Source organism: Pantherophis guttatus, chromosome 8, assembly GCF_059756535.1.
Source record: "Pantherophis guttatus breed Tessera chromosome 8, ASM5975653v1, whole genome shotgun sequence".
NCBI lineage: Eukaryota > Metazoa > Chordata > Lepidosauria > Squamata > Colubridae > Pantherophis > Pantherophis guttatus.
In genome coordinates, this window is record NC_142070.1 from 68,614,586 (window position 1) to 68,686,674 (window position 72,089).

General features: G+C 37.4%; 1 long non-coding RNA gene across 7 annotated transcripts; it reads left to right on the top strand.

Moving 5' to 3' along the window:
* The first annotated feature begins 35,564 nt into the window (after positions 1 to 35,564).
* Positions 35,565 to 54,911, top strand: LOC117662110 (uncharacterized). Of its 7 annotated transcripts, none has more exons than XR_015729178.1 (9): positions 35,612 to 35,919; positions 40,563 to 41,064; positions 41,515 to 41,644; positions 43,359 to 43,510; positions 48,025 to 48,183; positions 49,049 to 49,125; positions 49,358 to 49,516; positions 53,518 to 53,615; positions 54,147 to 54,911. It is a non-coding gene; the product is annotated as an uncharacterized LOC117662110 (long non-coding RNA). The 7 variants fall into 7 exon arrangements; XR_015729177.1 differs by having other exon boundaries at positions 40,563 to 40,681; positions 41,493 to 41,644; XR_015729174.1 differs by having other exon boundaries at positions 40,563 to 40,681.
* The last annotated feature ends 17,178 nt before the right edge of the window (positions 54,912 to 72,089 follow it).

Sequence of the window (72,089 nt, forward strand, 5' to 3'; positions counted from 1 at the left end):
TGGGAAAGCTTTGTGCCAAAACTCTCTCCCACTCCTCTTGCAGTCATATGTTCTATTACAGGAACAGACCAGTGGTGGGTTCCTCCCGGTTCAGCCCGGTTCGGCCGAGCCGGTAGCGGTGACAATATGATGTCACTGAACCGGTTCTCTTTGTTTGGGAGCTGGGCCTTCTCGCCCCCACCCCTGCGTTATTCTTACATTTTATTTGGCCCTGCGCCCAATTTTTCGCTGCCTCCCGAGTCCCAGCTGATCGGCTAGAAGGAAAAAAACTGTTTAAACTCTTGCCGCGGGGCTTCAAAGAGCCGCCCTACAGCTGATCAGTGTTAAAAGGCAGTGTGGTAGTAGACCAGTGCGCTCCAAAAACAAATGGGTAGACCAGGACACTCCAAGAACAAATGGGTAGACCGGTACAGCTCTACAAGCAGTTTAAAGCCTGGTAGACCAGTACCTCTGCTAAATCCTAAAGAATTGTCACATGACCATCAAACCACGCCCATAAAATAAGCCACGCCCACAGAACCAGTAGTAAAAAAATGTAGAACCCACCCCTGGAACTGACATTTAAAATGGTTCTATCATTTCACATAATTTATCAGTCAGAATAGAAAACATTCCAAACCCCACGTGATAACCTATGCATTTGAAACATCTACATTTTAAAAAATCATTTTAAAAAGAATTACTGTAGTTGTTGGGAATTAACAATAATTAATTCTTTAACCATAACAGATTTTTTTTTTAATTTGATTTATATGCCGCCCTTCTCCGGAGACTCAGGGCGGCTTACAATGCGTTAAGCAATAGCCTTCATACTTTTGTATATTTCATTTTCATTTTTTCATTTTATTAAATTTGTATACCGCCCTACTCCCGAAGGACTCAGGGCGGTGAACAGCCATGAAATAAAACATACAAATACAAAATTTAAAATAGAAATAAAACAAGTTAGATAAATTTGGCTGAACCATATTTAAAACCCCAATAATTTAAAACCAAATTTAAAATTCCCATTTAAAAGAGGAGAAGTTTAGGTCAGGCCGGCTTGCTGGAATAGGAACGTCTTCAGCGTGCGACGGAAGGTACGCAGATCCGGAATCCTCCGTATCTCGGGGGGAGCTCGTTCCAGATAGTAGGTGCCCCCACAGAGAAGGCTCTCCCCCTGGGGGCCGCCAGTCGACATTGTTTGGCCGACGGCACCCGGAGGAGCCCCTCTCTATGGGAGCGTACTGGTCGGTGGGAGGCTATTGGTGGTAGCAGGCGGTCCCGTAGATAACCAGGTCCTAAGCCATGGAGATTTAATATCATGCACATTTAATATCTTAGCCATACTATTCAACTTTTTGGACTCAAAACCTTTTCATTTGCTATCCCCCATTGAAAATGATTGGATCACCACCGTTTCCTAAAACGGTCAGGTCACATACAAAGAAACAAAGAGTGTTAGAACAGTGGTCCCCAACCTTTTGGGTATCAGGAACCGGTTCTGTGGAGAGAGAATTTTCTGCAGCCCAAAGAGGGCATGGTTTTACATGCTGACTGCATCCCATGGATAGGGCTTCTCTTATTTGTTGCTGGCATGCTGCAGACCAGTTTCCGGTCCACAGAGCAAGGGTTGGGTTAGAATACTCTGGAATTGAATGACAGATATTACCCTGGGATTCTTTGAGACCTGTCAATTACACACCTTTCCCCTGGTGTAATTTTGGTTGGTTGATCACTCTTGAGGAGGCTAACAATGTCGAATTGCCTCCATTTGTACACAATCTGCCTGACTGGTAGAGTCCAAAATCTTGGAACTAGTTTTGCAAACTTTTCTATATTGGTAACCATCCACTGTTTTTGGAGCAGTCCTTGGAATTTTCCTTTTGAATTTAACCATGGCAAATTTCCACATAACGGTAGTTATATTGTGAAGATCAGACTTCGATATCCCCAAAGTACAAGTCTCTTTTTAGCATTTACATTTTTAAATTCTATTTTACTGAATCAAATAAAACATATTTGAAGTTGTTCAACAGCATTTTTCATGCTGGGAAAAATTAGATACGAACCTGAAATACAAATATGACTTGAGATCCTAAAAATAAGTAAAGAAAATCTTCTAGTGAGATTATCTTCTCAGTCATACATGCTTTTTTTTAAAAATAAATAAATCTTCAAGGCAATAATATAAATGAAATGCTGGAACTTAATATTTAACACAGATTCAAATTAATACAATGATAACAAAGAAATGAAGTTATGCAGAACCAAGGAACAAACTTTGAATTCCCAAAATTTTACAGGTCACTGAGTTTAATTAGAAATATATATATGTGGGGGGGGGGGTTGTTTGTATGTATGTTTGTGTGTGTGTATATATATATGTATGTATGTGTGTGTGTGTATGTGTGTGTGTGTGTGTGTGTATACATACATTATATACATACATACACACACAAACACACACACACATTCACATACACACACACATCAGTAGTGGAATTCAAATCCCGACGCTACTGGTCCGCTTGTGGGTGCACAACACCCACGCGCATGCGCAGAGGTGTCCGGGTGGGTGGGCAGAGCCTCCCGCCACCACCACTACTTGTTCACCCAATCCGGAGTGAACCAGTAGCAACCCACCACTCTCTCTCTCTCTCTCTCTCTCTCTCTCTCTCTCTCTCTCTCTCTCTCTCTCTCTCTCTCTCTCTCTCTCTCTTTTTTCTCACATACACACACATATATATAAACCCTGTTTCCCCCAAAATAAGACATCCCCTGATATTAAGCCCAATCGGCCTTTTGAGTCCATGGCAATAAGGCCAAGCGCATATTTCAGGGTTCAAAAAATATGACAGGGTCTTATTTTCAGGAAAACATGGTGTGTGTGTGTGTGTGTGCGTGTGTGTATAAATGGGTTCTGTAGAAATAAAGTCATCAATATGATCCAACATGCAACACCTAGACAGAAGAAAAAACAACAAGAGGAACAAAACAATGGGAAAGCCATCTTGCCCTATATAAGGGGAACAACAGATAAAATTAGCAAAGTACTACATAGACACAACATCAAAACCATATTTTGCACAGATAGAAAGATATTGTCCATTCTGAGAAACCCTAAGGACGAAATAGAATTAGAAAACCAAGGCATATACGAAATCCCGTGTGCTTCCTGCCCATCAACATACATTGGACAGACCAACAGAAGAATGAGTGTGCGCATCGAGGAACACAAAAACTCAATACAAAAGCAAGAACACACATCATCATTAGTTCAAAACATAAATACAACAGGACACAATATTAATTTTAATAACACAAAAACAGTTGCAAAAATAGAACCTCTCAATGGCAGAATAATCAGAGAGGCAATTGAAATAGAGAAAAGACCATATTGCATGAATAAACGGGATGACACTTCACGTCTGCCTACTATTTGGAAACCTGCTCTCATAGATAGACGAATCTTAACACCAAATATAAAACATAGATCAAGCATTAATCAAAAAACATGTACAAATCCCAACCAAATCATATTCAAACCAGCCACAAAGATGAAGCCCTACCACCTAGTGGAGAAAAACCGACCATACACCCGAAGCCAAGCCAATAAACACATACTGGGACTCCCAACCAATCAGAATGAAAAGGTGGAGCCATCCCAGACTACCAGCACCAGGCAGTTACTGCAAAAGACTCCTCACATAACCCTGATGATGGCAGATGAGATTCTGTCGAAACGTCGCTTCTACCCTTTTAGGGATATATCCACAATTACACGGGAAGAAACCCGAAATATTAACTATATACACACACATCACACACACACACACACACACACACACATATATATATAGGTCTTTGGTTATTCGGGTTTTCTCCTGCGTAAAATTGGAAGTGTCTTGGCGATGTTTCGACAAAGTCTCATTCGACATCTTCAGGCTGGTGTTTTTGGCTTCGTGCTTCTAGGAGCAATGTGAGATCGCAGCTGTTTCTTCCTTTTAATTGCTAGTGGGGGTGTGAACTGATTGGGTGGGAGCTTGGCTGTGTTCTGATTTGGTGGAGGTGTGTTCTGATTGGTTGGGGGTTTGGCTGTGCTCTGATTGGATGGGGGGGTTGGATGTGCTCTGATTGGATGGGGGGTGTTCTGTTTAGGTGGGGGCTTGGTTATGCTCATGTAAGTCTGAGTTACAGGGGGATTTGAGCTGGTGAGCTGCATTGCTGTTGTTTGGCTTCTCGTTCTTGGTCATGTCACATCTTCATGGTGGGTGTCAGTTTGTTTCATGTATGGATTGGAGGGGTTTAAAGTGGCTAATGATGCAGCTGTGGTCTGGCTTCTGGTTTGTGGTGTGGGTTTGCTTTTTGCGTGGATGTGTGGTGGTGACATCCTGTGTGGTTTTCATGAGTGTGGGTCTGGTGTCATTCTTTGTGTTAGGGACTCGTTTGTCAATGAGGACGGGTTTCCAAATGGCTGGTAGGCGGGAGGTATCATCTCGTTTATTCATGCTGTGTGGGCATTTTACTATCTCGATGGCTTCTCTGATTATTCTGTTGTTAAAGTGTTCAGTTTTGGCGATAGTTCTGGTCTTTTTAAAGTCAATATCATGTCCTGTGGCTTTAAGGTGTTGGACCAGGGAAGAAGTTGGTTCCTCTTTTCTGACTGAGTTCTTGTGTTCTTCAATGAGTGCACTTATTCTTCTGTTGGTTTGTCCGATGTATGTGGTGGGGCAGGCGGTGCATGGGATTTCATATACTCCTTGATTTTCTAACTCAATTTTGTATTTGGGGTTTCTTAGGATGGTGGATATTTTTTGGTTTGTGCAGAATGCTGTCTTGATGTTGTGTTTGTGGAGGATCTTGATGATTCTGTCTGTGGTGCCTTTTATGTATGGGAGGAGGGCTTTGCTGTTTTCTTGTTCTCTGTCTTGGGTTTTAGTGGGGGTTTCTTTTTGGATTAGGTTGGTAATCTTATTTCTTTGGAATCCATTGGATGTTAGTACATTAGTGAGAGTGTGTAGTTCGGTTTTTAGGTGTTGTTCGTCAGCTAAGCGTTTTGTTCTGGAGATGAGTTGATCTGTGCTGGGTGGTGGTTTATATATTTATAAATATATAAATCTAGTACAGTTTGTGATTTTTGTCTTACTTGAGTTTTATGTCTTTTCTTACTTCTTAATTACCCAGGGGAAGCATATGGTTTGTAAGTCTTAATGGCTAATTGGAAAATATCCGTTATAAGAGCATACGCCGTGACTAGCATACAATGAACTAATTTATATGTGAAATTAGAAGACCACAAAAAGTCAACAGATGGCAGCAGATATTCTTTGTAGAAAAATTAGTTAAGCCACTTCTTCAATTGACTGAATTTACATTTCATCTTTTCTTCAAAGGGTATTTTCCCTTGATAAAATTCAATGGGCAGAGTAAGAGTACTTTGAACAAGCTATTTATGGACCTTAACCATAGTTGAACTCAGATTTGAACCCACTGTTGGACCTACTATTTCCCCATTTAATAAGATTTATAACATAATTATGCAATATCAATTAAAAGGTAGACCTTACTGGATTGAGCTTGACTCCTAGTGGCTATGAGGACACAATCTTGGCAAAAAAAAGTGGTTTGCTACTGCATTGTTCTAGCATTCTATTTCTTGTTCAGAAATTAGTTAGCTTAGATCAACCTAGATCCTTTGTCAACCTAGTGAGCTTCAAATCTGCTTAGCTCCTGAATCCAGAAAAGATCAAGCAGAGGTTGTCATCTATTGAGTCATAGATATCTATAGCATAGCCAGTTATAAGCATTTGACTGACAAGAGTACCTCACAGGGACAGCAGGTCCTATTTTCAGGGCTGGGCTGCTGAGAGTTCGCAGGAGTTTGGAAGAACCTCTAGCTAAGATTCTGTGCAGTTCGGAGAACCCCCAAATCCCACTCCTGCCTGGCCCCACCCACCCCACCTTGCCCCTCCCAGGAGTCCCCATGCAGCCCGTTTTGGGTGCAGGTAAGTGCAAGGCACATATGGAGGCATGGGGAGGGCGAAAAATGGGCCTACTGGAAGTTTGGGAGCCTGAGGAGGCCGTTTTCGCCCTCCCGGAGGCTCAAGAAAAGTCTCTGGAGCCCGGGGAGGGCAAAAACGCCCCCGCGCCATGATGCAGGAGGCCAACTAGGCCACACCCACTATGGCCACATCCACCCAGTAACCAGGCAGAGAGCCCCTTGCTAAAAATTTTGAAGCCCACCCCTGAATAAAATCAATCATGTATTAAATTTTACTTTTAATTTGAGGTATTTTTTTTTATTTTACACAGCTGATTGAACTAGTTGGTAATTAACAAGTAAAATAAATAATAGCTATAAATCTGGCGCTCCTGTTCTGAATCTCATCTTTGCCAGGAACACATTAAGTGATGTTTTAAACAAGCTCACCCTCTATCTCCCCTTAGGCAAAGCATGTGATAAACAACTTCTGTGAAGCTGTTTAGCGCATGAATGATTAGAACACTTTTGTTTTCTTTTTATATTATTGCAACATTTTCTGCAAGAGAAGAAATGAGCCAATGCCACACATTTATTACACAGAAAAGTGATGCTAAAGAAAAACAGTCAGTGCCAAGATCTATTAACCTTGGGACACATTCATAGCTGCCAATACCATCCTACATATGTATTTATTTAGCCTTATTGAGCAGTGAAGACTGCAGATTTATAAAAGAGGGGTATTGAATAGCTATAGTACAATGCCATTCCCAAAAAGTATTTCAGTCATAATGCTATATCCCAGTGGATACTATTTAAAAATAATTCAGATCTTAGCAATTAACTATTTCATGCTTGGCCAGCACAGTAGTTTGAGAACATCTGATTTATGATCACTTTTACATCTCATGAATTCATGCCAATTGATGAATGAATGGTCATCGTTGTTGTTTGCACTAATCCCTTGATTGCTTAGGTGCCTTTTAAATAGGTTGATGATAGTTGCAAATATGAGTACCTGTGAAACTGAATAAATAAGGGGCCTGGTGGCTCTGCAGACTAAAAGCATTGTGATTAACACCAGCTGTCTGCAATTACTGTAAGTTTGAATCTCACCAGGCTCAAGGTTGACTCAGCCTTCCATCCTTTCTAAGGTAGGTTAAATGAGGACCCAGTTTGTGGGGGCAATAATCTGACTTTGTATAAAATATACAAAAGTATGAAGGCTATTGCTTAACGCATTGTAAGCCGCCCTGAGTCTCCAGAGAAGGGCGGCATATAAATCATTTTTTTTAAAAAAAAAATGTTTTCCTGTTTTCACACATAATTGTAAGAAAATAAATTGGCATACCTTTCCAAAATGTTACTTCTCGTGCATTTTTATGGAATTGACTTTAGGTTAGTCCTCATGATAATTCAGAAGAAACTAATGTGCACCAGACTTTGCAAGGTGTTCTATGAATAGGAGTCTGAGAAAATGTATTATGGTGCAGTAGACTTGTAGGACAATAGCACTTGCAATAGGACTTAGGCTTATATACCACTTCACAGTGCTTTACAGCCCTCTCTAAACAGTTTACAGAGTCAGCATATTACCCCCAACAATCTGGGTCCTTATTTTATTGACCTTGGAAGGATGGAAGGCTGAGTCAACTGTGAGACAGTCAAGATTGAACTGCTGGCAATCGGGAGAATTAGCCTGCAATACTGCATTCTAACCACTGCACCACCACACAATTATTAACAAAAATTAATAACAAAATAATAACAAAACAAAAACTTGTGATTTATATTCAATAACTCCATAGGATTAAATAAGAAAAGTGGTAGCTACTATATGCTGTTAAGAGTGAGTGGGTACTGGAAAGATAGATTTCATTTCACACCACAAATATAAACATGCACATATTATTTTAAAAAGTAAAAACGTTCATGGTATTTCTTCTACATCAGTCGAAGTTTCTTCTAGAATCCATCAGCTTTTTACGGGATCAGATTCCACCACAATTATTTCTTTGCCTTAGTTTTGACCTAAATTTATTTCCTTGGAAAGATAATAATAGGAAGCCCAATGTTAATTTTTTTTCTGATTAGCACAGCTGCTTCCTAGGCCAAGTATGGATACTGTATTAAAAAAAAAGAAAGTTGCTATTCGTGGAATCATAAGGAAAATTCTACTGTGCATCTAATGGTGCTAAACAAAAATTATGTCCACTTGTTCTGAACTTTGTGAATATCTTTGATACAATGCAACTAGGGGTCAAATACTAAGAAGTGGTAGATCTCCAGGTATTATTCCATACTGGTTCTTCTGGTTTATTGACAATACCTGGCTCAAGCTGTTGGGAGTTGGATTCCCATGATACCCAGAAGGTCACCGATTCTCTGATGCAGGGGTGGGTTCTAAATTTTTTTACTACCGGTTCTGTGGGCGTGGCTTATTTTGTGGGCATGGCTTGATGGTCATGTGACAATTCTTTAGGATTTAGCAGAGATACTGGTCTACCAGGCTTTTAACTGCTTGCAGAGCTGTACCGGTCTACCCATTTGTTCTTGGAGTGTCCCAGTCTACCCATTTGTTCTTGGAGCATCCCAGTCTACCCATTTGTTCTTGGAGTGTCCTGCTCTACTCATTTGTTTTTCGAGCGCACTGGTCTACCACCACACTGCCTTTTAACACTGATCAGCTGTAGGGCGGCCCTTTGAAGCCCTGCGGCAAGAGTTTAAACAGTTTTTTTCCTTCTAGCCATCAGCTGGGACTCAGGAGGCAGCGAATAGATTGGGGGCGGGGCCAAATAAAAGGTAAAAATAATGTGAGTGGGGCAGGAGGGCCCAGCTCCCAAACAAAGAGAACCGGTTCGGTGATGTCATATCGTCACCGCTACCGGCTCAGCCAAACCAGGCCACCACTGCTCTGATGTGAACTCTTCTAATGCTTATCTAGAATAAATTAAATACAGAAATCATTCTATGAAATTTCTCCCAGCAGATTCTTAACTTTGACAATGAAAAAAGGGGATTATTAACAGTATATTTCATATTTGTGATTTTCTGTCTGATACTTCAATTATTTTATGGTTTCTTCCCAACAAATGTTGGTCATCATGAATACATCATGAATATTTGTTGAAGCTAGTACAAAAGAAATGACCTTCAAATGCAATAAATTTGGAAGCTAGTATTTATCTCATTGTAAAACTGACAGGCCTATTAAACCACTTCAAAACAGTGCAAATAGAGAAACAAGCTTGTTCAAATTTTTTTTGAAGCTTCCAAAGATCTTAAGAGTGGAAAATAGATGATAGAGATTTTATAATCTATCTGTTAACTACAAATAAAATTAGAACAATTCGTGGCAAAAGAAAGTAGTAATAGAAGCCTTGGATGCAATTCCAAAATATCTGAAGCACCATCAGCACTGACAAAATCACCATTAGTCAATTGCAAAAGGCAGGTTTACCTGGAACATCTTACATCCTGCAAATGGTACCTTTAACACTATCAAACACCATCAAACAACACCATCTGCCTATCCCAGGTCCTTGGGAATAGAAATGTCCAATCCAGTCTAAACATCTGTCTGACTATGTGACCAACCACCACAATGCAATCTTAATTGCATTTTAGAAAGACCCCTGTTGACTGAAACCAACTAGGGACAAATGAATCCATCGAATTCTAAAGTCTTCTATCTACATTAATTTTAAAAAGAATTTAAAAATTGGATTAAGAAACTCACATGAGATTAAATCCTGGTTGTCAAAACACAAAGTAGCTTGATCTTTGTTTCTTAAATAAATTGGTCAAGTTTCAGGTACCAAGAGGAAAAGCTCCAGAGAAATTAAATATCACCCTTGTGAAAGGCAGATGGGTCAAAAATTAAATTGAAGGTTTAAATCATATTGTGCTGAATGCAACTTTGATGGAAGTGATTTGCATTTACATATGGGACACAAATTTCTTTTCCATGTATTCAGTGAGTGATAGAAAAATATGTTGAGTTTACCTTTACTTTATTTTTAACAAAATACATGTTTCAAATAAAAGGAAAGTTGTTGATGATCAGATATCAACACCATAAAGGTAAAGGTAAAGGTTACCGTGACACATATGTGCTAGTCGTTCCCGACTCTAGGGGGCGGTGCTCATCTCCGTTTCAAAGCCGAAGATCCAGCGCTGTCCGAAGACATCTCTGTGGTCATGTGGCTGGCATGACTAAACGCCAAAGGCGCACGGAACACTCTTACCTTCCCACCAAAGGTGGTCCCTATTTTTTTACTTGCATTTTTTATGTGCTTTCGAACTACTAAGTTGGCAGAAGCTGGGACAAATAATGGGAGCTTACCCCATTACGCTGCATTAGGGATTTGAACTGCTAAACTGCCGACCTTTCGATCAACAAGTTTAGCGTCTTAGCCACTGAGCACTCTATCTATCTATCTATCTATCTATCTATCTATCTATCTATCTATCTATCTATCTATCTATCTATCTACCTAGCTAGCTATCTCAACACCATTTATACATATATGGTATATCAACACCATAGCATCATAATATTTCCTTGGAATGAATTTGTACTAATTCTTACTTGATAATTAATTTGTATAGACCTCATGTTTTGATGAAGGTATTAAAGGTGCAGATAGCATCTACATTACTCATTAGGTATGAAGAAAAATAATAACTTCCAGAAGGGCAATGATAAAGCAAGGACAGCAAATATTTGACTAATCTTTTTCCATCTTGATGATTTGACATATCCACCATGCAACGACATTTTGCAAAATGCTTACTAGGAAAATTAATTGTGTAATTAAGTGGTAGGGAAGGCAAAATATCTGTTTCTTTCTTACTCATAGAAGGATAATGCTCCATAATCTGCAAAATAGATCCCAAAGTGTTACCTTTTCCAAAAAGGTAATTGCTAGAACATTTGAGATGGCCTTGTGGGCAGCAAAACAGAATAAAAAAATCTAAATCTTTGCTGCCATTTAGTGTTCTTCTGAAAATCTGCATTCCATTTATTACTCCTGTAAATTAATAACTATTTTAATTGCATAGATTGTATTTTTTTTCAATATTTCAAGTTTATTAACATCTTTATTGTATTGCTTGTAAGCTATTTAAGAAAAACTATGATCCTGAAAAAATGCTATAAGATGGATGGATGAATGGATTTAAAACATTTTTTTTAATTTTTTTACTTTTAAACATAAAATAAAACATAAATCTATCATCCATTACAATTGCAAACAGTGTGTCCGTTAGTTACAAGTCTTTTGTGCTTCATCCCCATATTCATAATTAACTAATTATCTAATTTCTCATATTATCAAACAGGATAAGTATCCTCATTTGTCATTTTTTTAACTATGGCTTTATAATTTCATAAAAATTATTTTCAAATATTATATTATAACATTCATTACATATTTCATATTTCATTTCCATGTTTTATCTTCTAGCCATTGATAAAATAAATCCCATACCTTATAATATTGTTTATCTTCTTGTTCTCTGATTTCAAATGTCAATTTACTCATTTCAGCACATTCCATGATTTTCTTAATACCTTCCTCTTGCGTTTAAAATAATCATCGCTTTACTTCTTTCATCGTTTTGTACTCATTTCAATTATTTCAGCATAAACACATTTCCATAGTCCCAGGAACAAAGTTCAAGTGGGAATTAGCCTATTTCTGCATGATGAGAATCATGCTTCAAAATACAAACTATTGTATCGAGAGATTATTATGTATTATGCTGTAGAAGAATTGTAGGGTTGGCGGGGCAGGTACCAGTGGTTGAAGATAGTAAAGGAAAAATGTTGACTGTACAATGAAATTTGATGCTTTTTTTGCATATGAATATATTCATTGAATCCAGTTGAAAACTAATCAGTCTTCTTTTCCAAAGAACATTTTACTAAAATCTTGATTTTGCTACAATCCTTTTGTAGAACTTAACTGCTTTAACACTTCAGGGAGAAATAGTTTGCTGATACTAACATGCTTGCAAAACTTTAGCTGAGATGTTAATTTCATATAGGGTCTAAAATCCATTTTTCCAAAACCATGCTAAGTTACTTCTAAATGAATCATTATCTGTTCTTATTCAGGTTCAGGTGTGCGCTTATCTATTCAAGGATCTGTGAATAAGAAAATAGCTCCAAATGAACAGATAATTGCACTTTGTAATGTGACATTAATTGCATTTTTACTCCTATCTGTGGTTCTTTTTTCTCTTTTCTCCTATAGTTGACATATCTTAGACCCTCTCTTTTTATGTCATAGTATTTTTTTTTTCATCAGTGTATGCATTACATTAATTTCAGTATTTTTCTGAATACTTCAGTAATATTTAAGTCTCAAGTCAACTGTGAGGTCTGGATTGAGATGAAAACGTTTCTGGCTCAGGAAAACTCAGTGAGACTTAAGCGTAGAACATAGGACTTAGATATCTATTGAAAGATGCACTTGTCATTTGCCAATCATTATTACAGCTTAAGACCTGTGTGTCCTTATTTAAGATCATACATACCTCAGATTTCAAGGCCGAGACAAATGGCAATTTTTGGATAAGAAGTCCAATACCCCTGTTCCTAGTATATTTAACAGGAAGCCCATTGTAAAAAGGTTATGTAGAGTGTATTCATTAGTAATTGGACTGTGACTGAGTATCCTTGCTCTTTCTGCACATAATTACTCCTTATTGATCTTTCTAAGTTGATTGTCTGCATTGACTTTCACAGACAAAGGGATTTCTCTGCTAAAGATAGCCATAGTTTCACATGGAAAGTAGAAAATGCTGTCTGCAATCTCCCGGCTATATAGTGATATAACTGTTTATCACTGGGAAATTACATATTCATCTTCTGTTTGTGTCCAGACTCATGTCATTACAATAATGAAGATGGTTATTATGCACATACATATTGAAATATTTAAAGGAACATAGAGGATTCTCTTTGTCACAGTTCTTTATTATTATTATCAAAAATAGTTCTTATTAGCTTGAGTATTTTTTCTCATTACCCAAACATTTATAGGCAATCGGCCATGAAAAGTATCATTACTCATGATAACTGTATTGTCTCTAAATACAGTATGCTCCTCCAGCTGTTAGCTTCAGAAACATTTAACATTTTTAAGCTGCAATATGGATTTAGAAATTGATCTTACCTTTTACTATGGCCTGGTGTCTTACTTTTTTTTTTTTTTAATTTGATTTTGCCTGATACTTTAGAGTTATTTTAAGCAGGAAAGAAGAAAGAAAATTCAGGGGCTACCCAATGGAAGACTAAAATCAACCCTGTCTTATATTTTTTTGAACCCCGAAATAAGTGCTTGGCCTTATTTTCGGGGTGGTCTTATTATTTTGGGGTGTGTGGAGCAAGATGGGGTTCCTCTTGCCATCTTACCTGATTTACAGCTCTGTGTTTAAATATTTTTGGGAAGGGCTTATTTTTGGGGGGAGGCTTATTTAGCGCATGGGCTCAAAAGCCCTATTGGGCTTATTATCAGGGGATGTCTTATTTTTGGGGAAACAGGGTAACAGTGGCAGAATCCAAGGATTAAAATAAAACTTTAAGAACAAGTTAAAATGTGGTTCTAAACATTATTAGACATCACTATATATTTCACTGAAATCAACAATACCTACTTATCTATATATAAATTATATATGTATACTTATATATCATATCATCCATATCCTTGCTGGTACAGTGGTCTAAGCACCCTGTTATTAACACAGCTGCCTGCAATTTACTGCTGGTTCGAATCTCTCCAAGGCTCAAGGTTGACTCAGCCTTCCATCTTTTCAAGGTAGGTGAAATGAGGACCCAGTTTGTGGGGGCAATAAGCTGACTTTGTATAAATATACAAAAGTATGAAGGCTATTGCTTAACGCATTGTAAGCCGCCCTGAGTCTCCGGAGAAGGGCGGCATATAAATCAAATTTAAAAATAAAAAAAAATATCCATATATATAAACATGTGTTCAAGATTACTGTCAAAGTGAAGCTTTTCCTAAAATGCCCGCTGGCTAATATTTGTTTGTACAAATTATATAGTAAGTCATTTGTAATGTATAATTACAGATAACAGGAACTATTCATTAACAATTCACAAACAAAATTAAGTAAGAATACCTTGGGTATTTCTCACAAAATGAATAATTTAACAGGCCTACTGTTTGATATTCTGTGAGTTGATCTAAGTATAATTGCTACTTCTTCAAATAGTTACAACTTCCTGGAGATCCTATGAGGAAGGCAGAGAAGTAAAATAACATAAATACAAAGAAATGGAATATTAACTGTGGAGAGAATAAATAGCATTCTTGACATGTTAGAATCAGGTGCTATTAACAGCGATAGGACCACTGAATATGGAAAAGGGGTTATTGTTTCATTACCACCATCTAGAACTCACAGGAAAATGTATTTTCAGGGAAGAGTGTCAGATTACTGGGATTCTGAGAAAACAGCTAAATGGAAATAGTTTCTATGTATTGATGGCTAATTGACAGATAGTTAGATTGAGAAACAGATAGAGATAGAGAGATAGAGAGTTGAAATAGATAGATAGATAGATAGATAGATGATAGATAGATAGATAGATAGATAGATAGATAGATAGATAGATAGGTAGGTAGGTAGGAAGGTAGATAGGTAGGTAGATAGATAAAGATAGATAGATAGATAGTGTTAGATCAGGCGCAGTGAAAGACGTGACCAGCGTTGGTCCATTCAGCACTTTATTAAGTACAGGAAAAGACTGGCAGCTGCGCTGCCGGAGCTCTCCTTTTAAGCGCTCCAGCAAGTCGCACTGCCCAGAGACAGCATTTCAAATTTCCCGCCTGTGGATTAGCCAATCCCTAGCGGATGTCCCTATAAGGACATAACAGATAGGTAGGTAGGTAGGTAGGTAGGTAGGTAGGTAGGTAGGTAGGTAGGTAGATAGATAGATAGATAGATAGATAGATAGATAGATAGATAATAGATAGATAGATAACATGAACTTTGCTTGCCCTACAAACTAGCAGGGAGATAATGTTGTCCACAGTGCTCTGTGGTCACACGATGCTTGGCAACTGATTCACAAATATAGGTTCCCATAGGATCCGGCAGGATCCCAGTCATGTGATCACCATTTGTAACCTTGTAAACCTGTGACAGCTTCTCACAAGTAAAATCAATGGGGAAGTTAGCAAGTGGTCACAAATGGTTATTATGTGCCCATTGCACTTAATGTCCACATGAGATTCACATAATGACAGCAACCAGAACTGCTGTTATAATTGATGTCATGCTTTATGATCATGTTGCCTAGCAGTGGAATTCCTGATCTAAATTACTGCAATTAACTAAGAACTTCCTGTAGATGTTTGAGAAGTTGTTGCATATTCATTGCTTCATCCATTCTTTCCCTATTTTTCTTTCCCTATTCTTTTGTTTTAGAATAGAAAGAATATCAGAGTTGGAAGGGACCTTGGAGGTCTTCTAGTCCAACCCCCTGCTTAGGCAGGAAACCCTACACCACTTCAGACAAATGGTTATCCAACATCTTCTTAAAAATTTCCAGAGTTGGAGCATTCACAACTTCTGGAGGCAAGTTGTTCCACTGATTAATTGTTCTAGCTGTCAGGAAATTTCTCCTTAGTTCTAAGTTGCTTCTCTCCTTTATTAGTTTCCACCCATTGCTTCTTGTCCTGCCCTCAGGTGCTTTGGAGAATAGCTTGACTCCCTCTTCTTTGTGGCAGCCCCTGAGATATTGGAACACTGCTATTGTGTCTCCCCTAGTCCTTCTTTTCATTAAACTAGACATACCCAGTTCCTGCAACCGTTCTTCATATGTTTTAGTCTCCGGTCCCTAATCATCTTTGCTGATCTTCTCTGCACTCTTTCTAGAGGCTTAACATCTTTTTTACATCGTGGTGACCAAAACTGAATGCAGCATTTCAAGTGTGGCCTTACCAAGGCATTATAAAGTGGTATTAACACTTTTAACAGTAACAGAGTTGGAAGGGACCTTGGAGGTCTTCTAGTTCAATCCCCTGCTTAGGCAGGAAACCCTACACTACTTCAGACAAATTGTTATCTAAGCTCTTCTTAAAAACTTCCAGTGTTGGAGAATTCACAAGTTCTGGAGGCAAGTTGTTCCACTGATTAATTGTTTTAACTGTCATGAAATTTCTCCTTGGTTCCAGATTGCTTCTCTCCTTGATTAGTTTCCACCCATTGCTTCTTGTCCTGCCTTCAGGTGCATTGGAGAATAGTTTGACTCCCTCTTCTTTGTGGCAGCCCCTGAGATATTGGAACACTGCTATCATGTCTCCCCTAGTCCTTCTTTTCATCAAGCTAGAGTCATACCCAATGATATTTATTGAATTCCCGACCTATGCACAGATAAGATTGAAACTTTTTACTGAAGAAAGTGAATAAGAAACAAAGCTCCCAAATAAAACATGGGAGCTTTACTTAAATTTTAAATATCATAGGCAGAGGGCAATAATTCATCCTAATACATTCTAGTAGAAAAGGCTGAAACTCAATATAAATCATTTCTGCGATGTCTTTTTTGCATTCAGCTATTTTACAGGGGATGCCATTTTTACAGAAGTATTTGGCAAAGATCACTCTTTTCACAGAAAGAGTGATTTTTACAGAAGCATTTGGCACTTGAACCCCACAAACATGAGGTAGTAATATTATTTTTCTGTAATGGCCCCATGGCATTATTTTCAGGTTGTCTACAATCCATAAGTGAGATACCTTGAAATCATCCTTAGCTGTATCAGTGCTGAAACAGTATTTTCCTCCTTTATATCAGAGGTTCAGCCTCAAGATATATAAAATCCCTTTATCACCAATTCTTTTGAAGAAAATTCAGGTGGCTGCAGTAAATTGAAATGAAGGCAATAGAGATTGGCAACTGGAACACCAAATGTCATGCTATTATTGCTTTCTGTTCATTCAAAGATAAGACTAGATGGGATTTTGATATAGCTTTGGGGAAAGACACTGCGACAGTTATATCACCGAGACGTTTTCTCATTGTCAGTATTGGAATTGCATTCAGATCTACTGTACATTTGGATTAATTTCAGCTATAACTTCGCAGTGTTATTTGAATGAATTGTGGTTGCAATGCTGGATTTTTAATGACAGGATATCGTCATCAATCTCAATGATCTAAAGTGTCAGCAAAACAAACCTGGAAAAAGTATTTTAAACTGGAAGGAATATTTCAGCCTCCTGAAGTTCTTTCCAAGGTAGATGGATAATCTTCAACTTTTTCAGTGAGATTGAACACTTGTATGCCTCTATCTGTCTAGGAAGTCCCTGATCCTTTGATAACATAGGGTGGATATTTGCTATTGAACGGATGGGCACATCTGTATCTTCTAAATTCCTTTATTGCGACCCTGATGGCGTTGACATGATTCCATTTTCTGCTATTTTGAGATAGGGAATATACAAAGCTGTTAAAAAAAATAATAAGAGCTTTGTCCAAGTGGGTAATATGGCTCTAACCAATTCTACATCGCTGCCAAATCCATTACAGCTGTCACAAGCAAATACCTTAAATATTGCCTCTAGTCACAAGATTCCCTATTATTGTGTTAGGATATGGTTTGAGCCTAACAAGTTGTCCAGGCAATATATGTGTTCTGTGACTTTAATGTGAATATGTATTGTGTGACTTTAAAGTTTTCCTGCTGATTCATTGTAATGCTGAGTCATGCTGTAATTAGTTGTGAACGTATTTAAGAAAGGTACTGTAACGTATTCACTTGATGATAAGCTACCATAGTGTGTGGAGTTGCTAACCATTGTGCTATCATCGTTGGATGGATCTGCTACCATTGTGGTTTGTGAACCAGAGTGAGTTTGTTATTCTAACCAACTACTGTTTGTGTGGTAAGAAGATTTTGTATCACTGGACTGATTTAACTGGCAAAGACTTGGATTGATTTAAAGACTATGAGATTGTTTTTTCACTGTAAAGTAAACTTTTGATAAACCAGTTTGCACATCTCTTATTCATTGCTCTCAGCAACGTTTCTCTGTGCTCTATACTCTGCTGGTTGGTAACACAACAACAATATCCTTAACATATTGCTTTAAGTGATCCATGGAAAACAGTGATTTTTTGATTCAATTACACTAGTGGACAATGAGCAATCTTTGAATTTAGTGATTTGTGAGGATGTTATAATATTTACCAGTTTTTATTTCCAAAGCCACATAACAGAAAGCAATGGTAGCCCTTGATTTACAATGATTAATTTAGCAACCATTCAAATTTACAATGACATTAAAAAGTGACTTATGATCAGTCCTTAGCATCCCCATGGTCACATGATCAAAACTCAACATTGACACCCAGCGTGTATTAACAGTAGTTGCAGTGTCCCAGAGTCATGCGATCACTATTTGCAACCTTCCCAGCTGGGTTCCAGCAAGCAAAGTAAGCAAAGTTGTGTGATTCAGTTAACAACTGGCCAAAAAAAAAAAAAGTCTTTAAAATTGGGTAGAACTCACTTAACAGTGCCTTGCTGAAATTCTGTCCCAATTGTGGTCATAAGTCGAGAACTACCTGTACTAAAATTTGAAGGTCAGAGAAGTTTTTAGAGCTGCAAAATGGAGCAGTTCAAGACAAGCTGCAGTTAGTCCTAAGTGGGCATAGTGAATGACAAATGATCAGTGCTTGGAAGCTGCTTTATATTCAAACTGATAAATTAATTTGAAATGCCTATACGGCACAGCATTGCAAATGTATAGCCGAGAGGTATAGATATCCTTTCTCTGCATCAGATGCCTTCAATTGAAATTGTTGCAAACTAGGGCAGATGGAAACCCTGTTTAAATTTAGAAAGCGTGAATGCCACATGCTGAGTTAGGCTGAACAATTGCAGACGGTTTCCTTTACATAAATGTTATTTAATATTGAAGCCAGTGCAAAAAATGCTGTAGTGGCAGTTGTTCTGACCTAGGCTTCCCCAGCAGCACGAAGCCGGATCCTTGTCCCGATAAACCCTTTTTATTTAATTTACAGTGAATTCCTCTCCAGCAAAGTCTTTCCTCTCTCACATTCTTTCAAGATAGTTCACAATTAGCGACCTTTATCAGGGTTGGAGAGTGGCCAGGCTGATATCTTTCAGACGCTGCAATACTTGGCAAGAATGCACTAATTAGCTAATTGTCTCCTGCAAACTCCACTCTCCTTTCGCTCCTCTTTTATTCCCTCTGGGAGAGGCCATTCATCGTCCACCTGTGGCCTTACTCCCAAAGCGACCCTTGTTCTTTAGCTGTTCTCTTCGTCTAGCAACTCTGTGCATGCACACTCTGGGAACAGGCTCCAACTGTTTGTCTGCCTCACTGATATCTGACTCGGAAGGGAGCTGAAAACTTGCATACGTCCCTGGCCCCCTCTCTGCCTCCGATGCAGAGCCGTCATCAGAGCCTTCCCCAGACTCCAGGACTGGCCCATGTTCTTCCCCAACCTTCTCACTGTTTGAATCTGCTACCAGATCCATTGGCCACTGGTGGGCCACAACAGTGGCATCGATAGTCAATGCTTAGAAATTCCCGAATTTCACAATGGGAAACCTGCCCTGATGCCCAACCTACCAAAATGTATGACAGTGTGACCAGAGAGCAGAGTTCCCAAGCCTTGCCCTCCCACCAGAAATTAGCATTCTGTTATTTATTGGTGGCTTTATAAAACTCCTGCAACATCCTTAAAGGATTTGTCAGGGTGGGAGTGATCTAGAAAGTAATCAAAGAGGATTCCCCCCCCGCCCCCAAATCATCACTGAAGTTACTTACTGATGAAGTGGCATCAGCTAAGAGTTTGGGTTTAAATGTCAAATTTCTCTCTTTTGCTATCCTTTTTAGCCATTCATACTGTCAGGTTTCGATGTCGTCTCAAATAAAATAAATTGCATTTCCAAACAAATAGTCTTTGAAGAAATCTTTCATTTTATTAAGCACGACAACCTGTCCCCGATCGTGGCATAGCCAACACTGACTTCCTGACCCCAAACCTTCCCTTTCCGTTCCCCAATTCTCTGTGTCTCATCGGCCCTCTTCCAAATCACTCTCCCCATATCTACTACTTCAGTTCCCAGGAATGTCCCCCCTCCCATCTCATCTCCTAGGGGATTTTATCTTCAGGGAAAATAAGTAGGTGAGAAGTCAAGCGTCCTCTTGCCAGCTGCCCCCTCGTCTCCTTCGTATGTCAGCACTAGAGTAAATGCAGGTTGAAGTGCTGACACATACATCATTCAATTATTTTCTCTCCGCCCCTCCTTTTTTATTTTTTATTTTTGTATTGTTTAGAATGTGACCAAATGCTGCACTCTTTCATTTCCGCTTCATTTCATTTCCACATCTTAATGCTTCTTTCTGAGTACTCCAGGGGAAGACAGAGGCTTCTTAATGAATATGCATCAATCACCATATTTTCCTTTTGTTCAAAAGAAAAATGGGAGGGGTGGGAAGTATAACAACACATTTCAAAATCGCCTTTTGAAATCATCAGCAGATTAATATTCTGCCAAACCGAAGCAGCAACAACACAACTCTTTCCATGAAAATTATGCAGCTGAGAGCAAAACAATTGCAGGCACTACTGGGAACACAACTCTGGCTGCTCATTTCTCAGCATCTGGTGCCTTTTCACAACTGACATACTAAATGTATTTTCTGTGGTGAAATGGCCCATGCATTTGTAGAAATGTCTCAGCAAGGGAACTTTGGGATCCAGGAAGGGTCTGTTAAAGAGGAGCACACACTCTAGTATTCTTCAAAGATAGCAACGTTGTCTCCTCCTGCAATGAGGGTTAGAAATCTCCCTGAGTCAAGAAATTACATTCATCTCCAGCTGCACAATCATCTATAGGCGTGGCTTGGTGGGCATGGTGTGGCTTAGTAGGCATGGTGTGGCTTGGTGGGCGTGGCAATGGTAGGATACTGCAAAATCTCCATTCCCACCCCACTCCAAGGGAAGGATACTACAAAATCTCCATTCCCACCCCACTCTGGGGCCAGCCAGAGGTGGTATTTGCCGGTTGTCCAAACTACTCAAAATTTCCGCTACCGGTTCTCCGAACTGCTCAAAATTTCCGCTACTGGTTCTCCAGAACCTGTCAGAACCTGCTGGATTTCACCCCTGTTGTCTGGTTAAATATAATAAAACATTCTCCAAAGTCTTATCTTCCCCAAAAAGTCCAGCTGAAAATGTTTTCGAGTGAGTATGATAAATCCATTCCCCAATCTTCTTCAATCTTCTTAGAGAAAACCAATCTATCACTTATCCATTCAATCAGTTTTCTGATGTTGTAAAAGAATGGAAGCCTGAACCTTGGGAAAGCATGCATAATCCCCTCAGTCAGTTCTAAATCTGTAACATCCATATCTTTTTTCAGTCTCCTTCACCGAATCTATCACTTTCAAATCAAATACCTTTGGTGAATCCGATTTAACTTCAGTTACTTGCGTTTGGATGTGTGTGTGTTTTTCAGCCATTATTATTTTGTCAAAGTGTTTTAAAAAGTTTTCAACTTGGGTGTTCATATTACCAAATAGCCTTTGTTTTTCTGCCCACCACTTTTCCTTGTCTATCATCAGATAAATTGTTGCTCTGGTGTAACTTAGCAACAAAGAGATAAAACTCCTCAGAGGCTGGGATATTCCTCAGAGTGAAAAGATAAGTAGAGAGCCTTGGTACTACAGTGGTTTAAAGCACACTGTTATTAACACAGCTGCCTGCAATTTACTGCTGGTTCGAATCTCTCCAAGGCTCAAGGTTGACTCAGCCTTCCATCCTTTCTAAAGGTAGGTTAAATGAGGACCCAGTTTGTGGGGGCAATAAGCTGACTTTGTATAAATATACAAAAGTATGAAGGCTATTGCTTAACGCACTGTAAGCCGCCCTGAGTCTCCGGAGAAGGGCGGCATATAAATCAAATTAAAAAAAAAAAAAAGAAAAGAGAGGCAGGGAGAATGTTTGGATATTTCAGTCCAAGATAAAAAAAAAAAAACTTTTTTTTAAAAAAATCTCCAAACTTTTTTATAATAATAATATGCAAAATCCCTGTAGTGAAAGTCCAATATATATATATATATAAATCAGGTCCAAACTCTCTCACTACTCCAAGACATGCTGTGTTTTCCTTATAGAAGACAAAAGTTATTCAAAAGAATCAAAAAGATCAGAAGGAAAGAACAATAAAAAAAACCAGATAAAATCTAGCAAGGTGTTAAAATAAATCAGAGTTCAACCAGCCAGTCAACTTTTAGATATAAAAAGCAAAAGAAAACAGAAACTTCAGAAAGTGTAATTAAAACCCAAGCATACTTAAGAAAATGATCTGCCAAGAGGAAATGGATGGGTGGTCTGATTTTCTACCAGTCCAACTGTCATCTTCAAGATTATACATCCTGGGTGAGTCTACAGTTGTCTAAAAAACATCTTGGGTAATTTTAAAGTGCTCCCATTCAAATCTAGAAAGCATTGCTGTCAAAGAACAGCTTTGGCAGCAAAATCAGCAGAACAGCAGAACAGCAAAATCTCCCTACTGTCCAACAGCCATCTTGGGGAGGTGATTTTCAACCCTTCCCTATATGAATTCCACTATCCTATATATGGCAATCACTGCACTGTCCTTCATGGTGCTGCTGACAATGATTGTCTAATCATCCAATAAAATATAAATGTATCTGTTTAGCTCCAAATATATGTGCCATGCTTTAATTACTAGAAAGCTCACAAAAAAAAAAAAAGGATGGAAAGGGATCATAATCATAATTATGATTTGAATGAAGATTTTTAAACATTGTAGGCTAATGGACAGCACTATTAATGCTAATACCCTATGGCCAAATGCTGCAGTTAGATTTCAATTCTAATACCTCCTCAGCAAATGACCAAAAAAACACATGAAGATAAGTCATCATAGAAACTAAATTCTGATGTATCTTGAGAGAAGCAGTTTGAGAAAGCTGTCCAAAGCATTGGCCAATGATGGAATGCAAATGAGCCACTAAAGTCAATGCATGATGACAATGATTACTTAGATTATTAGCAGAAATTTGCCAAAAGCAAAATGTGTCCGAAACAAATAAGAACAAGATCTGTTCTTAAATGTAACAGTTATAGATGGTGTCCTGAGACAGAAATAATGGCCCATGTCATATAGCCTGCAAGTTGAATTAAAAAATCACAAGGAATTCTCTTCCTTGAATTATTCCCACCTAAAAAGTGAAATGCCTGGGTTTTTTTTTCACACATACAAGGCGTTGTTTTATGTTTTGTCAGGAATCACACAATGCACTATAAAATTGTCTATAGATTGGAATGAGTGGATTGAATCATATCAAAGCAAACCATTTTATCAATCATCCAGTGTTTGGCTGATGTGAGAAAGGCAGCTATGCTTGAAGATAATAAACATCCCAAAATCCATATTGTTAATACCTTTATTAGCCCTATGTCATTTGTCTGTGCAGCCTTTGAACTAGCTTAATAAAAATGCTGTCTAATACACACTAAAATAATGGAAAACAGCACATACCTCAGCAAAGGACTGATTCATAGTGACTGATGGGAAGAGAGATTAATTTTTTACATTGAGGCGGGCAGGAGTGAATTTTCTAATTATTACTTTCAGTTCTCCCATTGTGATTTTTTATGTGAATAGAGAAATAATTAACAATAAAAGTGGCCTCAAGCACAGCACTGCTTATAAATGTACTCATTTTGTACTCCCAGCTCATTTCTTTTTTTTGTACCCTGACAAAGCTTTCATCCCGCCTCCTTTTCTACTTATAGGACACCAGTTTTTTAACTGTGATGATCTAGAAGTCATCTCTGCATTAATTTAATGGGCTTGCAGATGTTATCACACAGAGGTCCACGATGGGGCTGGCAGATGTTTAAAGAAAATAAAATCAAATGAGCGCATGGAGAATACAGCATCTGTTCTCTTCTCCCAATCTTATCTACCAAGAAAGTGGAAAAAAACAGTTCTTTCTTTTGATAATAGCTATAACAGCAAAAGCAATACTTTTGGTGCAATTGCTTAAAGCAGAGGAACACAGCTTCCGTTGCCTTAAAGAGTGCCCAAGACTTAGTATCGTATGTCTTATTTTCTTAACAATATCTCAAGTCTGAAACAACTATTGCACCTCAAAAATACCCAGATATTCCAAAGTTTGGGACATAATGTAACATATACCTTCAACATTAAAAAGTTCCCCATAAATCTATGTTATGTACATAAACTATTAATCCTTAGTGTTAATATCTCTGTGGGCAAAGTTGTTATAAAGTTGTTATATGGCAGTTACTGTACTAAATTATCCTAAATCTCTTAATTTGCTCATAATTAATTGTCATTTTAACCTAAGACCAAACAGAATAGATGTACCGGCTTCCGAGTCCAATTCAAGGTGTTGGTTATCACTTTAAAGCCCTTCATAGCATGGATCCAAGCTATCTGAGAATCTGGATGAGTTGGAATTAGCCAACTAAACCCATGCTAGCAGAAGGGGCATGCTGCGGGAATTTCAGCTGGCAGCCCAAAGAGCTTTTTCTGCCATGCCTTCCATCTTCTGGAACATCTTGTTCCCCTTTTTGGCCTTCTGAAAGGCCCTGAAGATATGGCTAAGCCAACTAGACTGGGGTCCCAATGAGGTGTGGCACATTGGAGGTGGCTGATGGAGTAGAGAACACCAACTTCCTCCCTGTGTGCACTTTGCTCCCTCCCTCTCCATCCTGCTTAGTTTGATTTTAATTAAATTTTCACATTTAGGATTTTTTAAATTATTATTTTAAGAAGAGCTGTGGTGGTGTAGTGGTTAGAATGCAGTACTGCAGGGGTTTGATCCTGACTGCCTCAAGGTGCCAACTCGCAAAGCATCCCTGACCTGCTCTTGAGTTGCCATAGGCAAGGGGGATGGGAAAACAGCAAAGCAGCATGGCAGCCAAAAACAAAAGCACATTCCAGGCATATTTTTTTTAAGGCTCTCTCCCAGGGTTACCTATAGCAGCTGGAGGGGAGTGATCTCTATAACCCGCAAAATTGCTCCATTGGTGAATGTGACTGATGACACATCCTGGGGGGAGGGGGGAAACAGGGTCAAGATTGGGTTGTAAATTACGTGGAGTCAGAGTTGGCTTCACTTGGAACATGCCGACATGAAGCTCCTAATAAATGACTGGATTTCTTTTGAAGCTTGACTTGAGGCTGATGATTTAATTAGGGCATCTGTCAGAATCCTGACACAAGGTTGACACAGCCTTCCATCCTTCTGAGGTCAGTAAAATGAGGACCCAGATTGTTGGGGGCAATATGCTGATGTTGTAAACTGCTTAGAGAAGGCTGTAAAGCACTATGAAATGTATATAAGCCTAAATGCTATTGCTAATATTTTATGCAGCATTTTATTCAATGTCTGTAAGTCGCCTAGAATCACCTTTGGCAAAATGGGTGACGTACAAGTTTGATAAATAAATTCCACAACATTAGATATGATCATTCTGACAGCCGAGTCATGCTGAGCCCTCAAATTACATCAGTTCTACATCGGTTCGATGGATCATGAATAATACATAGATGTTTTCTAGAAGAAATCCTAAAATTTGACCTGATTTCTGAATGTACTGTCTGCAAAGAAGTAGTAGACCTGTGTACTATAGACCAGTGTTTCTTAAACTTAGTAACTTTAAAAGTATCATGGTGATTCAGATCCCAAGTCAGAGGAAATCGTCAATGAACGGTCAGCTGCAAAATGGCCAACAGACAATGAGCAGTCAGTTTCAGAGTCTTTGAACAAACTGCGGCCTGAACAGGTAGAAGCGGTGTTGCAAGGCATTGAATTGCCATCCCCTCCTAATGCAAAAGTTTGTCGGGTTGCAAAGCAAACAGAGCAAAGACATCCCAGAAGCAAACCCAGAGTTTCTCATTTAGCAGGATGAGAATTCTTCCTTGAGGGCAACCTCTTGTAAGAGTAGAATTTTTTATCAGTACAAGATTCAAACAATACATTCTTTTTTTATTTGTTTCCAAAAGGGTGATTGATATATAAAATCCATATATAGTAGTGGCCAAAATTGTGGAAACCTTTTGGGGAAAGTATATTTTTCAGGTTTGATAGCTAATAACACCACTTTTTTTTTTTTTTTGGAGTTTCAAGATAATCCTATTCCACTGCTGGAATGGCCTGGGAATAGCCCAGATCTTAACCCAATTGAAAATCTATGGAGCCGACTAAAGAAACTTGTTAGTCAGAAGTGACCCAGCAATAAAACTCAGTTAATAGAAACCATCATTCAATCTTGGTTTCACATTATAACAGCTGCAAAACTAAAAGACTTGGTTCACTCCATGGGAAGACATTGTAAGGCCATAATTCATGCTAAAGGTTACCCAATGAACTAAGTATTAACTGACATGGTGATACTTTTTGTATATCTTGTTTTTTCTATGGTGATTTTTGTATATCTCGTTTTTTCTAAGTGTTTCACTTTTCTTCTTTACACTGTAACTGCTATCCTAATAGCAAATCCTTCATAAAAGTTATTGCATTACATACTTGATTAAATTATCTTTCCATTGATATATAATTTTAAGGTACTGCTCCCCCCCCCAAAAAAATGGTGTTATTAGCTAATTTTAGAAAATACACTTGTCCTAAAAGGTTTCCACAATTTTGGCCACTACTGTAATATGCCAAAAACAGAAACAAAATTAGATGATCATTCACATGTATGCATGATTGTATAAATAGAATTGGTCAAGATGGGTTTTTAGGCTCTTTTCCAACTTTGTGATTGGTTTCAGATTTTTCCCATTCAGAAAAATATTCAGTATCTTCCTAACTTCATATGAATTTTGCAATAGCCCTGTGATTTGCCACTGATGAGTTTAATGAAAGACCCTCTCAAGGAAAGAAAACCAAGACTGCATCCATCTCCATTCTTCTCTACAGTACATTAATTCACATTTAACTATGGTTGACTGAACAAACCTAACACAATAAGCCAAAAAACAAATAAACTGCATTATGATTTGACACGTTGAATGATCCAAGCCAATGGTTCTTAATTCTTATTTTAAATTACTTAACAAACTTGTCAAAACTTTGACAAGAACTTTAATTAGGGTATCTTAACAGAACCTAAATTGGTTCAAGAAAATATAGAGGATGAATGCCTCTAAATGGGCTAAGGAATTAGAAACCAGACCTGTATGTGAATAAGGCTGTTCAGCTTTTGAAAGGATATAAAAAGACACAAATAAGATGAATCACTGTTTATTAGAATTCAAAAGAATTCATCACTGTTTCAGAAGTATATCCGTTGGATCTTAATACATGCATACATCAACATCATCATCATGAAGTTACTCTTTCTAAGGCAAACAGCATTTTGTGTCTGCTTTCCTCATAGAAATGAATTTAGAACTCACTAACATAGTGACAGCCAGTTTGGTTTAGTGGTTAAATTTTTGCTTAAATTATAATTTTTAAATAAATTGAACTATGCATTTCCTGAAAATATAGCTTTGTACTAACACCCAGAACCACTCCTACGGAGTCTGGGGCACACATGCATGTGCGGGCACAGGGGGCAGGGTTGCACACGCATTGCATTTCGGGGGTTCAGGTGAACACGTGCAGATTCGTGTGTGCACATTCGCACACTCTTTGGGCACTCGGTCCAGTAAAGGTTAGCCATCATAGGTGGTCCTTTCAACTGAGCTGAGCAAGAGAACTATCAGAGGGCAAAAGCCATTACAAGAATGTAAATACATAAGTATTCTAGGATCAGCATCCAAGCAAGTTGTTTTTAAATCCTTATCATATTGAGTTGGAATAATTAAGATGTGCCTCATATCAGTTTCACTGAGGATCGCTCTGCCTGGTAATGTTCATCATCATTGTTCAAAATCAGAATGGAACTTACTACATTTCATCATCTGAATCCAGGACAACGGACAAGTAATACACAAAGGAAGTGCTAATTTATACACCTGTCTTGAGGAAACTGAGGTCCATTGATTTAAAGAATTAATACTGCTTGCCTTAGGGCTTTGTAGCAGGAGTGAAATGCTCCCGGTTCGGACTGGATCGCCCGATCCGATAGCAATGGCGGTGGGTGGTTCGGAGAACCAGTAGCAAAAATCCCTGCGGGCCCCCACCATGCCCAGCTGAGTCAGACAATCATCAGAGGCTTTTTTTTTTTACTTTTAAAAGCATTTTTTCTACAACCTCTTCCGCTGAAAAAATGCTTTTAACAGTAAAAAAAAAAAGCCTCTGATGATCGTGTGGCTCAGCTGGGATCATCAGAGGCTTTTCAAAGCATTTTTTTCAGCAACTTCTTTGTCCGAAGAGATGGTAAAAAAAATGCTTTGAAAAGCCTCTCTGACGATCCTAGCTGTGTTGCCTGATCAGCAGAGAGGCTTTTCAAAGCATTTTTAAAAAAGCCTCTCTGACGATTCCAGCTGAGTAGCCTGGTCGGCAGAGGCTTTTCAAAGCATTTTTTTTTTTTTTGCAACCTCTTCGGCTGAAAGAATTGTAAAAATGAATTGTATTTCTAGGTTTAATTTGACCAGCAATAGCTGTGCAATTCAGTGGGAGGTAAACATATTGTTCTTTATTCCTTCTTGGATAAAGAAGTATGATGCTTTAATATGACCTTGCTACAGATAGTTCTGTAGAAACAGCTGATTTCCAATTCCAAATTAATTATTCCTATAAATATCATGCAGCTTTCATTTTATCACAGTGAGAGAGACAGCCCAATTACAATCGGAGCAATAAATGTGTCTCTGGGTCAGGGTAAAGAGTCTTGCGACAAAATCATTTCTCATAGCCAATCTGAATATATGCCTATATTCTATTATAATTATTTATTTAAATATAACGAACAATAAGTCAAATAATAGTTGTAACCTCAGAGAAATGAAAGCTGTCATGATATTCATTGTGACAAGCAATGAATACTCAAAATGAATACCAATGGAAAATTCATTTAGTCTTAACAGATGAGGTATTTTTCAGTGCAATACACACACACATATTGATCTCAGGATATAAACATATATTTCCAAAAATAAAACCACCTCCAGGAAAGGATACTAAGGGAATACTCTTAACTGCTACCCTACTTCCAAAGATTTATACAAGAATCAGACAATCCTAACCCCTTGGATCATCGTTTGAGAGAGATATTGTCTTACCTAAACAGAAAAACATAATGGCTTCAAAATCTAAGGGACTGGTTTGGACAAAACTCAGCAGCACTTTTTCGTGTGGCTGCTGATAAAAGTAGGATCGCCAACATCCGATGATGGATATGGCACAAGAAGAAGAAACAGAAAAACAGAATGACCATGGAAAGCCAGAAAAGCATTGGGAACAGAAGCAACTTCTGATTTCCTGCTGACTTCTCCGTTGATTTGTGGAAAGCTGGCAGGGAACATTAGAAATGATGCTTGCTTGCTTGCTTCTCCCTCCAGCATTCTGTAAGTTAGCCCATTTGAGTTAACTTGGTTAAATAATTGTTGCCCTAAATCTTTCAATTTCACCCAATTTAAAGTTACACAAAATGGACACAACAGTTTTAACAGTATATAGCAGTGATGGCGAACCTTTTTGCCATCGCGTGCCAGGAGCGGGGGGGAGGCCCCGCCCCCACGCATGTGCTCACGACCCCCCTCCCCCCACTCCTGGCACACAATGGCCCGTTTTTCTCTCTCTCCAAGCTCCAGAGCCTTTCTAGGAGTTGGGGAGGGCGAAAACGGCCTCCCCCCCCTGGAGGTCCAACTGGAAGTTGGCAAATGGCCCATTTCTTGCCTCTGGAGGACCTCCCGGGGGGGTGGGGAAGGCCATTTTCGCTCTCCTAGAAAAGCTCTGGAGCTTGAGGAGAGAGAAAAATGGACCTTCCCCATCCCCACCCCCAAGGCCCTCCGGAGGCAGGAAACACCCTGTTTCCTTACTTCCAGTGGGCCCAGAAGGCCCGAAAATCAGTTGGCCAGCACACACATATGTATGATATGGCTAAGTGTGCCACTTGTGGCATGTGTGCCATAGGTTTGCCATCACAGGTATATAGATAATGTAATTTTTTCAGTCCTAAGGAAGGGGCATTTTAAGGTTATTCAGGAGCATTCTTCTTATTACTTCTTAATATTCCAGGACCCCATCACTGGTACTTAAAAACAAATCTCCAGGATACTAGAGTCTCTCTCTAAACTTCTCTTTGTTTGGACATGACCAAGCATTCATGTAGATAGCACTGACAACTCTTCAAGTGATGACATCTTGTTATTTCTGGTTAAAACAAAGTTATATTCATTGTTAAGGTTGGCAGAGTATTAAAGAAAAGGTGGTCGGCAAAGTTTTAGCATGTGTCAGGCTAAATGTTTCATGTTAGCATGAGACATGAGTGTTATCAGGGTGTCAGAAAGTCAGCATGATCACTGTCACAATATGATTGTAACTCTGCCCATTGTTAATGTGTGCCGTTATGTTACATTATGAGTCAATCTGGTATAGTGGTTAAAGTATCAGGAGAGACACTGGAAGACTGTGAGACACAAAGCTAGCTGGGTGACCTTGAGGTAATCACTCTCTCTCAGTCCTAGGAAGTACTTGGCAAGAAAATTGCAGAAACTAGTTCAATCACCAGGACTCAAAAACTAATCCAAAGGCACGCAGGCATGTGCACACACACACACACACACAAACACATTTTTGTATGTATCATGCGTAAAAACACTAGGTTTTAATGTTCTAAAGCTCCCCATTGTGGCAGCCATCTTGGCATTTCCGATCAGGCACCTTTAATATGAATGACTCTCCTCAAAGTATTGAAAAGAAGCTGTGTCTTAAAATAACAGAGTTGGAAGAGACATTGGAGGTCTTCTAGTCCAACCCCCTGCTTACACCACTTCAGACAAATGGTTATCCAACATCTTCTTAAAAATTTCCAGTGTTGGAGCATTCACAACTTCTGCAGGCAAGTTGTTCCACTGATTAATTGTTCTGTCAGGAAATTTCTCCTTGGTTCTAAGTTGCTTCTCTCCTTGATTAGTTTCCACCCGTTGCTTTTTGTTCTACCCTCAGGTGCTTTGGAGAATAGCTTGACTCCCTCTTCTTTGTGGCAGCCCCTGAGATATTGGAACACTGCTATCATGTCTCCCCGAGTCCTTCTTTTCATTAAACTAGACATATCCAGTTCCTACAATCCTTCTTCATGTTTTAGCCTCCAGTCCCCTAATCATCTTTGCTGCTCTTCTCTGCACTCTTTGTAGAGTCTCAACATCTTTTTTACATCATGGCGACCAAAACTGAATGCAATATTCCAAGTGTGGCCTTACCACGGCATTATAAAGTGGTATTCAATGTGATCTTGATTCTAAACTTCTAAACTTCACGTGATCTTCTTCTGGAAGCCTGTTGTGATGTGGCTCCTTCAAAGATTGCATTTTAGCTGTCTGAGCATTTGCATGTAGACCCAACCATTTCACCAGCAGTTTCAATAAAAACGCTATCCACAGGGCTTTGCAAACCAACTGAAAGTGTTAGTACAAGTAAAGCATCTTTCCTCAAAAGATAAAACAGCCACACAACTCTTCCAAAGAAAAAAAAAAACAAGTGCTTCTACAGTCCTAATACTCTTTGCAAGATGTCTTTTTCAAATCCTTTGCACTGCTCCATTTGTTATATGCTTTATACAGTCATCTTTTGTCCATAGTTTTGTGATGGGTTGACTGATGCAGAGCTATACTGAATAAAATATTTTTTTTCATATTCATTTAGAGTTGACATAGACACATACTCATCTTGTGTGCACTTGTAGGTTAGCCTTGTACAGATTCCTTTCTTTGCATAAAAGCTTTCAATTGACAGAACAACTCTTCGTGTCAAGATCATAAAGAAATTCAAAACAAGATGAGAACAATTCCTGCTTCTAGATCTAACCCCAATTTTTTGAAGTACCATTCAGCAACACAGCCCTTGAATTTGATTGCCCTGAAAAACACCTTTAATTCTTTAACCTAATCATATCTTTCCCCAGAATTATGCACTACTGTAAAGAGTTGCAGCCAATAATGTTCAAAAGTCTTCTTTGTCCGTAGTCTGAGCCTTTAATCTAAGTGGGTCTCTCACCACCTACTCAGATTAGGATACCCCATTCCTTGTTCAACTTTGCTTGCTATTGTAAATTGAAGCGAACACCAGAGTCCTATTTTATTTCTCTTTTTTCTTTTGTACATACAAATAGAGCTTTTTTTTTTCAAAGTAAACCCTGTAATACAAATACGATCGAAGAAAATTGGGCTAGTTTGCTTTGAGATACAATTTTATTTAAAGAGTAATTGGAGTTTATAATATGGAAAAGTATAAATTTATTTATACATATAAATAAAAGCCACCATTCGGTATAAATCAAGCAATTAAAATCTATAAAGTTTTTATTTTAATTACCTGTTTTATACCAAATGGTGGCATTTATTTATATTTATTTATAAAACAGAAATTTTCCATCTGTTATTATTTATTAATGTATTGTACTGAAATTCTTTCCTTTGTACTTTTTTTTTTTAAAAAATATCCTGATTAGCCCAGAAAATTGTCATTATTGAAAGGATTAAAATGATAACGGATGGATAAATTGTTCTACTCCAGTTTTCATAGCAGAGTAATAAACAAAATAAGCAAATGTAGTATTTCAGACCAGAGCGCACCTTTCTTTAAAAGTAAAATTTACTGTTTTTTTTCTTTACTACAGATGCAACATAATTGCCTTAGTGTATGAGAACCACAAACAAAAAATTAAATATTGTTTTGGTCGCCACGATGTAAAAAAGATGTTGAGACTCTAGAAAGAGTGCAGAGAAGAGCAACAAAGATGATTAGGGGACTGGAGGCTAAAACATATGAAGAACGGTTGATGGGACTGGGTATATCTAGTTTAATGAAAAGAAGAACTAGGGGAGACATGATAGCAGTGTTCCGATATCTCAGGGGCTGCCACAAAGAAGAGGGAGTCAAGCTATTCTTCAAAGCACCTGAGGGTAGAACAAAAAGCAACGGGTGGAAACTAATCAAGGAGAGAAGCAACTTAGAAGTAAGAAGAAATTTCCTGACAGTTAGAACAATTAATCAGTGGAACAACTTGCCTCCAGAAGTTGTGAATGCTCCAACATTGGAAATTTTTAAGAAGATGTTGGATAACTATTTGTCTGAAGTGGTGTAGGGTTTCCTGCCTGGGCAGGGGGTTGGACTAGAAGACCTCCAAGGTCCCTTCCAACTCCGTTAGTCAAATTATCATCACTTCACTTCCTTATATTTAAGAGACATAACCTCCCTCCCCCTCATCTGATATAAGTTTATGATATGCTTTTTGGTCATAAACTGGAAAGTCTAATTGAGTTTTCTTTCGGAGGGCAGGCAGGCTTTTAAGATTAACTTTAAACCTTCTAAATTATTTTAGTTCCAATGTAACTTAAAACTGACATGCCAAGAAAGCTGAAGCAAGCAAACAGGGCAGAACGTTCATAGGGGAATATCTACAGTGCATCAGAGAATTGGGTTGTGTATCAGATTGCAAGTCATTTCATACTTATTCATGGCTAACTGCCTCATGCTTCTCAGAAAGCACATCAAATTGTACAATTTTAAAAAAATGCCAAGGTTGGCTAGCATCATGGCTCAACACAAATAGCAACAAATCCAGATACACCTGGAAAATGGTACGGTTACTCATGCAAGGTATCGGTTAAAATGAAAAGCTCAGTAAGAAAAATAAAACAAAAATGCTGAAAGCGAACTTAATTTTTTCAGAGTTACAAATGTGTACAGTGCTTATGCCCTGTAATTGTTCTCCTATACTTTTATCTTTCCAGGTTTCTGAAATTTACGTATCGTTCAAAAGAAACAACAAAAAGCTAGGAAGGAAACAAAAAGACCAGAAATGTCCCTTAAACCCCTCCAAATAGTGAAAGAGCTTTACATTAGCAGTCTTAATTCAGCATTTCTTCCCAGAAGATATTTTAACTCTGAATATGTGAGGATATCTGTTTCAATAGCTAGGTGGTGGGAAAAAGATACTATATTATAGAAGTGTTTAATTCATTCCTTTTCTCATTATCTTTTTAAGGAAAATGTCAAGCGGTGCTGATTATTTTATAGATCCCTCTATTTTTCTGACCAGAATGCAGCTAGCTGATTGAATTAGGTTTCTATGCCTCCTGACCCATAAAGCCCCTTTAGATAACTATGTGTTGGTCACTGCTTTTGGCAGTGAATTTTTTTTTTAAAAAAAAAACACCTTATTTTCCCACTAAATTTGGACATCACAAACCTTTTAAAAAGATTAATACTGTTTGGGGACACTCTGTGCCTGTTAAATAGGTGTGTGTATGTATGTATGTATGTATGTATGTATATATATATGTATATATATATATATATATATATATATATATATATATATATATATATATACACACACACACACACACACACACACACACACACACACACACACACCACTTAAGGAAGAAAAAAACTGAATCATTTTAACCTTATCATAATACTCACGCTCGATTTAATAAGGCAACCCGCCTTAGAATTGGTGTCTGAAAAGATTCCTCTTACTAATATGATAGGATAGGATAGGATAGGATAGGATAGGATAGGATAGGATAGGATAGGATAGGATTCTTTATTGGTCAAGTTTGATTGGATACACAAGGAATTTGTCTTTGGTGCCTATGCTCTCAGTGTACATAAAGGAGAATAAAATACATTCATCAAGAATAAAGATACAACACTTAAGTGAGGTTACTAATAAGCTATCAAATCGTACTAGGAAACAAATAAAAACAATATAAATTGAAAGATATAAGCGACATGGTTATAGTAATAACTGGGAAGAGTAAGGAAGAGAAGAATAATAGTAATATAGTCTTAGTAAATTATTTGATAGTGTTGTGGGAATTAGTTATTAAGCAGAGTGACGGCATTAATAATACTATTAACAACTTTTTTTCCCAAACCTGTCCCCTCTAAATTCCTCTTATTTTATTTGAGGGTCTTTCTAATTAGTTCACCCTTTCCATTCCCTTGCATATTTCACATTCCCCTCTTAATGATCCTCGGAATATTTCATATTCCTCTTTTAAGAATTGCTCGTTCGCTCAGTTAAAGTGTCCCATTAACAGTTCAGAAGAACGTGCAATTAAATACCGTTAATTCAGGGTATTATTTATGAATTATCGGTGGGGGGGGGGACGGGCGACCACACAGAGACGTCCATGCATTAGAATTAAACTGCTAAGAAGACCAAACTAAGCCTGAGCAGAATCCCTCCCAATATTTTGTTTCCACGGTACTGTATTCCGGCTACCGCATTAAGAGAAACCGTGAAGGTTTCCCCCCCTCGCCCGTTTTTGCAAAGAGTCCCATTGCGAGACCTGAGCCCCTCTTATCCAAAGCCGCAGCCCCCCCCCCCAAATCTTATTGGTTAAGTAAGGAAATCCATCCACCAATGGAAAAGGGAGCCGGTCCCTCTGTGTTCTGCCCTCTTCTTGATGTGTAGCAGGATCCCACCGACCCTTCGGGAGGAGGGGGGGGGCGACTTTCTCCTGAGGGGAAGGGGGTTGCCCGTCCGCTCGCCCGCCCGCCCTTCTTTTCCTCTCCTGCGCCCGCCCGCCCAATTTTTCCCAGGGAAGGAAAGCAGAGCGAAGGGAGCAGCTGCCGCCTCGTCCTCCAGTCCTTTCTGGCTCCGGTGGTGCTGAGTGAGGAGGGTGCCGCCGGCTGCCTCTCTCTCTCCCCCGCTGGGGAACGGGGAGCCCCGGGCGGAGAGGAGCCGCAGAAGGTCGCCGCCCAGAGGAGGCGCCCCCAATGGCTTCGGTGCGCCCCGGCAGGTAAGGGAGGTCTGGGAATGACTAGCAATGGGGAGGCAGTATTGATGCTTTTTTTTTTTTTCCACGGAGGAGGCACCTCATCTGCAAAAACTTCTTCCCGGAATAAAAAGTTCTTTTTTAAAATTATTATTTTTTCTTTCTATTCTTCCCGGAATAAAAGTTCATTTTTTAAAATCTTTTTTTTTTCTCTCTCTCTCTATTTTTACCAGGATAAAAGTTACCCGCCTGTGGTTCAAGATTGTGCGCAATCTTGGATGCAAAAATAGCTGGTTGCGGGAGAGGGAAGGTATATAGGAGTTATTATTAAGCACTGCAATAATCTGCATTAAGCTTTTTTTTCTGTTCTTTTTTTCTGATTGAGAAATGGCTTTTTAAAGAGGGAAAAACTCCCTCTAGGCACAGGCACCCAAACAATGCATGTGTTGTTTAGGAGCTTGTAATTTTATTTTTTTAAAATGCTGTTAGCTCTGTTAACAAACATCCCTCTTCCTAGATTCCCTAGAAATCTAGAGAATTCCTAGAAATCTAGAAACTTTCCAGAAGTTTCCTCATCTGCAAACTTCGGCTCCTCTTTTCTTCCCAGAATAAAAGTTCTTTTAAAAAAAAAAAAAAACTCCCCCCCCCCCTATTCTTCCCAGAATAAAACTTTGCCAGGGTTTTGGTTCAAGGTTGTGCACCGCAATCTAGAATGCAAAATAACTGTTGGGGTGGGGTGGTTGTATTGGGGTTATTAATTATAATTATGGAATTATAAATTTATAATATTTATTATACATAAATATATAAATAAATATTTATTAAATTATTTATTATAGAATTATAAATTATAGAATTATAAAAATAATTATAGAATTTTTTTTTTCTGATTGAGAAATAACTTCATATGGCTTTTAAAGAGTGTGGGTGTGTATGCCACACATATACAACCAAACAAACACTGTTGTTTAGTAGCTTGTAACTTCATTTTTTAAAAAAATGTTGTTAGCTCTATTAACTTATGTCTTCCTAGTGTGGTACCTGCCCACCTCTCTCTTGGATGTTTTTTGTTGTTGTTTGTTTGTTTGTTTGTTTTGTGAGTCCTTGATGCCCTTTAGTGTTTTGTGAAACTCCGAATTGTTTCTTTTTCTTGACAATCAACTGAAATTTATCCCGGACATCTTTTTTTAAAAAAAGCATCCAAATTTCTAAACATGGTTATGTCTTCTTGTTTACACAGACCTTTTTTTTAGGGGAACAGCAAACTTTTGTTTGCAAGTTACATGGGAGTTTTTTGAAGGAAGAATTGAAAAACAGAAAATTGAATATTTTAGAAAAGTGATATCCAAGGATTTTAGAATAAACATTGAAAAGATGCAATACAATGAACTTAGAATGCAAAAATGCAATATTTATATCTAACAATTAGACAAAAGGTGCTCTGTGTGTGTGTGTGTGAATATATATAGATATAGATATATATACCCTGTTTGTTTGTTTTTTAATTTGATTTATATGCCGCCCTTCTCCGGAGACTCAGGGCGGCTTACAATGTGTTAAGCAATAGCCTTCATACTTTTGTATATTTATACAAAGTCAGCTTATTGCCCCCACAAACTGGGTCCTCAATTTACCTACCTTAGAAAGGATGGAAGGCTGAGTCAACCTTGAGCCTGGGGAGATTCGAACTTGCAGTAATTGTAGGCAGCTGAATGTTAATAACAGGCTATTAGTCTGCTGCGCCACCAGGCTCTTTTTTTCTTGTTTTCCCCAAAATAAGACATCCCCTGATAATAAGCCCAATTGGGCTTTTGAACAGATGGCAGTAAGGCCATGTGGTTATTTCAGGGTTCAAAAAAATATAAGACAGGGTCTTATTTTTGGGAAAACATGGTTTTATATATAGAGAGAGAGGGGGGGAGAATGAGAATTAAGTGTTTTAGTAATTTCATCTTGAAAAAGAATGTAATGGACTGTTCATTTAATGATATTGTTAATATCTGGATGCTATTCTAAAGTTATTTTACATTTTTAATCCCGTCTTTGTTATGCTTATAAATAAATTACACATAACACTGCTCCATCCTCCTATTTTCCTCAGAACAATAACTATGAAGTGGGTTGAGCTGAGAGAGAATGTCTGGCCCAAAGTCACCAAGCCAACTTTCATACATACCTAAGGCAGGACTAGAACTTACAGTCACTGCAGTCAATTCATTAGAAAAGTCAAGGATGAGAAAGAATAAACAATAACTTTAAAACAAAAAGGATAATACAGCCTGTCTAAATATGGGCGTCTGGGGGCTTCCAGTCTGATTTTATTTTATTTTTTAAAATACGTACTGTCTAACTACTTTGAATGAAAAATACACACGGACCTCTTGCTTTATTCTGCATGTTAAGGCAAGTGAGTGAAGTGCTTCTAGCAATTCCATCCACAGTTAAATAAAATATTTCAGTCTAGCTGTTTGCAGCTTCACAGTTAACAATCCTATTAAGCATGTTCCAGTAAGCTCAGTGGGAGTCTCCCTTAGATCCAAGGAACCAAGAAAATCAGGCCAAATTTTGCTGGGACAACATGCAGGTATGTAGTATTGAAATATTTATAAATATGTCATTTTAAAAAAACATTACTTTCAGGGTTTTTTGTGCAGGAAGACACGAAAAATAGGGCTAAATACATTTCTTAATTATTTATATTTTAATCAGCTCTAGAGTGGTATGTTAGTGAACCAAAAAGGCAACAAAACTGCAAGTATTCACAGAATTTGATTTGATTGAGCTTGGTTAAACAATCTCATAACGTGATATTTGGAGAAATATCTTGTCTTCTTTGGAAGATCGTTAAGATCTGCAGGTAATATTTCCCTAGTGAAGTAGGTATCCTTTTGAAAGGAATCCTGCATAAACATATCTCACGCAGGGGCTATAAAATATTTTGGAAATAGTATCAGGTCTACAAGAATAGGTCTGTTGTGTGATGCTTACATGCTGGATTCAAATATGCTGGAAAATTATCAAATATCAATATGGCCTCTCAGATTCTTAACTACTGATTTTTTTAAAAAACGTAAACTCATACACACACTAATATGATCACTCTAATTATGTTTCAGGCAAGTAAAATCTAAATATATTTAAGTAAAAAACTATTAGAATGTGCTATTCTTTAATCTTATACCACAATATATTAAAAGTTTACCTTATAACTGTATAGGATCAAAAAAAGAGGATCCAATCTGGCTGAAGTTAAGACCAATGGAGCCTGATTATTTTCTGCACAAGGATTAAGTAGGGCTTTATTATTTCTCCCATTAAAATAAGCAGTACTGATTTTCATTTATGCTTATATCTTAATGTTGTTTATTTTAACAACAATGTTCTTGCTTATCCTATTTCCTTATATTAAATGTATTTCACGATATTCATATATTAAGCCATACTGTGTCAATTATCATCCTTATAACTGCTACATTTAGTAGTAATATATAATATATAATATTATAATGTAATATATAATACTTTTTATAATGTTATAATGTTAAGATATTAATTTGAAAATGCATTTTTAAGTTGGCAAATATACATAGTGTTGGTTTCCTTAAAGAATGCTATTCATACTCAGTGTTGGTTAGATGGGTTTTAATACCATGACAGAAAATACAATTTGTCATATTTATTTAAAACATTTAATTTTAGTCCAGGTGAAAGAATTCATTTTATTTATTCCTTTTATGTGGCTGCCCCACTCACCACTCTACTAACGATGCTCAAAACAAGTGAAAAATATTTCACTAATAAAAATCCAACAAACCAACAGTGATACATCTAATCCCTCTAATGCAAAGTACAATAACTCACAAAACACATATTGACATTTACTTGTGGCTTTATCTCAGAGGCCAATGGATTCCACACTTGATATACCTGATTTTTACTTGATCTACCTGATATAAAAATATATTTTTATATTTTAATGCTTTAATAATTACTTTAAAGATATATAAATATGAATTCTATATATTTTTATTATATTGGATAATAATGAATTGCAGGATTTGAGTGTCTTTGGGATTAAGTATATTTGTTATTGTGCCAAAAAATAATTTACAAGATTATTGTATTGTATTGGAAGAGCCAAGGTGGCGCAGTGGTTAGAGTGCAGTACTGCAAGCTACTTCAGCTGACTGCTAGCTGCAGTTGAGCAGTTCAAATCTCACCATGCTCAAGGTTGACTCAGCCTTCCATCCTTCCGAGGTGGGTAAAATGAAGACCCAGATTGTTGGGGGCAAGAGGCTGACTCTGTAAGCCACTTAGAGAGGACTGTAAAAGCACTATGAAGCAGTATATAAGTTTAAGTTGTATTGCTATTGCTATTGCTACAATACAAATAGTAAGTAATGGTATTTTGTTTGAAATAAAAAAAACTGTTAATTACTTGCATTTAATGATTATCTAGTAGTTTGATAAATGCCATATATACAGCAAATGGGAATTGATCCAGCACAACTAGGAAGAATCAGATTGGAGGGAAGAAAATAATTTTAATTCAGCTCTCACTTCAAATTTAATTCCATTGTTATGTTGTGTAGCTTTTCAGTTTAAGTTTATTGTGATCAGTTGGTTAAGAGTGAAAAAAACCTCTTTACTCTCTTTTTCCATTCCAGAATATATTGAGACTGAATTGCACTGAAGACAGAAATACATGCTGCAATGGTGACATAAACTTCTAAAACTGAACTGGAATAAATTCTGAAACTTTTATAGTCTCAATTCAGTCACAACTGTAAGTATCTAGGCCTGACTTACAACATGACTTTTATTGTGAAACTTCATAGACATTTTCAATGAAAAGTAATATTGCTAGCTGTGTTTTGTATGATGTGCATACAAAACACTTATTATTTCAGTGCATTATACAATGGCAACAAACAAGAAAATGAAGCTTCTGAAATTTCTTCAGAGGTTGAATGTGGAGATCTTCCAGTACTGCTATCTCCATGGAAGATGATTAAGCCCTTAGTGAACTACTAAGGACTGATGCTGTTGTGCTTGTTTTTGTGGAATGTCAGTACTCTACTTGGTCAAGATACAGTCATGATATTAGAATGCAGCAGGTTCCAATATTACATAGAGGTGACCTTCCTATACTGATAGATAAAAATAAAGGCAAGTATCTTGTAATAATATATGAAAATATTTCTAAATATGTGAATTTGGATTCCTGGAATTGGGGCTTTCTAGATAAATACTCTGTGGATTTCAAAAAACTAATGATAATACTTTGCAGACTTTTAAGTTAAAAGGTATTCCTTTCCAGATTCATAGTAATGTAGGTATAAAAGACTATTGAATTAATCCTCATTCTCCTCTGCTCCATGTAACAAAACCATCCAAGCTTGATAAAGGGCCTTTGCCTGGAAGTGACTGGACAGTTTTCCATATAAATCATTCCTCTTACCAACCTGTTGTATTTGCAAATGTAAGAGTATCTGAAAAGACCCCTCCACCTGCAATTAAAAATGTTCTACATGCAAAACGGTTATTCATGACTTGGATGTTAATGATGGAATTCAGCATGTTCTTTTTGGTAACAGTTTGAACTTCTGGCTGTATAAGCTCATCTTTATAGATGCTGCCTCCTTTTTGACTGGAAAGAGACTTCCATTATCCCTGGATAGATACATACTTGTAGACATTGATGACATCTTCGTTGGAAAAGAGGAAACGAATGAAAGCCAGTGATAAGGTAAGGTCTGCCAGAAAGTCTCTTGTGATGTGATGATGTTGCCTAAATATATTTTTGAAAGCAAAATTGCTATATTGTGAAGTTTATTTAAATGAAAAGACAATTCTGTTGCATTCAATGTGTTAATTTAAAGTAAAATCACTGTTCTAACCAGGGTGGATAAAAATCAATGATTTTTTAAAAAAAATAAAAAAAAATCAGATTTTTTTTTTATTTAAATCGGATTTTTTTAATTTAAATCGGATTTTTTTGATTTTTATCGAATTTATTTTAATAAAAAACTTTTGGGGTAAAAATCTATCGTAAGATAGTTTTCTATTTAAGATACATAAATAATTTAGTTTATTCAGCATGAAATGGAGCTTAGTTATGTAGCATGAGGCTGTATATTCTGCAACACTGGGACTATCGTGAGTCAACAGTGAGTCAAAGGAGTAGCAGAGATGACAGTTGATCTTTAAAAATTATGATTTAAATCGAGTTGATTTAAATGAAGCCTTTTTACTAGTGATTTAAATCATGATTTAAATTGTGATTTAAATCAACTCGATTTAAATCAAATCCACCCTGGTTCTAACTAATATAATTTTGTTGTTTTGACATCAAGAGCCTTGATAGTACAGTGGTCTAAGCACCCTGTTATTAACACAGCTGCCTGCAATTACTGCTGGTTCGAATCTCTCCAAGGCTCAAGGTTGACTCAGCCTTCCATCCTTTCTAAGGTAGGTAAATTGAGGACCCAGTTTGTGGGGGCAATAAGCTGACTTTGTAGAAATATACAAAAGTATGAAGGCTATTGCTTAACGCATTGTAAGCCGCCCTGAGTCTCCGGAGAAGGGCGGCATATAAATCAAATTAAAAAAAAAAATTAAATCTTTTAATTTAGTAGACCTAAAGTCATAGCACTTTGGCTGGCCTTTGTAGGAACCTAGCTATTATAGGCTTATGTTACCCAATAAAAATTATATTAGCTTTTTTCAGAAGGGTTAATCTTGTTGTATTTTTGTATTGGGGTATTTTGAAATTAATACTCTGTATATTAAAATTTATGTTGTTGTGTTATACTAGATATTTTAAACTCTGACTCGTGAAAAGAAATTAAAATTACAGGGCAGTAGATTCTATTATATAATGGGTTGTTTTCATTGTGTGCAATTAAGAGTTCTCTATGCAATGAAAACATCTATGACTGCCAATTAAACGGGATGGGGGGTAATATTTGTATATCTTTTGCCTTTTCTAATGTGATGATATAACAATTTATAGCTTGCTATTGAAGGGGCATGTTAAATATGTACAAGCATTTTCAACAGCATAGATTTAATTATAATCATTTGTAATAATTCTGAGATCTATAAGTACAGCAACCAGACCGAAAACACCAACTTTGATTTTCTTAAATAGTATATTACATATAAACATAATCATGCGATGGACCTTTTCAGTACTTTAGAATACAGATAAGAGATTTCTTCTTTTAAGTTATTGGAGGAAAAAGAGGTTCATAAATGACAAATGAAAGAATAGTGTATGCAAAATATTCTTCCTGAAAGGTTAAAGATTAAACAAAATAAAAGTTTGGCGTAAGTAAGAAGAATGTCTTTATTTCTTAATTACGGCAAGCACCAAATATTTTAAGTTATTGATTACAAGCATCCTGCACAATCTATTCTGAGCGCCATGCAACTGAGTGAGCTCCCATTACTTTTCTCAGATCCTGCCCACCTAGAAGTTTGAAAGCACACAAATGTGAGCCTGGTGGCTCAGCAGACTGATAGCATTGTGATTAACACCAGCTGTCTGCAGTTACTGTAAGTTCGAATCTCACCAGGCTCAAGGTTGACTCAGCCTTCCATCCTTTCTAAGGTAGGTAAATTGAGAACCCAGTTTGTGGGGGCAATAAGCTGACTTTGTATAAATATACAAAAGTATGAAGGCTATTGCTTAACGCATTGTAAGACACCCTGAGACTCCGGAGAAGGGCGGCATATAAATCAATTTTTTTTAAAAAATGCGAGTAGATAAATAGGTACTATTTCGATGGGAAGGAACAGTGTTCTGGGTGCCTCAGCCTATCATCATGTTAGTCACATGATTATGAAAAGGGTCTTTGGACAATGCTTCGGACAATTCCCTCCGGCTACGAAATGGAGATCAGCATTATCTCCTATAGTTGGATACGACTGGAGAGGGGAAACCTTTATCTTTATAGTATTAGAAAATAGTTAATTGTCATTGGCTGCAATGTACCTGCAATGTAATGCTTCACCTCCAACATTATCAAACTTCTAGTTCACATGGAAATGTCAGCATATACAGTATATAAAAATGTACCCCATGCATACAGCACATTTCTCAAAGGTGATTGGTTTTTCAATGATACCATTAAAGAAAAGAGTGGCTGGTAGCCATTTGTACATTAAATTCTATGCAGGGACATGGTGACTGAACAGGACTCAAATAGCTGTAATTTTCATTTTGCAATATTCACTTTAAACTTAATAAACTTCATTTAAAACCAGTGAAAAAATTTCCATTTTGTAACCTGGCTTGAGTCTGATATGAAAAACATTTAAGGATCAGTGACTTTCAGTGGCAAAACTTGAGTTTGCATTCAAACAATTCATATTAAAAGAAACATAAATAGAAAAATGGCTTCCAGTTAGAACATGACTTGAGAAACAACAATCTCTGCTTTTATTAAAATTTAACACAATTGTTGAAATGCAAGCTCGAGTTATGTCCTGTAATTGTTTTTCTATTCTTTATCTTTTCAGGTGTGGTAGGTATTCCAGGTAGGTATTCAACTCTATTCTTTAACTATGCAATATTGTGCGGGAAAAGTTAGAGTTGGTTTTGTTTTCTGCAGTGCCAAAATGATGTACTCAATAAAGTTTTGCTTTTGGAATTTCAACATTCTTGGAAGTGTCTACATTTGTTGGGTTCGTTAGTCGGACTGATGACAGATAAGAAATCATTACGGCAAATGTTAACTCAATATGGAATAAGTGAACATCTTACTAGAATATGTAAAAGCTTATATAATGACTGCAGAAGTGTAGTCAGAACAAAACAAGGAACATTGGAACCATTCACAGTAATATCCGGAGTAAAACAAGGATGTGTCCTGTCACTACTATTGTTTTATCATCTACATTGACAGCATGACCAAAGGCAAAAAAGCCAAACCCAAGAGAAGAAATAATATCAACAAACTACTCTTTGCAGATGATCAGGCATTGATAGCAAGTACAGCTAAGAAACTGCAACTGCATCTTATGGCTGCAAACCAGGAATGCAAGACAAATAATATGAGAATCAGAGAGAAAACAGAAGTAATGGCAATGGGAAGAGAAAAGCATACCCTAAACATAGTATTAGAAGGAACAAGAATAAAACAAGTATCAAAGTTCAAATATCTAGGAACAACATTCACTGAAGATGGTAGAATGAACGAAGAGATTAACATATGATGCAGTAAGGCAAATCAAGTATTAGAACAGCTTGCTCCACTCCAGAACATAAGGCAATACCTATCAGCACAAAGAAGCATCTTGTACAAAAATATTCATCCCAACCCTATGCTACAGGTGCCAAGCATGGACACTTACAACAAAACATAAAAGTTACTCATCACAGAAATGAGATATTTGAGGAAAGCTGCTGGAGATAAGAAGAGATAAAATCAGAAATGAGACCATAAGAGAAAGAATTGGCATAGAAGCAATCTTAAACTACATACAAAAACCGTGGTTTGTTCTCCTCGAGAGGATGTCATGGGATTCCATAACATACAAATAATATACAAAAAGAGGAGACGGTCAAAGAACATGAGGCAGACCCAGAAGAAGATGGAAAGACAACATCAAAGACATTCTACACAACACTAATTAACAATGGTTGAGGCTGCCTCAATAGCAACAGCCAGAACTTTGTATGTCCCTCGACACCAGGGTGTTAAAAAAGGAAGTTGAGAAGAAGAAGAGAAGGAGAACAGATACGATGCTGCCCTAAGGCATCTTCTATAATTTGGAAATTATAGGACTTCCGGGAAGATGGCCAACTAAACACATGCCTGGGAAGAATCTCCGAATAATTTTTCCTTGGGGTGTAGCTTCTCTGCCTTTCAACTGAAGGGACTGGCATCCCTTTCCGTTTTTATTACCTACCCAGCAGAGTGTGTCAAAGAATGTCCCCTGGGAACCCTCCAATACAGCTGTAAGATGGCAAACGGCTTCTGAACTCCAAAGCTATCTGCATGCCAAAATCTGGGAGGGGAGGGGCTGCAATCTGGGAGGGGTTGAAGAAGCCACTGTTTTGAAATGTAACTTTCAAATGGACAGTAAGTTGTGCCTTTCTCTTCTTAATCACCTTCAACGACTATTAATCTTTTTAAAGTCAACTTAAAAAGAGACTCTTTCTAGCTACAGCCAGCTATACCTTTTTGAAGATTTGCGCCATTTTAGGGATCTCGTTTTGTCTCAAAGAACAAGGAAGAAGGCTGCTAAGGCAAGCCGAATAAGGAAGTGTGGTGAGAAACGACAACAACAACAACAAAAGCTGATGGACAAAGATAAAGATGGAAAGCTGTGATTTTAGTTTACTATTGCAGTAACTGGTAGCTTGATCTTAGCTGTGGGTGGCTAAAATCTTCTGATTCTGATTAAAAGGGGAAATCAAGATGGTGGAGCAAAATATTAGAAATATATTTGAAAGGTCTCTAAATAAAATACGCCAATTTGTTGACCAGCTGTTCTCTAAGGAAAATAAAAACTCCTCTCAAATTACTTCTGAGATGCAAACGTATGGAGAATGTTACCAAACTGCCGAAGCAATTTCATTAGTAGCTGAAAATGTAGAGGAATTTATTACACTTTTGGAAGAACTTGATATTAACTTTCACTATTATGGTTCAAATATAAACCTCACAACAAAATTGAAAGAAGAGCATCAAGAAAAAATACGAATTTGGGACTTTTTCTTTAAGGACATTAACAAGGTTGAGGATTTTGTGATAAAAAGAAAGGCCTGTAACTATTTGATAAAACTTACAGAGAAGTTCATATGAAATGCTTAAATAATTATTAAAGTAGGCAAAAATACAAAATATAAAAGATATATTTGAGAGTTCCTGTATTAAGAGAAAGTTAAAAGAAAATGATGTACCAGTTTTAAAAAAAACCACTCTGTTAAAGATGATGTTTATAAAAGAAAAAAATATTATTCTATAAGGGTAGTTTGGAGGGAGGGATCTAAATGTAATACTGAATGTAAATGTAAACTGAAGTTTAAAGCTTGTATGTTAAGAAGTCAAAGAAAAAGATGTATTAAAATGTTTTGATTTAAAAAAACTTTTTAAAAAAGTTTAATACTTTGAAGGAAAAAAGGGTGAAAAAGTTTTTTTTTCTCTTTTTTTCAGTAAGGTCGAAGAATTTGAAAGAATACAACAAATTTTGTAAATAAAAATGGTGACAATTCACCAAGATTATTAGATGCAAAAATAGAAATACACACTATTTCAAGGAAGATAAAGTAGGAATGGTTAAATTGATTATTTTATTCAAAGAGGAAAATATGTTTTTATTTGGATCACTTCTGGATTTTGTGCTTGTGAAAGAAAAAAAACGAAACTGACTTTGGTTTTGTTGATCAGAAAGATTTGATATAGTAATAGCTAGTTACATATTAATGTGGAAAAGCGAAAAGTTGAGGTTGGAGTTGGTTTTATCTTACGCTGTACTGTTGGAAGGCAATGCCCCTTTTTCTTTTTCTTTTTTTTTCTCTTTTTCCTTGTAGCTCACACCCCCTTTTCCTTGCTCCCCTTCCTTCCTTTAATTTCCTATTTTTTTTCTCTTCTTTGTATTTTATATAATAAAATAAAACCTTAATAATAAAAAAAGGAAATTATATTAGGAAACTTCCTGAAGGAGGTTACAAAGGGATTTAGAACGCCAAGGAGAAAAATAGAGGAGAAGAATGAAGGGTACTGCATAAGAAGTTGGTGTGAGCAAAATATATTAATTGTATTAATTAATATTTGCAATTAGCATATGACATTTCAAAACAAATGTGGAAAGTGCAGCACTGCAGTGTCCCTATGATTAGTCTTGGGGGAATGTCTGTCATAACTTCAAATAGTCTTTAAGTGACTGGTCATGTCTCAAGGACATATCTTTATTGCAATACCTTTTAAAAACTTAAAAATACTTCTGCTTCAGCAACAGATACTCCATATCAAGATAATCTTCATTATTCTTTACATGCCCAAATGAAGTGAAGTACATGGTTTTCAAAAAGTTTCCTGTCGAGTAAAGTCTAAAGGAGAAAGAGAAGGGTTTGAAGGTCCTTGGTGCTCTCTGAATTTGGTTGTTTTCTTGCAGATGTTTCATTACCCAAACCAGGGGTGGGCTGCTGGGGGTTCGCAGGGGTTCAGGAAAACCTCTAGCTAAGATTCTGTGCAGTTCGGAGAACCCTCAAATCCCACTCTTGGCTGGCCCCGCCCATCCCAGGAGTCCCCATGCGGCCCGTTTTGAATGCAGGTAAGTGCAGGGCGCACACGGAGGCTTGGGGAGGGCAAAAAGCGGATGTAGTGGAAGTTCGGGAAGGCCAGAAACAGGTCCATTTTCAGCACCTGGGTAGGGCATTTTTGCTCTCCCAGAGGTTCAAGGAAAGCCTCTGGAGCCCGGGGAGGGCAAAAACGCCCCCCCCCCCCATGGTGCAGGAGGCTGACTAGGCCACGCCTACCATGGCCACGTCCAGCCAGCAACCGGGCAGAAAATTCCTTGCTAAAATTTTTGAAGCCCTGCGTCTGGAAATTAGCTCTTTGGCAGCATTCCACGTGAAATAGGTGGGTGTTGATAACCTTCCTCTGAAAGACTGTTTATCAAGCATTGTGGGCTGTAAATGAAAGTAATTTACAGCTGTATGAATTAAAGAGGTTTGCCGGGATTAAGTTTGTGCTGTTTAATTTCTAAGGAAGCCTAGGTCAGAACAAGTATAGCATTTAAGATGTTTTGAGTCTGCCACCTTTCCCTTTGCTACTTGCCCCCCTCTCTCTTTTTCTCTGTCATTCTGCATGTAACAGTACTGCCTCCTTCCACTATTCAGGGACCATAGTGCACACTGATATCTTTTATGAATCAGAACTATGAGCTCTTGAAGTCTGAACTTGGGGCTATTTTGGATGAGTTGCATCCCAGGATAAGAGCTTTCAGTAACCCAGTTGATTACATAGGGGCTGACCACCTTTGAATTAAACAATTCTATTCTCACCCAAAAAAAAAAGTATAATGTTATGAAGGAAGGGTGTCAATGTTGGAGAATGAGATGGTAGGAGATGATTGGTTTTATGTGATTTGTGGATGTTTCATTAAGACGTAATGTTCATATGTTCCTTGTTCATAGGGCTTCCAAACTTTAGAACTACATGTACTGGACAAGATACCCTTCACTATTGACAAGGTCTTTTAACTAAACTGTTGGTGAGTAAAAATAAATTAGCAGTCTGATAAATGAGGTTTTTTTTTAATCTGTATCTATTTTACATTATTTTTTAAAAATACCTATATGGATTTAAAAGATGTTTCTACAGCTAATCTGTTCCATGATCTTATTGGACAGATATTATTTTGTCCCAAACTGGTATTAAATTCTTTATTATTTTAGTGATATTATTTATTCATTAGAATTACTTCTCCTACATCTTTTCTTTAGGTTATAGCTGCTGTTTTGAGCAAATTAGGTATTCATGTTGATGCTGTACTGCTCCCGAGTTTAGTGAATTTCATAATCCATGAAGGAATCTTCATCTTTGGCATCACACAGCTACTGCAATATCTGACAGATAAGAGAGTCATTACCATCATCCTTATGGTATAGAGAACAGTCCTTTTTCTGTTTATGCCTTACTAATTTTGAACAATAGGAACTGATTTTTAAGTCCATATATACATTTTGAAACGAAATATTTATTTTATTTTATTTATTTATTTAACAGCTTTGAAGTAAAACAAAAATTGCACTTTTTAATTTAAATATTTAGCTAATAATTTTCAAATTAATCCTAGCTGTTTTAGCAATTATAGCTGATCTTTTTTTAAAAAAAAATAAAAAGTGGTTAGCCATAACAAGTTAATTTCAGCAAACATCAATTTGGGAACAACTCTATCCTTGTCATAAAGAAGGGGTCCCAGCAGTGGTGGAATTCAAATTTTTTTACTACCGGTTCTGTGGGCGTGGCTTGGTGGGTGTGGTGTGGCTTGGGCATAGCAGGGGAAGGATACTGCAAAATCCCCATTCCCTCCCCACTCCTGGGAGAAGGATACTGCAAAACCTCCATTCCCACCCCACTCTGGGGCCAGCCAGAGGTAGTATTTTCCGGTTCTCCAAACTACTCAAAATTTCTGGTACCAGTTCTCCAGAACCTGCTGAATAGCACCCCGGAATCTAATGATTGGAACACAAGTTTGCCACGATAAATGAGCAACTGATTTTAGAGAATGTGGGAAAAACCAGAAATGTGCACCATCAAAAGGCCTTTAGACTTCCTATTATTAATTCAGTAGCTCTTAGGCATTAGAGTAGCCTGATTTTTTTTTCAGGTTTTCTGAGCCTTCATCTTGAATGCAATGAATGGATTTCTTAAAACAACATTTTTTTAGATTTTTTTTTTCCGGTGACACCAGAGTCATAGCATTATTTTGAATCGGTTTTAAAGTATGTATACTGCTAACAAGTACATGAGGCAAGAAGGTCTAATCATCACTGCAGGCCCTGGTCAAGCAGCACTTGACCATGGAGAGTAGTGCAGCATACAAGTTTAGTCAAATTTGAGAAACCATTTACCAATATTTTCTGCCCAGAAATCTAACGGAGAACTTCAAAACAAAAATGTGTACTACTCTAATTTAAAGAGATGATTAATGCTAAGTACCTCTATATGTTGTTCTGAGGTAAATTATGTTCACTATTCAGTCCTAATTGATGACTGAATAGTGAACATAATTTACCTCAGAACAACATATAGAGGTACTTAGCATTAATCATCTCTTTAAATTAGAGTAGTACACATTTTTGTTTTTATTTTATTTTATTTAAAGTATGTATACTGCTAACAAGTACATGAGGCAAGAAGGTGTAATCATCACTGCAGACCCTGGTCAAGCAGCACTTGACCATGGAGAGTAGTGCAGCATACAAGTTTAGTCAAATTTGAGAAACCATTTACCGATCTTTTCTGCCCAGAAATCTAACGGAGAACTTCAAAACATGTGGTCACATTAAGTCTCCCCAAAATCCTGTCCACGTCATCCGGAGTCACAGAGTCAAACTCTTCCCAGATAACATTCTCAAGACTATTCCTCGTCATCCTGCCCGGATCTACCCAGTCAGAGTCCAAATCCTGCCGGATCTGAGCGATTTTGTCATACAGATACCGTCCGAAATCCTCAGCCCTGCCCTCCAGAGGGTCCTCCCGCACTCCAGGTTGAAGCAGGGAGCGGGTCACTCTGAACAGGGCCGCCGGACGATTCTCTGATGACACAATAAGAGCGGAAAAGTAATTGGACTTTGCCGCTTTTATCGCCACTAGGTAGGTCTTAATATGCGACCTTACCAGTGTTCGGTCAGATTCGGTGCGACTGGTCCTCCAACCACTCTCCAGGCGTCTTTTCCGGTGCTTCATCTCCCTCAGCTCCTCAGTAAACCAAGGAGCTGCGAGGGATCGGGACCGGGTCAGAGGCCGCAAAGGCACGACTCGATCTAAGGCTCCGCTAGCGGCCCGATCCCAGGCCGCCACCAGGTCCCCGACCGAGTCCTGAGCTAGAACCTCAGGAAATGGCCCAAGCTCCGTCTGGAATCTATCAGAATCCATCAGGCGCCTGGGGCGGACCCATCTTGTAGGCTCTGCCTCCCTGCGGCGGGGTGTAGCGGTTCGAAGATCTAGGCGAAGGAGCGAGTGGTCAGACCATGACAAGGGTTCCATGTCTATATCCCCTATAACAAGGCCACTCAACCACTGGCTAGAGACGAAAATCAAGTCCAGAGTGTGACCCCCCCTGTGAGTGGGGCCATGAACTAACTGGGTCAGGTCCATGGCCGTCATGGAAGCCATGAACTCCCGTGCCATCTCAGACGTCTCACCAACGGATGGCAAGTTGAAATCACCCATGACCATAAGCCTGGGTGTATCAACTGCCACCGTGGCTATCACGTCGAGTAGCTCGGGCAGGGCCGTTGCCACGTGGTAGGGAGCCAGGTACGTGAGCAACAGGTGTATCTGAACCCCATGACCCCATCTCACAAAGAGGGTTTCACATCCAGCAATCTGTGGCACAGTGGTTTCCCTCGAACCAAGATCTTCTTTAATAATAACCGCCACCCCCCCGCCCCTCCCCTGCGCCCTCGGCTGATGAAATGCTCTGAAGCCTGGTGGGCACATCTCAACCAGGGGGACCTCTCCCTCCGGGCCCAACCAGGTCTCAGTAATAGCTGCCAGGTCCGTTAGATCCATTGAAGTTCTCCATTAGATTTCTGGGTAGAGAAGATCAGTAAATGGTTTCTCAAATTTGACTAAACTTGTATGCTGCACTACTCTCCATGGTCAAGTGCTGATTGTCCAGGGTCTGCAGTATTGTCTGGGATGCTACACAGGGTGGTATTCACTTATCTTAGCTACCGGTTCACAAATGTGAGCGTGTGCAGGACCTTCTGCGCTTCCGCAGAGCGTCAAAAACAGGACGTGATTACGTCGGGTGGGTAGAGCTTCCCGCCGCTGCTGCTACCGGTTTGCCCAAACCGGATAGAACCTGCTGAATACCATCACTGATGCTACACATCTGCTCCATGACCAGTTTTCTTTGTTATCTTTAGCGGGTAGGCTTCGCAGTATCCGAAGCTGAACAACCAGATTCTGTAATAGCCTTATACCATATACAGGTAGTATCGACTTACAACAGGTCGTTTAGTTGACCGTTCAAAGTTACAACAGCACTGAAAAATGTGACCTATGACAGTTTTTTATAGTTACACCCTTTGCATCATCCCCATGATCACATGATCAAAATTCAGATGCTTGGCAACTGGTTCATATTTATGACCTTTGCTTTGTCCCAGGGTCTTGTGGTCACCTTTTTCCAACCTTCTGACAAGCAAAGTCAATGGGGGAGCCAGATTCACTTAACAACCAGGTTACTAACTTATCAACTGCAGTGATTCACTTAACTGTGGCAAGAAAAGTCAAAAAATAGGGCAAAACTCAACAAACAACAGAAATTTTAGGCTCAATTGTGGTCATAAGTGTGTGTGTGTGTGTGTAATATATATGTGTGTCTCTGTGTTTTTTTTTCTTGAAGCACCTGGTCTATCCCAATATGGGAGGGAGCATACTGCTTCCCTTTCGCCTTTCAGCTCCAATCCAGGAGCCCTCAGGCAGTCGCATTCACGACAAACCATTTTATACCAAATTTAGCCCAAGTTCAAATCCGAGTAAGGGTATGGTTAAGCGGACATCAGAATTTGATTTTTTAATGTTACAGAAAAAATTGACAGTAAAAGTTAACTCATCTCATCTCATCTTACATTTAGGTTTTCCCTATACTTCTTTTTTCCTTTAAAATAATTCTCAAAATAAATCAATTGAATAAGGAACTGGAATAATGCCAGGCTAATTTTCTACTGAAATCATAAGTAACCATACAAATTACTTATTTGGTGACAAAAATTGATGAACTGTGTTGCATCTTCATGATCCACCCCAGTCTTTTATATTTGTGTTCTCATACTAGATGAAAGTACTGTATGTGAATCTCTACTTTGTACTGTACATTATGGCATATATATTCTGTCACTTGTCTCTTCTGCCTCTGTTCCCACAGATTTTTATACTTCTCTAAGTCTTACGTAAAGATGCAAAGAAAATCTGGCTGAAGACTCCTTAAAATTTGCAATATATTAAATGCCAGCTGACTGAAAGGTAGAAGATATTTTATCTCTTTTTAGATATATTTGAAAATATAAGGCAACTCTTTATTTGTGAAGGGAATGAATCATGTTTCTCACCCATATTTTGTAGAATTTCCTTTACAAACATTAGGGAACATCAATGAAAACATATTGTGGCAGCTTAATTCAGCCAAGCCTGTGCAGAATGATCAAGAAATCAGGTTTTATGAGAGCGAAGAAGGGGAGGCAAGGCCTACCACCCTCTTCATTAACCTCTTTTCTACATTCATTAAAATGAGAACCTTTTTAAAATGAGAAATATGATAATGCAAGGAAAGCAAAGACTACTGTTCTCCATGAGAGCATTATGCGATGATGAATTTTTCTAATGATGTGACTATAGGGATTTGCAAAATATTTGAATTCAAAGTATCCTTCCCTCAAAAGTACCATTTCCAGTATTGTGAGATCAAAAGAAAGCATGTGTTTTGAATATTCTTTTTCTGATAGAATATGTGTCTATTTTCAGGCTGAGTGGGCTTTTTTTTTTTTTCAATCTTAGGGGTAAAAGGTTTGGGCCATTTTAAGCAGCATGGCTACCGGATGAGAGAGGCCTGGGTCTTTAAAATCATGAAGTATGGACATTGTGACTATATTGCCATCCTTTGTTGCTGGGCTGCAGCTTCCAACTCTATTCCACGACATTATCTGCTCATCATTATCTCCAACTGGGAACTGTGTTACGACCCATCAGGCAGTGGATTTCCAGCTTTGGGTTCGAGCCACAGGGACATTATGGACCTATGTTTACTTACCATCAGGAGCTTGTTCAAATCCTATGACCTGTATTCAACGCATTGTAACTGAGTTGTAAGAGCACACCTGTGACTTATCACCTGGCATTGATTACACCGTCCTGACTGTCAAGTAGTGATGCATATCTCCTTAGATGGGTTGGGAAGGAATGTTTTGTGTAAAATGGCTGTTACTTTTTTTTTTTTTAATTTGATTTATATGCCGCCCTTCTCCGGAGACTCAGGGTGGCTTACAGTGCGCTAAGCAATAAGCAATAGCCTTCATCCTTTTGTATATTTTATACAAAGTCAGCTTATTGCCCCCACAACTGGGTCCTCAATTTACCTACCTTAGAAAGGATGGAAGGCTGAGTCAACCTTGAGCCTGGCGAGATTCGAACCTGCAGTAATTGCAGGCAGCTGGTCTTAATAACAGGGTGCTTTAGACCACTATACTACCAAGGCTCCTCGTAGTCCTTTTCCTGTAAGATTGACCTATCTAATAATAAAATGTTACCCAACTCTTGGCCAAATTTATGGGTCTAATTTCTGCATATGATCAATTCAGATCTTTGGCAGGAACAATCTCTTTTAGGATAGGTCAGAAATTTGGCTTATTAGAATGATTGTATGAACTTACACCATATTTGAAAATCTGGGATACATAGACATTTTATAGTTTGCCCCATTTTGACATCTTAGTAACTTCAAAATATTCACAAAATATAAAAAGAAAAGGCAAACAGTATAACAGATGAATTTTTATAGCAGAATCCTTGAGAAATGTGGCTTTTGATAGAAAAAACTATGGATTTGTAACTGGCTGGCCAACATCTGCAGAGAAGGAAGTAAGCAGTGGGACACCCCAAGGTTCCATTTTAGGCCTATTACTCTTCAACATCTTCATAAACAATTTAGATGAGGGAATAGAAGGGGAACTCATCAAATTTGCAGACAACACTAAACTGGCAGGAATAGCCATCACCCCAGAAGATAAACTCAAGATCCAGATGGATCTCGATAGACTTGAACACTGGGCCCTATCTAACAAAATGAAATTCAAAGTACAGAAAAGTAGAGTTTTACACTTAGGCAAGAACAATTGAATGTACGGTACAAATTAGGTGAAACCTGGCTCAATAGTAACTGAAATATTTAAACGCATGCACAACTGGTCCCCATCTCCAAGCACTCCAAAATAAGACCTCCCCGAAAATAAGACCAAGGACTTATTTCAGGGTTCAGCCTTAGTAAGACCACACTTCGAATACTGCATCCAGTTTTGGTCACCATATTATAAAGAAAGATTGGAAAGAATGCATAAAAGAGCAACAAAGATGATTAGGGGTCTGGAGGGTAAAACATGAAGAATTATTACAGGAATTGGGTTTGTCTAGTCTAGAGAAAAGAAGGACTAGCAGTGACATGATAGCAGTGTTCCAATATTTGAGGGGCTGCCACAAAGAAGAAGAGGTCAACTTATTTTCCAAACACCAGAAAACAACACAAGAAACAATGGATGAAAACTAATTAAGGAGAGAAGCAACCTAGAACTAACGATGAGAACAATTAACCAGTAGAATGGCTTGCCTTCAGAAGTTGTAGGTGCTCCATCATCTTTCAAGAAGCTTTAAAGAAAAAGTTGACAGCCACTTGTCTGGAATGGAATACAGTCTCCTACTTGACCAGACGGTTGGACTAGGATGAGGTGAGCTCCCGTTACTTGTCCCAGCTTCTGCCAACCTAGCAGTTTGTAAAAAATGCAAGTAAAAAAATAGGGACCATCTTTGATGGGAAGGTAACAGCGTTTGTGCACCTTTGGCGTTTAGTCATGCCAGTCACATGACCACGGAGACATCTTCGGACAGTGCTGCTCTTCGGCTTTGAAACGGAGATGAGCACCGCCCCCTAGAGTCGTGAACGACTAGCACATATGTGCGAGGGGAACCTTTACCTTTAGCTTACCATTAGCTACATCTTAAATCACTTTTAATTGCCCATTTACCTTTTGGGCTAGAGTAGGAGGTGGCTTTTTTTGGCTTGCAGGTTACAGTAGTCCTCAACTTACAACGGTTCATTTAGTGACCATTCAAAGTTACAAAGGCACTGAAAAAAGTGACTTATAAGCGTTTTTCACACTTAGTTCCAGTATCCTTATGGTCACGTGATCAAAATTCAGATTTTCAGCTTTATCACAGTTGCAGAATCCTGGGGTCATGCAATCAACTTTCTGACAAGCGAAGTCAAAGAGGGGGAGACAGATTCACTTAACAACGGTGTTACTAACTTAACACCTGCAGTGATTCACTTAGCAAATGTCTGAATTATCAACATAAATTTTGGGCTTCACTGTAGTCGAGGTCTACCTGTACTTTCCGTTTTTGTTGAACAATATCATTTTGGGGACTTTGGTAAAGAAAATGAAGACAAGGGAATGACTGGTTTATGCAGAAACTTGGATTTTTGCTGTGCTTTTTTCTTTAGACTTAAACTGATTGCAAACTAACGGTTGCAGAACTTCCTTTAATAGATTGAGAGCGCTGTTTTTCTCCCTCTGCTAGTCTTTTTTTAATTCATAAAATAAATAAAAGTTTTATGGGGGAATGATACTTTGTGATAAAGACAGGACTAGATGCAATGATCTGCCTTGGAATTGTTATATTTAAGTGGCATCTCAATGGTAGCCACAAGACGTAAGTTCTTGCTGAGGGTTGCAGACATCTATAGACTAAATTCTTTTGACATAAGAGGGAGCTAAAGACCACAAGAATGGAAAATTAATATTGAAAGGTGTTAAAGAATGTAAAACTATTTATATAAAATATAAAATTTAATATAAAACAGCCCCCCTAAAGGAAGAACGGATTGAAAAGATTGTGGACATGGCAGAGAAGGCAAAGCTGAGTGCATTAATGAGGAACAAGAATGGAAATAGTTTTGTATGTATGTGTATATATATATATATATATTGATTTATATAAAAATGTTGAATTTGTATTAAACAATTGTAATATTACATAATTAACCAATGTGAGGATGGATATAAAAATAGATGACAATGGGAAGGGGTATAATATAGAATAGAAGGGAAAATTGAATTTGATTAAGATTAGAGATGAGGATGAAGGGTAATATTGTTTTTTTAAAAAAAAAATAGATGAGGAATAAAAATGGCAAAAAGGAAATATAGAAATTGTAAATTTAATTGAAATGACTAAACACTGTTTAAATTTGTGAACCAGCCAAATACTCTGTTCAAAGAAAATACATTGTATGTTTGTATGTGTGTTTGTCTAAAAAAATTTAAAAAAAACTTAAAAAAAAATAACCAAAAAAGATAGGTGCATCTTATACTCCGGTGCGTCTTACACTCTTAAAAATATGGTATATTTCTTTTCTTTATAAATATTGATAGCATGGTCTGTTTCCGTAGATATAGATAGCAATGCAAAGAGAGAGGTTTTTTTTTAATCATAGCATCATCCATCTTTTCTTTGCTAAGCAGTAAGAAAATTTGTAATGAACACACCATACTCATAATATCGATACATTATTCTGGGACATACTCACAAATCAGGTGAATGGTTTCTCAAATAGGAAAATTGAATTAGACCAGATAATCAATAGGTCATCACAAGTGAGGATTAATAAATCAATTTAGGAGCCAAGTGTCTAGATTAGCTGTCAAGGGTAGTAATGGATTGTAATGTCACTCATGAGGCCTGTTTCAGATTTTAGTACTGTTCACATCATTATGACAGGTGTTTTAATCTTTTCTTTTAAAGATATGCGTAATTTAACTGATTCATTAGAATTTTTATGAGAAAATTAAACTTTTGTCAGACATGCAGTTTTTGTTATATAGTATGTTAAAAAGCAGCTTTTTTTCTTTTCCTGTGCATATATATGCAGTAAAGGAAAAGGATGAAGTTCCTTATGTGTGTGTGTGTGTGTGTGTGTGTTTTCTGAGGTTTTCGCTGGTGTTTGTATGTAGATCTTTGGTTATTTGGGTTGTCCGTGTAAAATTGGAAGTGTCTTGGTGACGTTTCGCCGAAGTCTCATTCGTCATCTTCAGGCTGGTGTTTTCAGCTTCGTGCTTTGCTCCTAGAAGCACGAAGCCGAAAACACCAGCCTGAAGATGACAAATGAGACTTTGTCAAAACGTCGCCAAGACACTTCCAGTTAAAATCCTAACCAACACTTCTAGGATTTCAGCCAGAGTTTTTGAAAGACCTTAAAAAGGGTTTTGTTTGGGAATTTAGAGGATTCTGAGTGTGATCTTAGCCAGAATTTTAAACATTTTAACTAACAAACTTATAATGACGCGGGAAAACACCCGAGATTTTAACTTTTTACATACACACACCCACGAAAACTTAAGAAGACAGATATATAGATATATAGATATAGATACACACACACACTAGTATTGGTTCTCTGAATTTAAAATTATAATACATTAAACAGTTAAATATTATAAAAGCCTTCATTTTCTTCTTGATATCTTCTAGTAATAGTACAATAATAACTTTAAACAGTTATTCTCATCATACGTATACTCACAGTTGTCATCTATCTTAATATATTTTCTATTTTTCTTTAATCATTTTCATTTCCAAATTCCTTTCTTATTCTCTAATCATTGATAAAATACTTCCCATATCATATAGTATTCAGTTTGTTTTCTCTCCTTAATTGCTAGTTGTTAATCTGACCATTTCTGCACATTCTAATATTTTCCAAATCACCACCTCATCAATGGAAATCTCTTCATTTTTCCAATGATGTGCAAATACAATTCTAGTTGCAGTTAATACGTGAATAATTAAATATGCATTCTCTGTATTATAAGTTTCAGGCAAGATCCCCAGCAGAAATATTTCTGATTTTAACTCAATACATTGTTTTGTGATCTTTTCCAAACATTTTTGGAAAGAGGATAGAGGATAGAGATTTTTCCCCCCTCTACTACTCTTTTTAGTCTATTTAGAACTTCATCGTTCTCTTACTATCATATGAGGTGGACATGTGGAGAAGCAAAGAAGTGTTGGACAAAAATACTTTTTCAAAAATGTATCTTTTCCAAAAATGTTTGGAAAAGATACATTTTTGAAAAAGTATTTTTGTCCAACACTTCTTTGCTTCTCCACATGTCCACCTCATATGATAGTAAGAGAACGATGAAGTTCTAAATAGACTAAAAAGAGTAGTAGAGGGGGAAAAAATCTCTATCCTCTATAGTAAAATAAAGTTTTCTTTAAGACCAGTTTGCTTTCTAATAAATTTATACCTAAAGGGAAGAAGAGAAACACGAGAGTCGGTTTGGTCTAATGGTTAAGTCAACAGGATACGAGGTGGGAGACTGTGAGTTCTAGTCTTGCCTTCATCATGAAAACCACTTGGATGTCTGTGGGCCAATCACATTCTTTCAGCCCAACCCACCTCACAGGGTTGTTCTGGAGAAAATAGGAACAAGATGTTGCATACATTTGCCACCTTACGATAATAAAAATAATGAAGGTTGGATGAAAATAAAGAAATCCCCAAAGCAGCATCATGCTACTGCAGTACAAGACAGTGGTGGGTTTCTACTGGTTCGCCCCAGTTTGAGTGAACCGGTAGTGGCAGCAGCGGGAAGCTCCGCCCACCCACCTCAATATCATCACGGACGCTCTGCGCATGCGCAGAATATTCTGCGCATAGGCAGAAGCGCCACACGCAAACAAAGTAAGCGTGTGCATGCGCTCACAGTTCCGAAGGTAAGTGGAACCCACCACTGGTACAAGACCTACCCTTTTTAATGTACATTGTGACATCACACTGAACCTCAAAAAAAAACAAAACAGTTTATGATAGAATAAGGCAGTATTGCGCATTGATGCAGGAAACCTATGGAAGTGCTCTATGTTTGCCATCCAGCATGTTGATTTTCACCTTCCCAAACACAGATCTTATAGCACCGTAAGAAACATTGAAAAAAAAAATATCTAACACAATTGCTCATTTCAATTCAGATTAAAAGTACAACTCTACAATATGCATAATTCTAAAATTTGAGCTACAAGTATTGAAAAAAGAATTTAAAAAAACAGAAATTGGTCTGCTATCTTATAAGGAAACAAAAGACAGGTTAAAAAAATAAACTAACAAATTTAGTATGAATATTCATATTATGTCTACTCAAGCAATGATCAGTAGCTTGTAATAGAAAAATAAAACATTTCAAATACAACATAATAAAGTTTTAAAATTCATTAGTAATCCTTCTAACAACACGAATAAGCTGAAATTTTAATTTTGAAACTGAATATGGAAGTTTAAATGTTCTCAAAAATAATCATACTACATCTTGGAACGCTCCAATGACTATCGTTAGAAAGCTATATTAAACCTAATAGAGAAATGAAAGAAGAAACAGGTATTATTTGGTTGACTAGATTCCTTATTGTTTAATAAGCATAAGTATTTTGTACAATACATATGACATACGCCATTAAAGGTTGATCTAATTTTATCCTACTCATACAGCCTACCATTCTTTTCTTTTTATAGTTCCCTATTCCTTCTAAAACACAACTTTCACTAACACTGTCTGAATATCACTGATTATGCCATTAAGCACTTCATGGCACAAGACTGGCTTATTTCCAGAATCATCTGGATCACCCATTCTGCAATCCATGTTTGAGCCTTTAGTTACTTATTAGAATAGAATAACAGAGCTGGATGGGATCTTGGAGGTCTTCTAGTCCAACTTCCTGCCTAGGCAGGAAACCCTACACCACTTCAAACAAATGTTTATCCAACATCTTAAAAACTTCCAGTGTTGGAGCATTCATGTGGTCTGGAACCTCTGGATGCAAGTTGTCCCATTGATTAATTGGTCTAACTGTCAAGAAATTTCTCCTTAGTTCTAGGTTGTTTCTCTCCTTGATTAGTTTCCATCCATTGCTTCTTGTCCTACCCTTAGGTGCTTTGGAAAATAGCTTGGCTCCCTCTTCTTTGTGGCAGCCCCTGAAATATTGAAACACTGCTATCATGTCACCCCTAGTCCTTCTTTTCATTAAACTAGACATATCCAATTCCAGCAATCATTCTTCATATGTTTTAGCCTCCAGTCCCTTAATCATCTTTGTTGCTCTTCTCTGCACTCTTTCTAGAGTCTCCACATCTTTTTTACATCATGGCAACCAAAACTGGATGCAGTATTCCAAGTGTGGCCTTACCAATGCATTATAAAGTGGTATTAACATTTCACATGATCTTGATTCTATCCCTCTGTTTATACAGCCCAGAACTGTATTGGCTTTTTTGTCAGCTGCTGCACACTGCTGGCTCATATTTAAATGGTTGCCCACTAGGACTCCAAGATCCCTTTCACAGTTACTACTATTGAGCGAGGTACCACATATACTGTACTGTGCATTTCGTTTTTCTTGCCTAAATGTAGAACCTTACTTTTTTCACCATTGAATTTCATTTTGTTAGATAGCGCCCAATGTTGAAGGATCAGTAGTTGTTATTCAGTTACTAACTTGTGTTCAATTCCTTATGACCCCATCAGTGGTGGGTTGCCCCCAGTTTGGACCAGTTCTATAGAACTGGTAGTAAAACTGGTGGGAGGCTCCGCCCACTGACCCTGACATCATCAGAAGCGATTTGCACATGCGCAGAAGCAAGGTGCATGCGCAGAAGCAAGGCGCACGTGCAAGCAAAGCAAGCACGCGATCCCGTTGTGAACCGGTAGTAAAGATAAGTAGAACCCACCCCTGGACCCCATGGACCATAGCATGCCAGGCAGCTCTGTCCTCCACTCTCTTCCTGAGTTTGGCCAGATCTAGGCCCACTGAATCAAAGACACTATCTCATTCTCTGCCATCCCCTTCTCCTTTTGCCTTTAATCTTTTCCAACATCAGGGTCTTTTCCAATGAGTCCTCTCTTCTCCTTTGGTGGACAAAGTCTTTCAGCTTCAGTTTCGCTATCTGTCCTTCCAAAGAACGCCCAGGGTTGATTTCCTTTAGGATTAACTGATTTGATCTCCTTGCAGTCCAAGGGACCCTCAAGAATCTTCTCCAGCACCACAGTTCAAAAGCAAAAAGGAACACTAGTTTGTGCTAAATGTGCTAAGGTATGAGAATAAACAATTAAGAACAAAAATGTGCAGAAGAATAGCGTGGTTATTTATCTCTTTTTTTATGAAAGTGTTATAATTATGAGGCAGTAGCAATAGCACTTAGACTTATACACCTCTTCACAGTGCTTTACAGCCTTCTCTAAGCAGTTTACAGAGTCAGCATATTGATGGAAGGCTGAGTTAACCTTGAGCCTGGTGAGATTTGAACTCTTAGAATGAGAGGCGAGTTTGCCTACAGTACTACATTCTAACCACTGCACCACCATGGCTCTTCTAGCACTTATGAGGTAATATTTAGATGTCAATTAAGCAGGAGGAAACAGATTGGCTGTCAAGGTTCTGACAGATGCCCTAATTAACTCATGAGTCTGGACCCAAGTTTCAAAAGAAATCCAGTTATTTATTAGGAGCAACATGTCGGCATCTACTCGAATGAGGTCAACTCTGCCGCATGTAATTTACCACTCAACTTTGACCCTGTTTCCCCCCTCCTCTCAGTCTGTGTCATAAATCACACTCTCCAATAAGGCACTCCCGCGGGCTGTAGAAAACATGCCTCACAATCTGGCTTTGGTAATCTGAGATCCAACCATGGAAGAAGATATGCGTAGAATGTGCTCCCCCCCAACTCCAGAGCAGACGAGAAATGCTTTGCGAGTTGACATTGGCATTCTTTTATTGACTTTATTTTTTCATAGACCATTTAGCTATAAATAATGCATGCCAAATAGCAATTATACAATTTTGTGGCTTTATGTTGGTAAGCTTGCATTCTGTGACATTAATGGTTCAAAAGCTCAAAAGTACAGAATTTTGAAAGCAGTTTTTTAAAATCCTTATTGCATAATTTTTAGATTAACTTGCCTGAGAAAGAATTTAGTAGTTTGCAAAGATAGGATACTTCATATTTAGAAATCCCAGCTGATGTAGGGCTACAAAATCTGTACAAGAACTATGTGGATGATTGTTAGATGGCACAATAAAGAGATACAGATAACTCTATTACTTCATGCCATAATAATCAGAAACACAGATTTGAACTCTCCTTCTTAACACATATATGGGAAACTTTCTCAAAATCAAATTAATGAATGAAGGCTTAGTTATTCAATCACAGGTAATCCTCAACTATTCATTTAGTGATTGTTTGAAGTTACTCAGCTTCAGCACTCAGAAAAGTGACTTATGACAATTTTTCACGCTTATGACCATTGCAGCATCCCCATGGTCATATGATCAAAATTCTTGACCCTTGGCAAGCGGTTCATATTTACAACAGTTCCAGTGACTTGGGATCATGTGATCACATTTTGTGACCTTCTGACAACCAAAGTCAATGGGGAAGCCAGATCTATTTAATGTCCGTGTTACTAACTTTAAAACTGCAATGATTCATTTAACAATTGTGACAAGAGAGGTCGCAATTAACTTACCTCACTTAATTACTCTCTCGCTTAGCAACAGAAATTTGTGGCTCAGTTGTGGTGGGGATACTTGTATGGTTATTTTGAGACAGAAAACAAATTATAAAACTGTATTTGGAAAAAACACACTTATTATAAATTATCAATTCCTGTTTTTAAATGCTTATACCAAGAGTACATATTTTTTCACAATACCTATTCCAGAATGCATATTTGTCAGTGTAGGTAGCATTGCTAGGCTATATGGTGCATTTTTGAATAAAAAGCCAAACTTATGCCTTCCTTGCAATTCATTTTCCTACTTAGTAGATATATTCTTTTTAAAAGAAAAACACAGCCCTTTCTAACAACTACATATTAGCCATATCACCCATATGTTCCTGTGTACTGTTCAGTCTTCAGATAATGTGCCTGGTTGAATTATGATCAGATAAAACCATTAAAAAAAAACTTTTTGCAACATCAGGAAAAGGTGTGAATTAATTTGTTGCCTTCAACCTTGCATAGTTAACATGTTTTACTTATTATTTTATGATTTACGAACAAGTCCTTCTGTTTTCTTTATATTTATTTGGTATATTTTATGTATTTGATACAGTCAATTGACTTAATCAATTCTATCTATCTATCTATCATATATCTTGTATAGGAACATGTAAATAATTACACATAAGACCATCTCAAGTCTGAAATAATAAGGTGTTAGAATCGTCTTTAATTTGTTCAAGCAGCAGAGCCTTTCTTTTCGTCTTGTGCTGGAGAGAGACGAAGCTTTTAAGAAGACATTTTCAAGGACAAAACAGCAATGATAAGTGACTCTAATAATATCTGAAAAGGATTCAGCATATGAAACACTAGCAAGAATATTAATCACATTTGTTCTTATGTGTGCCCTTTTAAGCAAATTCATTATGCATAGAGAGGATTTAGTATAAGAAAACACAGAATGTTTGAAATACCTGGGATAAATACAGCAGACAGAAATTAAGTTAATAGGACAACTTTGAAGAGTCTGAAAGAAGATAATTAAAATGGACTGTGAAAATATAAATCTCTGACAAATAAGCACACCGACTAAAACGTGAATTGTGTTTGCACAACAATGGAAAAATGAAGAGATCCCCACACATGAAAAGTGTTATTTAAAAATATTAGAATGTGCAGAGATGGATAGATTAACACTTAAAATAAAAGAAAAGGAAGAAACAGAATACTTCTTAACATGGGACTTGTTTTACCAATGGCTAACTAACAGAAACAGAGGTTAGAAACTAAAAAGGTTAAAAGGATAATTAATTATATACTGACTTTTTTTTAGTATGGATAAGTTAATCGTACCATTATGTGATTATTACTGATATATATATATATATATATATATATATATATATATATATATATATATATATATATATTCATTCTATGATTACTATTATGATTATTGTTTTTCTATTCAAAACTAATTGCACCCAGACAACATAGATAGAGTTTTTTTAATGTTTATTAAAAAAGTATTAATAAAACATTTTTTAAAAAAGATTTAATCTTCAATTTGATTCAAATTGAGTCTAGGAAACTAGGAAAAACTTAACAGTTCAAGTCCTAACCAAGGATCTAAGAGCTGTTAAGATAACGTCTGAGTTTTTAGGAGGTTCTGAGTAAGGTAGTTTTTTGCGAAGTTGCAATATTCAGGTCTGGTAAGTTCCAAAATTTCCATGTGTCTAGGCCACCCTTTGGGTATTGTTCCAAGGGCTCCTATTACTATTGGTACAACCATTTATTTCTTCCTCAACAATTGCTCAATTTCAATTTGAAGATCTCGGTATTTCATTATTTTTTCTAGTTGTTTCTCTTCAATTTGTGCATCACCTGGTATTGCAATATCAATGAACCGACTTTTGTTCTTTTCCACAAAATGATGTTAGGCATATTGTGGGACAGCTGACTATCTGTTTGGATTTTAAAGTCCCATAAGATCTTGACCTGTTCATTTTCAAGAACTTTGTCGATTTGGTGTTTCCAGTCATTTTTGCTGCATTCAAAGCAAAACTTCTGGCAAAGCTTCCAATGTATCATTTTGGCAACTTGATCATGACATATTATTATTGATGATTACACAAGAGGAACAGTGGTGAGTGGCTACCAATTCACACCGGATCGGGTGAACTCATGGCGGTGGTGAGAGGCTCCACCCACCCGCCCTGACAAGATTTGGAACCGGCATGAGTGAACCGGCAGCGACAGGATTTGAAGAGGAACATACATTGAGTGAGGGAATTTAATATATAAACAATATGTAATAATAAATTAGACTTTAAAAACAATAAAAGAAGAAATAGAAATATAGATTCATTGTTCTTTCTCAGAGAGAGAGAGAGAGAGAGAGAGAGAGATAACTTAAGGTTTGAATGTCTACAGCAGCATGGAATAATAAGATTATGCAAATTAATATATGACCAATTCTAACATAATAGAGCAGTGGACTTTCAAGAAAAGTGTACAATATAATCTCATAGGAAAGAAACTTTGAAATGAGACTTCAGATTTTCTCATTTCAATTTCAAACTAAGGGCTAAATTTAACATCTGAACTTGTATCCAAGTAATTTCACAGGTACCTAGTCCCACAAGCACCTCATATTCAGTTTTTGTTTTTATTAAGCAATAATATTTCTTTATGAAACCTAAACTTTTGAACAGTATTTTTTTTCCTCAAGGCGGTTCTCATTTTTCCCAATTTACTTTTTCTGTATGTTACACTGTGCAGTTCTGTAGTAAAATGAATTGACTACAATAGTTTAATTAGAGCATCTAATTTCCATTTCCATCTCAGTCTTTGTTCACATTATATCTCTTATTTTCCTCCTAAAATGGGCATGCTTAAGGCTAGAAAAGATTAAACTAATTGTTAAAGGCATTGTGTTACTGCAAAATAAAAGGTTCAAGGGAACATCTGGTCAAGGATTTTTAAAATTATTATTGTGTGACAAATGTTTTCTGTTGAGGCTCTTCAGCTCCATCTTCTGGCATATTTGCGAAGAAAACTTCACTGAATAGAACAGGTGGGAAACTGGGGTTATGCTAAAGCTGATACTGAAGGAGAAGGAATTTTAGTGACAATGTAGGTTAATTCATCACAAACTAGGACAGATTTTCTGCAAACATTTCCATTTCTTGGAGTCTAATTTAAATTCATTTTCAGACATTTCCAAATATGATAGAATAGCTGCTTCTATTTGGAATTTATCATTTTACTACCATTGATCAAATTTAAAAAATGAAAGAACATAAATTATGATGAATATAAAGACCAATTGATTTCATTCTTCTTCTAGACATGCTGAAACATGAAATCCCAGTTGAGTTATACTGAAAAAGATATTTAACAAAACACTAATACTGAAGAGGCCCTATTTTAGCCTTAACTAATTTAAGGGGATGTATAAAGAGGAAATAATTGTTTTTTCTCCCATTTCAAAATGCAGACTACCATAATATTTGAATGCACATTAAGATTTGGTATAAAATCAAGTGCAGTTGTTTGGGTGCTATGTTAAATTAGACTCTGGTATGCTAGTGGGCATCCAAAAATGCCAGTCCTGAGTTATACATAACAACGATCTAGAAAATTAAAGCATTATTTTATGGCTAAAGTATCTTCAGTTCTTCCTTTCCCAGCTGTTAAGGTTTCTGTGTCACAATGATGTGAAGTGGAAGCAGACACGTAGTAGATAAATCATAGATAAAACGGTCAGTGGCTGAAAATGAAATACTGGGCCAACATTTTATTTTGGCTCATTTTATTACATGTCAGCATTTGGGATTTGGCCAATTAATAGTTTGGGGGCAGGGAAGTCATGTTGTCTCCGTTGAAAAAGCAGGCTGTTTCAGAGACTCTCCCTTATGGTGAATGCCCAACTATTGTTCAGGCAATTTTCTGAATTTCCATATGGATGCTGTCTCTGATTCTTTAAAGAGAAAAATGAATTCTTGATGCCCTTCAGTTTAAGTGCTAAAACTGTCTGCCCTAATCTTGCTTGCAGACCCCTTGTCAATTGCACATATGCAGATATGTGCTGCATATCTAAGATTTTTTTTTAAAAAAAAAATTGTTAGCAACATTAAGTATCATAACGATGCCAATCACAGAACTAAATGCACCCTGGCCTCTGCAGCTTATTATCACCATACCCACTGAGATGTATAGTTCACTCAACTGTATTTCCACTCTGTTTTCAAACTACAGCACAAGAGAAGTTTCATCATATTTGGAGTCACGCACAGAGCTCTACAGAACAAAGAAACCCATTCCGTTCTCTTGATTGGCAGGCAATGTTGTGCTCATGCAAGGAAGTGCTGGCAATTTAGAGTGATTATCTCTATGAAATACCTGGTCTGAGTAAAAGAATATTACTGGGACCTCTTGACACTAATTTAAAACTAGGGTGTACCTTTTCAGTTTCAAAGATGAAAAATACCCAACTGTGTATCTGTAAGCATGAAGAAATCTGCTTTCCAAAATAGAAGAGCTTTTTCTTGCATCCTGCTACAATCTCCGGTAATATTACACTACTAACCAGAGCGTACAAAACAATTCTGACTAGCCCCACCTCCATCTATTCTCTGCCTCCCGAGTCCCAGCTGATCAGCAGGAAATGGGGATTTTGCAGTATCCTTCCCCGGGAGTGGGGTGGAAATGGAGATTTTACAGTATCCTTCCCCTGCCATGCCCACCAAGCCACACCCACCAAGCCATGCCACACCCACCAAGCCACACCCACAGAACCAGTAGTAAAAATTTTTGAAACCCACCACTGATGTGGTCCTTTAAGCAAATCTGGCTTGATTTAGCTTGTCTGAAGCCAGCTGGGAAGTCTACAAATGGGGATCACATGACCCCAGGACAGCACAAGTGTCATAAATACATGCCAGTTGCCAACCGCCCAAATTTTGATCACATGACCTTGGGAATGCTGCAATGGTTGTAGGTGTGAAAACTGGTCATAAATCGTTATTTTCAGTGCCGCTGTAACTTTGGATGGTCACTGAATGATTTTAAATCAAAGGACTTCCTGTAATTACATTTTTTTAAACCTATGGATTAATTGCTATTTAGTTCAATCTTATCTGTTGCGCCGTCCTCAAATTCCTTCCTCTGAGGAAAAGGAAGGAATTCCTCTAGAGGAGTTGTTTTTGGTTTATTTCATAATTTTCTTTTTAATTTATTTATTCACGATCCCCCATGGACATGGAGCAGTGCACTTAGCACTTTCTTGTCACTCATTGTTTCCACCCACCACAGCCCTATAAATAGGTAGTCCTCGACTTACGACCACAATTGTGCCCAATATTTCTAAGTGAGTCGGCTGTTAAATGAATTTTGCCCCATATTACGACATTTCTTGCCACAGTTATGAGGTGAATCCCTGCAGCTGTTCAGCTTCTAATATGGTTGTTAAATGAATCTGGCTTCTCCATTGATGTTGCTTGGCAGAAGGTCACAAAACGTGATCATGTGACTCTGGGACACTACAACGGTCATAAATATGAGTCAATTGCCAAGTCTCTGAATTTTGATCTTGTGACCCTGGAGAGGCTGCAATGGTTGTTAAGTGTGAAAAATGGTCATAAATCACTTTTTTCTTTGCCATTGTAACTTTGAATGATCACTAAGTGAGCTGTTGTAAGTCAAGGACTTCTTGTATTGGAGCAAGTGCCTGATACAATGTCACCATCAGTATATTTCACTACTTTGCCAGAAACGTCTTTCCCATTTGGCTTCAGTACTAAAATTCCGGAAGCTCCATTTTTGAAAATTATTAAAATAAAGCGCAAAGAAAGTGATTTGACATTAAAGTTGGATTGACTTCAAGGTGTCATCTCAGTTTAGTTTACTTTGATCATAAATCCAATGAATAGGAAGAATGCTATCACTAATTCGTGCCATCTTAATAAAATAAAAACAAAAGTCATTTTATGGGATTTCAGACAAACACCACACATTAGTTATCACTAATATGCTTATGAACAATAGTTTTTTACATTTTTAAAGAAAAGTTAAAGAATAATGCTGTTTGAATACCATCTAAAATAAATAATAAAAACTATTTTCATTATTTCATAATTTGACTGAGTGCAACAATATCGTCAATTAACCTGTTATGGAATTGATTTAGAGAAATGGCAAAAATTGTGGTTGCAAAATTATAAAATGACAATGTCAACAGCATATAAGGAAAACTTGTATAAGATGTTTTACAGGTGGCCTTTACCCCCGACAAGCATAGCCAAAATGTTCAAGAACAAATCTGAAAAGTGTTGGAAATGTCATCAGATACTAGGCTCATATTACCATATGTGGTGGACATGTGTAGAAGCTAAAAGATACTGGACTAAAATCCACACATGGTTGGAAAAAATGACAAAAAAAATATATAGACTTTAAACCAGAGGTTTTTTTTTATTAGGAATTGTACCAGAAACATACAATAGAGAATTGAGATATTTGATTGTGAAAGTATTGACAGCAGCTAGAATTGTGTTTGCTAAAAACTGGAAAAATGAGAAAATACCAATGCAAGATGAAGTTATTAAGAAAATCATGGAATGTGCTGAAATGAGTAAATTGACATTTGAAATTAGAGAACAAGAAGATAAACAATATTATAAGATATGGGATTTATTTTATCAATGGCTAGATAATAAAACATGGAAATGAAATATGAAATATAAAATGAGTGTTATAATATAATATGCGAAAATAATTTTCTTTGGAATGATAATACCATTGTTAAATAAATGACAAATGAGGATAATGATATAAAGATATATATCAGGTTGATAATTTGAGAAATTAGCTAATTAGTAAAATATGAATATGAATATGGGGAAGAAGCACAAAGGATTTGTAACCGACCGACGTACTGTTTGAAATTGTAATGGATGAAGAATGTTTTATGTTTTGTTTGTTTAAAAAATAAAAAAAAAATTCAAAAAAAATATATATCGTCACTTAAACTGTATGCTTCTTTTACTCACAACGTTAAGTACTTTCATGTTCTCAACAAATCAGGGAAAAAACATGCAGTGTCCCAAATGGGAAGAAACTGGTCTGTAGAAGCGTAAGCCAAAGACAAATATACAAAGTTTGTATAGGGAAAAAGATTCTTTTAGGTAACTTGCATATATAAGCATTCAGTCCTAAATAGACTACTGTCAAAATGACAAAGAAGCATCAAAATTACATCCGTTGTGATATAATAGGACTATTTTATTGATTTGTTTATTAAATCTCTATGCCACCCACCTCTCTTTGGGCATATTCCATCCATTTTGTTCTTACATCATAGTATCACCTGTAAATATATAAGATATGGTATTTGTTTCATGGACCACGTTTTGCCAGTCTACCACCCATCCTTCTAAAACAAGGATAAGCAAGAAATTTAAAGAGTGACAATTAAGCATTTATTTTGGCCTGAATATTATTGTAATATATTATTATCCTTCCGAGGTGGGTAAAATGAGGATCCAAATTGTTAGGGGCAATATGCTGACTCTGTAAACTGCTTAGAGAGGGCTGTTAAGCACTGTAAAGCGGTATATAAGTCTAAGTGCTATTACTTGCTATTGTTGTTAGTCACACAATTAACCAAATGTTTAGGCTGTATCTGGCATTGTTATATAGCAATAGCAAGGATGGAAGGCGGAGTCAACCTTGAGCCTGGTGAGAATCGAACTGCTGAACTGCTGGCAGAACTAGCCTGCAGTACTGCATTCTAACTACTGCGCCACCGCAGCACTTTCTCTCTCTCTCTCTGTTTTTTGCTCCATACATAAATACATACATAAAGGTAAAGGTTCCCCTCGCATATATTGTGTTAGTTGTTCCCAACTCTAGGGGGCGGTGCTCATCTCCGTTTCAAAGCCGAAGAGCCAGCAATGTCCGAAGACGTCTCCGTGGTCATGTGGCTGGCATGACTAAATGCCAAAGGTGTACGGAACGCTGTTACCTTCCCACCAAAGGTGGTCCCTATTTTTCTACTTGCATTTTTTACGTGCTTTTGAACTGCTAGGTTGGCAGAAGCTGGGACAAGCAACGGGAGCTCACCCTGTTATGCAGCACTAGGGATTCGAACCACTGAACTGCCAAC